The sequence below is a fragment of the Peromyscus californicus genome, unplaced genomic scaffold (genome assembly GCF_007827085.1).
Source record: "Peromyscus californicus insignis strain IS unplaced genomic scaffold, ASM782708v3 Scaffold_10__1_contigs__length_136768540, whole genome shotgun sequence".
In the NCBI taxonomy this organism is placed as follows: domain Eukaryota; kingdom Metazoa; phylum Chordata; class Mammalia; order Rodentia; family Cricetidae; genus Peromyscus; species Peromyscus californicus.
In genome coordinates, this window is record NW_026294391.1 from 63,252,480 (window position 1) to 63,324,568 (window position 72,089).

Sequence of the window (72,089 nt, forward strand, 5' to 3'; positions counted from 1 at the left end):
TTGTTTGCCCTTTCCTCTAGTTGTTTACAGCGTTCTTCACATTTTTTTGTCTTTTCCTCTACACAAGCCTCTAGCTTCTTCATGATGTCATTCATAAGGCTGTTTTCTTCTGCTTCTTCCAATTTCTGATGTTCAGGTCTAGGTGTTGGAGGAGGGCTAGGGCCTGGTGATGCTGTATTGCTATTCATTTTGTTGTATATGTTTCTGCCTTGACGTCTGCCCATCTCCTTGTGCTTCGTTACTGGCCTTATCCGCACACTTGGTTCAGCCAGACCAGTGTTCCAAAAGGGAAGTCCTGAGCAAGATGAGAGCTGGGGGCCGGCCTCTAAGTCTCAGGAAGAGGCTTGGGGCTCAGGCGGATGGGAGTGGGGGCAGGGCGTGGAGACTGCAGGGCCTGCCAGGGGTCTTGGAGAAGGGGATCCTTCCCGGTGGGGCTAGCAGGGAACCTGCCCGGTGGCGAGCACCTGGGGCCAAGTTGGGCAGGTCTTCCCTGGAGTGGCTGGTGCCCAGGGATGGGGTCTGGGGCAAGGAAGGGTACTCACCAGTTTTCCAAAAGGGAAGTCCGGAGCAAGATGGGAGCTGGGGGCCAGCCTCTAAGTCTCAGGAAGAGGCTTGGGGCTCAGGCGGATGGGCGTGGGGGCAGGGCGTGGAGACTGCAGGGCCTGCCAGGGGTCTTGGAGAAGGGGATCCTTCCCGGTGGGGCTAGCAGGGAACCTGCCTGGTGGCCAGAACCTGGGGTCAAGTTGGGCAGGTCTTCCCTGGAGTGGCTGGTGCCCAGGGATGGGGTCCGGGGCAAGGAAGGGTACTCACCAGTTTTCCAAAAGGGAAGTCCGGAGCAAGATGGGAGCTGGGGGCCAGCCTCTAAGTCTCAGGAAGAGGCTTGAGGCTCAGGGGGATGGGAGTGGGGGCAGGGCGTGGAGACTGCAGGGCCTGCCAGGGGTCTTGGAGAAGGGGATCCTTCCCGGTGGGGCTAGCAGGGAACCTGCCAGGTGGCCAGAACCTGGGGCCAAGTTGGGCAGGTCTTCCCTGGAGTGGCTGGTGCCCAGGGATGGGGTCTGGGGCAAGGAAGGGTACTCACCAGTTTTCCAAAAGGGAAGTCCGGAGCAAGATGGGAGCTGGGGGCCGGCCTCTAAGTCTCAGGAAGAGGCTTGGGGCTCAGGCGGATGGGCGTGGGGGCAGGGCGTGGAGACTGCAGGGCCTGCCAGGGGTCTTGGAGAAGGGGATCCTTCCCGGTGGGGCTAGCAGGGAACCTGCCCGGTGGCCAGAACCTGGGGCCAAGTTGGGCAGGTCTTCCCTGGAGTGGCTGGTGCCCAGGGATGGGGTCCGGGGCAAGGAAGGGCACTCACCAGTTTTCCAAAAGGGAAGTCCGGAGCAAGATGGGAGCTGGGGGCCGGCCTCAGTTTTCCAAAAGGGAAGTCCGGAGCAAGATCGGTTTATCACTTTTTTAACTAGTGGGACAAAAATTGGTAGAAATTAAATCATAAGTGAGAAGTATACAATTTTGTGGTTTTTAGTATTTTTGTAATTGTGAAACCTCATCATTATTTAATTTTAGAGCACTTTTCAAAATTTTATTTTTATTTTTGTTTTGATTTTCAATATATTTGAATTGTATATTGGGATTCATTGTGATATTTTTACATATGGATAATTCACACATTAATCACATCTATTACAATACTTTTCACTTCAAAATAAGTCATATTTCTCTGCCAACACACCAGATCCAACAACCACTAAGGTATTTTATTTGTATGAATTCACAAGTTGTAGTCATTTCAAGTAGATGGTACAATAGTCCTTTATAACTGCCTCCTTTTACTTAGCATTTGTTTTAGACCATGTATCACATTATGTGGTTCATCTTGAATGCAACTTACTATTTATTGTAGTTTGAACATGAATTCACAATCTTCCTATGTCAGATTTCAAATTGTTGGGATTACAGATTACATTACCATCCATAGTTAATAAAGCACAATGTCTTTAAGGTTCATTTATACTATAACAGGTGATTATGAATTCATTTCTAGTTTTATTATTGAATAAAATTCCATTATAAGATGATACCATGTTTTATTGACCCATTCTTCAGTTTAATAGTCACAATAGGCTCTTTCCATTTCTAGCTACTATCAGTAATACCACTATAAACAATCACATGCATATGTATTTTCAACTTTTAGGTAAATTTCTAAGAATGGAATTGTTAGGTCATATGATAACTCTATATTTAACATTTTAGCAACTTACAAAACTTTTATCAAAATCTCTAGATTTGATTTAGTATTTAATTAGACTGGTGATTCTAGAGATTAAATTCTTTATTCAAAAATGTATTTAGATTGGCAATGATTCTTCACATAGGCCAAAATTTCCTAGTTCTTCCTAAAATGTTCCATACTTCCATTTTGGGGCTATAAATTTATTGCAGAGAGAACATATAGGATTTTATTTGGAGTTTTTGTAGTGCTGCTTACTATATTTTGTTTAAGAATCATTTATACCATGGAAAAATTTCACAGTCATTTCAGAGATTCTACAATGTTCTTCTGAATAACTTTACAGGACTGTTTACTCCTCTATTGTTGATATTTTGACAGGAACCAGAAGAAAGGCAGCTCTTGAGAATTTTCCAATGTGATTCTAAAACTGAACTGACGGAAATCCCATTTCAAAGACTGTTTTCCTGACACTTCCTAAACATATTTTAGTCTTCAGAGGTGAGTCTCCTTTTGATTAGCTGAATGTAAGCAATTAGTTTTATAGATGGTATTGCCAACAATCCCCACCCAGCTACTTCCTAAGAACTAACATTAACAAGCAAGAAACAAGGCTGCTGCCATTGTGCACACAATGCTCACTGCCACATCCCTGCTGCTGCTGCTCCTGGAGTTGTAAGTTAAGCTTGGAGTAATTTTTATGAACCGTTCTTTGTTTGCTGTTTCTATCACTGAATGCTTACAAAAGAAATTCTGAAGTCTATAAATTTACACTTGCGTATCTGTTTTGTTCAGTCCTCTAATAAAAAAGCAAGGACCACCCCTGTTCCTCTTATCATGTCTCTCAGAGTGCTTACAGTTTGTCTATTGGGGACTTTGTAATGCACACTGACAGATTTATTTTTAATATTTAAAAAAATGTTAACTTTAGAGAATTGTAATGTCTATTCTCCAATTTTAAACGTGAATTAACTTTGAGTAACTAGATTCTAATAATGTTAAAAGATACTATGTATTATTAAAAATTGCCTAGATTTAGGAGACAGAGTTCTGTTTTCTAGAATTGTTATCACAGAATGACACACACAAAATTTAGATTCATATAAAACTGCATTTCAACCCAGGCTTCACACTTACTTGTTATTTATTTTAGGGCCCAAATCAACTTGCTTATCTCTAGGATAAATAGCACAATACTGTCTTCAAAGCCATTGTATCTCAGTCATTGAGGAAATTAAGCAAGACCATGAATGAAAATACTTGAAAATTATGCACTGCAATGGAGTAACTATTTTATTGAAAAGTGATTTCTAAAGACATCTAAAAAGCAAAAAAAGAAAAGGACTTCTTTACTTTGTATCATAGCAGGCTAATAAAAGTGACCATGTGAGCTGAAACTATAAAAGTACTTAAAAAATCAAAACAAATGTGATTGTGACTTTATATAATTTTGTCAAAGCATCAAAATTATTTTCTGTCAGAAATGAATAGCACAATGGAAATATTATTTCATTTTAATTTTGTTTTTAATATATTGAGAAATAAACACATTTATTTGTAAATTTGTATTGTGAATACTCTGAACAGTGTTTTCTTTCGAGTCACATGACCAATATTGGAAGGCACACAGTTTCTGTGTCTTGGTAAAATGTCATGTTCATTTTCATGTGTGAGTCAGCTTCCAAAATTTTGTAAATTTGATTTCTATGTCATGAAATATTGGCAAGAGTTGTATTTATGTGACTTTTTTGCCAACATTATTTTTTTCTGGGCTGTCTTTAATTTTTTTAACAATCACTTTCTTCATTTGTATTAATTTACCTCTTGTTTTAAAGTCTCCTTCAGGTTGACAATACATAGATATATTGTTTGTGGCTCCATTTTCATTTGGTTTTAAATGCAGTGATTTTTTTTTATCTCTTGTAAAAATGTTAGAAGAGTTTAGCATGGAGTAAGAAGTATTCAACATAGCTCCCTCCTTCTGACACTGCATGAACTCATGAATACATACATAGTGATTAACTGATGTCTGAGTTTGAATAATAGTGGTGTGATTGGTTCTTGATCCCAATGAAGACACAATATTTTATTACTTAATGATTTGTGGATACGAGTGCTAGCAGTAAAGTTGTAGTCTCCACAATCATTCATGGTTAATATATTATGAGAAATAATCTCTAAAGTACATTGCTGGATTACTGTAGTTATTTAACTTAACTCTTGTAAGGGAACTCATTTATAGTGGAAATACATAGGATGATGGCTTAATTTACAACATCATATTCTTAAGTTGAGATACAGGATTATTAAGACAACTTTTTAAATTAGCTATTGAGAGTTTCATATAAAATGTTTTGATCATATTCACCCCCTCTACAACTTTTGCCAGTTTCACTCCCATTCACTACACACCCAAATTTGTACCCTTTGTTTAGCCCATCAAGATCACTTTCAGCTATCTGAATATTCCTGACTGTGTGGTTTTTCACTGGAGCATGGTTGATTTTACAGGGGCTACACTCATAGAAAACTATATCTTCATTTCTCAGCAGCTAACAACTGTCTGTAGTTCCATGGCCAGGAATGGGATGGTGTGCCCAAATCTCTCCATGCTAGAATTTTGTCTGATTTGGCTTACACAGTTTTTGTACATGTGGTTGCTACCACTGTCTGTTTATATGCGCAGCTTCCCTGCCATGTTCTGAAGATAATCTTTCCTTACAATCATCATTGTCTCTGGATCTTATACTTTTTCTACCCACTCTTCTACAATGATCCCCGAAGGTTGGCCAGGGGAAGTTGTGTTCTATAAGTTCTCTTTAGGGCTGAGAACTCTTCAGCCTCTTATTCATTGTACCTTGGCCAGTTGTGGGTTTCTGTACTGATCACAATCTAATGTGAAAAGAAGATTTTTGAATATAGGTTGAGAAATGTATTGACTTGTGCATATAATGATGTCATTAGGATTCAATTTAACAACACTCTGTCCATTTAGCAAAATAATAGTGGCAGTTTCTCCACTAGGGCCTATGACTGGTCTAGCCATAGCTTCTTGACCTAATACTGGTTCTGAGTGTTGGTTTTATTTTGTGGGAGGGACTTAAATCCAATCAGAAAGTGATTGGTTACTCTCCTGACATTTGTGCTACTATTGCATCAAAGGGCACATTTTGCCATGGTAGTCATTACTATTTACAGCGTTCAGAGCTAGGCATGATTGATGCTTACTTTTCTCCTCTGGTAGCACACTACACCTTCCTACACTATGAAAGCTAGCATGAAGCTTCCAGATTAGTAACAGCTTGATTCTCTATGTTCTTTCAATCAAGTATGTGAATTCTCCAGCAATAGAGTCTTTATCATAAAATTCTGGAGGGCAATCAAGAGCAATGGGAATAATTTGTAATGTTTTGGAGTTTATGGACTCCTAATTAGCAACAACTCTAATAGATATGTCCCATTCATAGCACTAGATGTTTTATTTGATATTATATAGTGTCTAGGAGGACCAATGCCCCCTTGTTTTAGAGTAATTGTATTTAAACCCTTTCTCTCTATATACATACATATGCATATATAATTATAGATATAGATGTAGATAGATGGATATATATAAATTATATGTATATATGTGTGTGTATGCATACATATCCCCCCATTCCTCCTTTATAAATTTTACCACCTACATTCTGTCTCCCCTACCTTGAAAGTCCTCCCTACCCATTGCTTCTTAATAGTTTCCTGACCTATGTGTATTTCAATTTAAATACACATATCTAAAGATTTAGACTAATACCCACATAGAATAAAGAACATGCAATGTCTGCCTTTCTTGGTCTGGGTTACCCCACTCAGAGTTATTATTTCCCTCTCCATCCATTTATCTGAAAATTTCATAATTTCCCTTTTTCAGTAGAATTTATAGTTTCTGGTATATTTGATGATATAGTTTCTATTCTTATCTTCATGGTTTTGAAAGCTGTACATTCAGTTTTCTATGGTTTACGTCTAAATTTTAGCACGTAAGTTTAGATTTTTAATTTTGTGTTCATCGTATACATGTATTCTCTAAACTTACAGGAGATGATTAGTGTGCTTTGTGAAGTAGAACTTCTTTTATGCCAGAAATAAACAGAAACGTTATCAAGCTGGTAACAAAGACAGAAAAGTCAATAAAATATTAAATAATATAGAATAGATACAAACGTGTTGTATGTAACTTTAAAATCTAAAGAGTCATGTGTTCCTATTAAGGTATAAGAACTTTTGTTTGAATTGAAAATATTTCACTGTAACTGTAAATACTTTCTTCTGGAGAATTCAACAGATCAAGGATCTAAGAAATAAATGGGAAGTATGTATACAAATATAAAACCAATAAGTTCTATTTAATAAACAGATAACATTATATTTCATAAAATAATAGCCTTCAATAATGTTTCAGATTCAAAGGACAAACATAGTATGATATTGGTATAAAAACAGACATACAGACAAACTGATAGAACAAAATGACTCAATCAAATCCATGTATATATTTAACCCACCATTTCTCATTAAAGGAGATTCTGTCTAACTTTAAGAAAAGATATCCTCTTCAAAAATATTTCTTTATTTTTCAAAAATATTTCTAGGAACAAAATGGGTACATGTAGTCGGTTTTCTTTACTCTTTTGAGGTCCGTCACCCAGCTCCCAAATAAATACATGGAGACTTTTTTTACTTATGAATATCTGGCCTTAGCTTGGCTTGTTTCTATCTAGCTTCTGTTAACTTAAAATTATCCCGTCTACCTTTTGCTTCTAGGCTTTTACCTTTCTTTATTTCTATATATCTTTTCTTTCCTTCTTATTCTGTGTTTAGCTGTGTGACTGGGTGGCTGTTCCCTGGTGTCCTCCTCTCCTTCTCCTCTTCTCACTCCTCCCTCTTCTCTTCTACTTTTATTTATTCTCTCTTCATGCCAGCCCCGCCTATCCTATCTCCTGCCTAGCTATTTGCCATTCAGCTCTTTATTAGACCAATCATATGTTTTAGGCAGGCAAAATAATACAGCTTCCCAGAGTTAAAGAAATACAACATAAATGAATGCAAAACATCATTGCATCATTAAACAAATATTCCACAGAATAAATGAATGTAACACATCTTTACCTAATATTCCACAACATGTACACCCATGTAGAAGACTGAATTTAGACAACTTCACCCTATATAAAAGCTCACTCAACTGTGAGCAAATATTTGATATAAGATTTGAAACTCTGAAACAACTAAAGGAAAACATATGGGAAATATTTTAATATATTATCCAAGATAATTCTTTCTTTGGACTCCAAAACTATAAGAAATGAAAGATAAATTGAGAAATTAGATAATGTCAAACCAAAAGCTTATTTAAAACAAAGTAAACAAAAAGAAGAATGAAAAGACAACCTAAAGAATGGGAGAAAATACTTGCCAGCTAATCGTCTGATAAAAAGTTCATGTCCACAATACCTAAATGAGTCAAAAAAAAACAACTACAAAAACCAAACAATCCAATTTTTACTTGGATAAGTGATCCGAATATACACTTCACAAAATAAGAAAACCAAATGCTCAGTCGATGTGTGAGTAAATATTTACTATATTTACCCATCTGATAAATTCAAATAAAAATACAGTGAGATTGCATCTCAACACACAGACACACATTAATTGTAGAGTAGCTATTATTTAAAAATGATGGTAAGGAAGTAAAGATAAAAGAATCTTCAAAACTATTGGTGGGAATGTAAATTAAGATAGCAACTATAGAAAAGATAAGAAGGTTCTTAAGAAAAATAAAAATAGGACTATAATATGATCCAGATATCCCATGCTTTGGTATATGCGGTGGATAATCCTCATTGTCAACTTTGCTATACCTGAACTCAACTAAAAAAAGCAGAGTCAAAAAGAAATAGAAGATAGAAAACATGTCGGCAATCATTAGAAAAGTGGTTACACGTATTTTAATTATATTTTCATTAAATTTGGCAAACTATATGTATTAGTTGATTGTTGTTGTGACAAAGTAGCTGGTAAAAGCAATTAAGGAAGAAAAAATTGATACTGGCTCCCAGTTTGAAAGAGTAGTCATTTATGGTGGAAGAATCAAGAAGGCAAAAGCTTGAGTCAGCTGCTCATGTTGCATCAACTGTCAAGAAACAAAGCAATGAAAGCTAGTATTCAGCTTACTGTCTACTTTTTATTCAGTCCAGGTCCCAAGGTCATTGATTATGCCTTGTTTAGTTAAGGTGGTCCCTCAACATCCCAGGATCTCCACTGCCACTTAATCTTCATCTTCACAGCTTCAAGCTGTGGTTGCTCAGGACCTCCTTGCCTGAGATACTCCTACCCTGTCATAGGCTGATTAGCCTTAGCAGCATTATGTGGTAGGAAACTCTATGAGCCCTTCAGTCTTTCATGTCCACGAAACCAATATGACATGGATGACTCTGCCAAGTTCTTCAGTCAGCTAAACATGGACCCTTGCCCCCTGAATCACTGTTGTGGACATTTTGATATCTTTGAGTGGCTGAGTCTGCAAAAACAACCACTCTTCAGGCAGTTGTCTTTTGAGTAGAGGACTGCTTATGCAGCATTCTCAGTTGAGACTTTCTCTGCTGCTGTGGGATGTTCTGTATGCTGTGAATGTGCTGCTCTGATTGGATGATAAATAAAACGCTGATTGGCTAGTAGCCAGGCAGGAAGTATAGGCAGGATAAACAGACAAGGAGAATTCTAGGAAGTGAAAGGCTGAGTCAGGGCAGACTCCAGCCTGCCATCCAGGAAGCAGCATGTAATGGCACACAGGTAAAGCTATGGAACATGTGACAACATATAGATTAACAAAAATGGGCTGAGTTTAAATGTAAGAGCTAGTCAGTGGTAGACCTGAGCTAATGGATGAGAAGTTTTAATTAATATAAGCTTCTGGGTGACTATTTTACAAGTGGCTGCAGGGTCCATGGGGCTGGGCAGGACCGGAGAAAAGTTCAGCTACACTCTTCTAAAATAATAGGACTACTAAATAATTTTGAAATCAGAAGTCCAAAAATTTAAAGAATATTGATGTAAGAAGACATAGGATCTGAATTTTCAAAAAAATTTGAGTTAAGAAAAATTTTATAGTAGGCTGAAGAGCTCGGTGATTAAGAGCACTTGCTGCTCTTGCAGAGGACCTGCATTCTATTTCCTTTCACCCACATGGTGGCTAACAACATCTGTATCTTCAGTTCCAGGGGATTCAAAACCCTCTTCTGTCTTCCAAGGTCATTGCATATACTTGATACACTGAGATACATGCAGACACTCATACAAATGAAATAAGTAAATAGATTTTGTTTTGGAAAATTGATGAATTAATGACTACTAACTTGTCAGCTATAATAATTCTGAAGATCAAATTTACTTGCTGAGGTTAAGAGAAACAAACAAAAATATCTACTCAATCCACTTGACAGAGCCACTAAAAGACACATTAATTAAATCAGTCTGTATTTGTCCAGATGCCAATGTGATTAGTTCTGAAGAAAAGGTTCACTAGAGGTCTGTAAAAGAGGAGGACAGCTCAAAAAGAGTTGGAACTAAAATTAGCTGAATTAACAGTAATATCTCAACTACGTCACTGGAAGGCAGGCTTACATCAATTGATAATCTTTATTGGGCTTTTATCACCATAAAAGCAAGGGATAAGTGTGTGGTGATATTGTGTTCCCCAAAATATTGTGTACGCTAATAAACTTATCTGGGATCAGAGAACAGAACAGCCACTAGACAGACATAGAGGTCAGAAAATGGTGGCACTCACACCTTTAATCCTAGCCTTCTGGAGGCAGAGATCCATCTGGATTTCTGTGAGTTTAAAGCCACACTGGAAACAGCCAGGCATGGTGACTCACACCTTTAATCCCAGGAAGTGAGCCTTCAATTCCAGGAAGTGATGGCAGAAAACAGAAAGGTATATAAGGCGTGGGGACCAGGAACTAGAGTTGGATAAGCTTTTAGACTTCTGAGCAACAGTTCAGCTGAGATTCATTCTGGATGAGGATTGAGAGGCTTCCAGTCTGAGGAAACAGGATCAGCAGAGGAATTGGTGAGGTGAGGAAGCTGTGGCTTGTTCTGTCTCTCTGATCTTTCAGCATTCACCCCAATATCTGGCTATGGGTTTGTTTTTATTAATAAAACCTTCTAACAGTTTGTGCTACATAAGTGTACCTATAAGTCATTGTTTCACATTGAAACACTACATACCTGCCTGATAAATCTGGAATATAGAATGTGATTCATCATTTAGTGGTTCTACTAATTTTGACGGAAGACACGAGATTATTTGATTATATTTAGTGATGCTCCTGTATATAAAATAAAAAAGAAACAAACACAAAAATGAGGAGCTTCTCAACAGTGCAGGGAATTAAGGGAACAAAGAGCTTCACACACCTCCATACACATTGAAGCACACAGCACATAATAAGCATTAATAAATATATTTTGATAAAGAACACTTGAAATATATACAGGCAAATAAGCAACTCATCACCTTTCTGATGCCACTGTCATCCAGGCTGCTTTTGTCTTTAAGGAACTCAACACATATGTGAATCTAAGCCTGAAGAAAGCATCAATATTTTTATGAGATGAGGAAATTCACATGAATGACTCAAGTAATAGAAATTCACTATGACTCAAGCAACAATCAAATAAACAATATTTACTCCATCTTATCAACATCTGTATTACTTGTCATTTATAAGACAGAATAAAGCAAAATTCATAATCCAAAACAAAAGTAAAGGAATAGCATTTATTGTTTATTGTGATGCAAAGCACTTTATATGTATCATACCTCTTTATCTTTGAAGTATTTTTGTTAAGTTCTAATTAATAGCTCCATAAAACTGAAAGTGGAAAATTGATGATTGCATTCTAAGTACTGATGTTATAATTACAAATAAAAAAACAAGCCATAAAAAAATCTTTCTCAAAGAAACAGAGACTTCAAAAACAGAAAGTAGGATGCTCCATCAACTTCCATATTTAAAGTGAATACATTGCAGATAAATTCTTGAGCTAATATTTTACTGGACATTGTGTCTATAATATTTATATGGCTAATTTTATTTCCAAGTCACAGCAATCCTATGATGTAGGTATAGCTATTATTTTCTCATGGTGTAAGTATAAGGAAACTGAAGATTAAAACAAGCCAAATAGTTTTGGAATCAAACTTTGAACTCAGGAAGTCTGGCCCTAGCACACAATCTTAACTACTAGACTAAGATTCCCCTTAGAAAATAATGGTTTACTGGTAGCTGTGGAAAACTTAGGGATAGGTGAAGACATTCTGTTATTAAGCCACTAATATGTAAAGGATAGAAAAATGTGTTAGGGTATGAGAAAGGCAATTTTTCTTACAGGATTTAAGACTTAAAAGAAGAAAGTTCAAACTTATTTTTTTCCATGGGAATAATACACAGAGAAACAGTGGAAGAGTTAATGTGACTTTTAGAAATTGAATTCAATAATAAATATTCCAGAATGTTGACTTCTGAGCCCTGGGAAGTTATATTAACATAAGAGGCACAGTGATGGCTCACCAGACATCTAGTGATAACACCTGTAGTGCTGGAGATATCTATACTAAAAAAGCTCTTGTATGTGAAGTCTTTAATTTCATAATAAAGATAGAAAAATATCTTCAAAATCTCAGACAAAAACTAACTCATATACTTTAAATGTCGATTCAGTAAAACGCCAGAGAAATGTAGTGAATGTGAGGTTTCACTATGTGAAAAAGGCTATGAACCTGACATGGCTTTATAGGATAAAACCACGGATTTTGTTGGAAGATAACACAGAATGTTCTGAGGGTGGTGAAAATTAGATGAAGATTTCCTGTTGTAAATGAATAAACTGAGGACAGGACTGCATCAATGTATGGTTGAGGGGAAGGTTTTCATCGTAGATAGGAAGGAGAGAAGAGCCAGTGCCATCTGGAAGAGTCGAGAGCGGAGGGAGAAAGCAGTAGACTGAACATGGCAGGCAGACTGGACTTGGCAATGGTGGGGGCAGCGAGAGATGAAGACAAAGAGAGTGCAGCAAAGGAGACCGAGAGAGGGTAAAAGAGGAAGACAGAGTGCACAGTTGAAATAGCAGAGTTATAAGAAGAATGAGAAGCTGGGCGAAGGGAAGCTTCTAAGCTGGAAGTTTAGAGTAAGGGAGAAGGAGAGAAGAGCTAGTTTCTTGAGATACTGAGGGAACCTGGAGGCCAGCATGTGCTTTGGTATGCACCACAGACAGCCATTTGTCCCTTCTGACAGTGTCTTCTTTGGTAGAATTTCAGGGAGTGGAGTTTCCTTCAGACCTGACAGTAAAGATGCTCTATCTTCTTTCAAAAGATCTTTAAATGTGAACCAACACACACACACACACACACACACACACACACACACACACACACACACACACGTACACGCACACGCACGCGCACACGCACACACACACACACACACACACAAAATGATACACTTTCCTTTAACGTGTCTTGAATATATAAAATCTTTGGGAATGAGTCAATGAAACACATGCTAGATTATTCACTATTAAGCATGCAGCAGGGGTCTTCTAGTGACTTGAGTTTTCTGCAGAATGAACTAGAACTCCATTTAGACAGTGGGGTTTGGAAATGGAGACACTCGATACTCCAGCCTTCTGAGTGTCCAGACAAGCTTAGGTGTTGTAGGAAAATATTTATTTCGGAATAAGGAATCCCACTTTATTCTCTTATCACATGAAATTCCAACAGGTTTTTCTGGAAGTGGATGAACATAATCTTTGAAAAGAGACATAATTTTTGACTCCTTGGGAAAGTTAAAGTACTTAGACAAACATTAAAAGTCATGGCTCATGAACTTTCTCAATGTGGTAGAGGTTTAAGGAAAGGAATATGGATATTGACACCTTGGCAAAGGATTCACAAAGAAATCAAGATCATATGTTCCCATACACATGGAAACGAAAACCTTGATTTCAAAGAACTGGAGAAAAAAAAATGTGATTAGCTCAGAAGAAAGTAGAGCTGGAGAAAAGAGGAGAGGATGGTGAATAGGTGAGTAGGATATGTGCTGTAAAATGTTAGAGCTATGGTTGATAACAATTAATTGACTATTTCAAAGAATCTGGAAGAGAACATTTTGATTTTTCTTACACAAAGAAATGATAATGTTTAATGTAGCTGAATTGCTAAATGGCCTTATTAATAGAAAACACAGAGCCAGATATAGGGGTAAAAACCTGAGAGAGATCAGAGGAATAGGAAAAGCCACATGCTAACTTCACCTCACCAACTCTGGAGCTTCCAAAAGAGAGCTACTTCCTGTCTACTCAACCCTAGAAACCTTGCTGTTCTGCCATCTGATTTTCTCTCTCTGTCCAGCTACATCGCTTCCTCTTCCTTCCCAGCTCTGCCACTTCCTGTCTGTCTGTACAGACCTCCACGCCTCCATGGTTAACTAGTGTTGGAATTTAAGGAATGTGCCAGCACACCTGGCTCTGTTCCCAGTGTGGCCTTGAACTAGATCCAGACAGATCCTGGCCTCCCAAGTGATAGGATCAAAGGCATGTGCTAACATTGCATGACTTTTGTGTTTGCTTATAATGGCTGGCTTTCTCCTCTGATCTCCAGGCAAGCTTTAGTTATTAGAGCACAGATAAAATATCACCACAGTTTAATGTGATGGATACCCCACTTACTCTGGTCTCCCAATTACACATTGGCTATATATAATTTAACTGTTATACAATTTCATATATGTAGATATGATTAATATTGGTCAGTTAACATAACATATTAAATTCTCTGCCTGTCATCAGAACATCAACTATGCCATTCCTAAACTAGCTGTTATCTGAAACCTGAGTTATTTTTCTACTAGAAGCAGTCTTCTATCTCTCATTTAACATTCATATATGATAGAGCCAGATTTATCAATTCTATTATTCTTTCTATCATATTTTGCTTCAGTTTCTTGGTCTATTTCCAAATATCTGAACTGAAGTTAATTCTGAAGCTAAAAATTTTGTGGTTGGGGAGGGAGGAGCTGCATATCTATATAGAGTATTGTTAGAAATTATATAGGTTTAAGAAAATGGAAGTAGTAGGTTCTCCTCTGAGATTTATGACCCCTTTAGTCACAGGTAGTTTTCTAGGTTAATTAGGTACCATACAGGAATTCCTTCCTATTGGGCAGGCTGTAAGTCAAATTAGAAAGCTGTTGGTTAAATCCCAAGATAGAAGTGAAACTATCATCCATTTGGGATACCTTACTCTCTTTATCATTGTTATCATTTTTAGGCTTTCCATTTAGGTAGGACTATTGATTGTTTCTCTAACTGCAGCTTGCACAGCACCTTTGGATATTATGGTAGCTAGTGCCTGAGAAGGCAGTTTCCAGGGAATTTCCAAATTGATTCCACTGAATTCTTTGTCTGAAGTGTGGTATCTTCAGCAATAGTGATTTTAACTTCAAATTCCGGAAGAGAACCAAGAACAGTGGCCATAAGCTGTATTATTTAAGAAGTCTTGTAGACCCTACTGTGTGCTATCCATTTTAACGTATCTTTTCATTGCATCTGAAGGAAATTGATTAAGTTGACTTATTTTCCCCACTTAAGTCATATTTTAAAAGACTTTAAAGATGTCACCAAAATTCTGAATTATTGTGAAAAATACTGAGTGTGTGGTATGATCTTATTGTTTTAAAATTCATATGTTTTCCTTGTATTATTTACTTGTTCACTTTGCTTAAGGAGAGTTCCTATTGAAATATGATACCAATATTTAAAATATCTATGAAGATATGTTATTATTTGTTTTTTCTCTTTTGGATGGCTCACCACCCAGCTCCAAAATAAATCACACATGTAGGCTTATTCTTAATTATAAATACCTGGCCTTAGCTTGGCTTATTTCTTGCAAGCTTTTTATAAATTATCCCATCTATCTTTTGCCTCTGGGCTTTTTCCTTTTCTTACTTTTGTATATCTTACTTTCACTCTTACTTACTATAGTGGCTGGCTCCTGGTGTCCTCCTCCTTGATCCCTCTTGCTCTTCCTTCTTCTTTTCCTTCCAGATTTCTCCTTCTATTTATTCTCTCTGCCTGCCAGCCCTGCCTATCCTCTCTCCTGCCTCACTATGGGCCATTCAGCTCTTTATTAGACCATCAGGTGTTTCAGACAGGCAACATAACACAGCTTCACAGAGTTAAACAATTGCAACATAAAAGAATGCAACACATTTTTGCATCATTAAAGTAAATGTCCCACAGCATAAAAACGTAACACATCTTAAAATAATATTCTACAACAAAGATACTTATACTTTTAAAATTCAAGATTTAAAAGAATATTTAGGATAATATTTTTTGATATATTCTAAATATCTATGATTTGATTTATTTTTCTATTTTTCTATTTCTATTTATCTTTTTAAATATTAAGTTATTTTAATGGGCCAAGGGAGAGTTTATTCTAGAGACAAATTTGAGTGACCGTGGCCCAGGAACCCAGATTTAGATTAAAAATTAAATTAAAAGTTAAATTCTATGTTCCAACACAGAAGCAATTTTCTGAAGTTTTATAGTTTAGCAGAACAAAGAAAGTTAACACTCAAGGCAAGTTTAAAATACATTGATGGCTACAACAAAGAGGCAGTTACAGCAAGATGGGAGAAGTTTTTCTATAGACCTCAGGTGCTATCTGATCACATTCTTAGTATTTGAGCTGGTGGAAGCTGGATGATGTTGATGATTATGTTCCTCCTCTGGTAGGGTGCAAAGTATCTTCCAGCACAATAAATGCTAATCAATATGGGTGAAGCTTCTAGATGGGCACCAGCTTAATTTCTTGTTTAATGGCAAAATTAAGTTGTATCTTCAGCATCAGGATCTTATCATCAGGTTATGGAAAGTAACCATAGCATTGGCAATAGCCTGTGATGTTTGGGAGTAGGGTATACAATGACTTAACAAGATGCAACCCACTTTTGGCACTTGGTGGCATAAAATGCCTAGCTGGGACATTGCCGCCCCTGTTACAAGGTGACTCCCTTTAAATTCCTTTCAGATACATATATATTTTAGGAAGCTTCTATGGTAGTAGTTTTCATCTGGCTTTTCAAATGCTCTTTTCTGTTTATTATCCTTCCCCACCTTCCCTCCTTTTCCCTGTTTCCCTTTTCCCTTCCATTTAATCCTCCTATTCTAGCTTCCCCTTTATCTCTTTATAACCCTATACTTCCTTTTCTTTGAAAGATCCCCTCCTCCCATCACTTACTCACTACCTAACCTCTGTATATATTCTGAATTAGCATATCTAAAGTTTAAAAACTGGCATCCACATAGAAGGGAAAGTATGTTCTCAGTTACCTCACTCATGGCGGTTGTTTCTAGTTCCACCCATTTACCTGCAAATTTTATATTCTTAACAGCTGAATAATATCCCATTGTGTCATATCACACAATGGGATATTATTCATGAGGCAGAGGCAGGAGGATCTCTGTGAGTTTGAGGCCAGCCTGGTCTACATAGTGAGCCCCAGGACAGCTAGGACAACATAGAGCCTGTCTCAAAATTAAATTAATTAATTAATTAATTAAAGTGATTCTCAGACATTTGTATTTCATTTTTTGAGAACTCTATTTAGTTCTGTTGGTGAATATTATTTTAAGGTGTGTTACTTTTGTTTATGTTGCATTTGTTCAACTCTGTGAAGCTGTGTTACTGTGCCTGTGTAAAACACCTGATAATCTATTAAAGAACTGGCCAATAGCAAGACAGGAGGAAGGATAGGAGAGCTGGCGAGCAGAGAGTATATATAGAAGGAGAAAACTGGGAGGAGACATCTAAGATCTAGGAGCCAGAGAAGGAGGAAGACTCCAGGGGCTAGCCACCCAGCTACACAGCAAGCTTCAGAGTACGAGTAAGATTTTCAGAAGTAAGAGAATGGGAAAAGCCCAGAGGCAAAAGATAGACGGGTTAAATTAACAAAAGCTGCCCCAACTGGATCAGGCCCTCTGGATAAGTGAGACAGTTGATTAGCTTGATCTGTTTGGGAGGCACCCAGGCAGTAGGACTGGGACCTGTCCTCAGTGCATGAGCTGGCTGTTTGGAACCTGGGGCTTATGCAGGGACACTTGGCTCAGCCTGGGAGGAGGGGACTGGACCTGCCTGGACTGAATCTACCAGGTTGAACTCAATCCCCAGGGGAGTCTTTGCCCTAGAGGAGATGGGAATGGGGGGTGGGCTGGGGGGGAAGGTGTTGGGGGGAGGACAGGGGAATCTGTGGCTGATATGTAAAATTAAATTAAATTATAAAATAAAAATAAAAAAATTACTCCTATTGAAAAAAAAACCAAGGCCAGGCATTCATAATTAAGTATAAGCTTCCATGTGTGATGTATTTGGAAGCTGGGTGGTGGCCCCCCCAAAAAAATAGCAAACACCTCCAACAATAAGTTCTATATAGTTGGTTTGATTATGATTTTAGTTTTTGGTTTTGTTTGTTTGTTTGGTTGGTTGGTTTTTCAAGATACAGTTTCTATGTGTAACTGGCTATCCTGGAACTTGAATGCTGTGATTAAAGGAATGCACCACAACCTCCCGGTCTATATTGTATTTTTTATTTAGGTCATTTTTTTCTTGATATTCAGTTTTTAGTACTTTATATGTTCTAGATACAAACCATCTGCCAGATTTATGATAAAGATTTTATCCATTTTGTAGGCCTCCTATTTGCTCAAGTGATGGTGTTCTTTGCTTTACTGAAGGATTTTAGTTTCTTGAGGTTCCATTTTCTAATGTTTGGTTTTATTGCCTATGCCATCAGTGTCCTGTGCCAATGAGTTACCCATTTCCTGTTTTCTCTATCACAGTCAGGGACAGTCAGACGGAATTCTAAACAGTCTTAGTAACTAAGAAACACCGAGCCAAATACAAAGTTAAAGCCCAAGAGATCAGAGCAAGAGCCATGATTACCTTTAGCTTACCACTTGCTGTCGCCCTTCTGAGAGAGAGAGACCTTCTTCCTGTGTGTCTTGTGTTTCATTGCTTTCCTGCTCTGCCTTTTCATTGGCTCTAAGCCCAGCCACATGACTTCTTCATCACTGCCTGTCTATACAGACCTCCTGGTCTCTATGGTTGGTGCTGGGATTAAAGACTCAAGGGTCACCACGCTTGGCTGTGTCCTTGACCACACAGAAACTCTACCTGCCTTGTGATCGGATTAAGGGCATGGGCTACCACCACCTGACTTCTATTCCTGGCTTGCTAATGACCTCTGATCTCCAGGCAAACTTTATTTATTAACATATAAATAAAATCACATTTCAGCACTTCAGCACAATTAAAATATAACCACAAGGGTTCAGGTCCTTTTTTTTTGTTGTTGTTTTTTGACGCAAGTTTTCTCTGTGTAATTGACTGTCCTGGAACTCACGCTATAGACCATGCTGGTCTCGAACTCACAGAGATCCACCTGCCTCTACCTCCCAAGTGCTGGGATTAGAGGTGTGTACCACCACAACTTGGCTTCAGGATTGTGGTCTTATGTTGAGATCCTTGATCCTTTTGGAATTGAGTTTTGTTCAGGGTGATAGATATGGATCTATTTTCAATATTCTACATTCCACTATCCATGTCAGTTGTTGATGTTGCTCTCTTTTTTTTTTTCTAGGTTTTTTTTGTTGTTTGTTTGTTTTTGTTTGCTTGCTTCCTTGTCAAAACTCAAGTGTCCATAGGTGTTTGGCATTATGTCTGGCTCTTTAATTCTATTCCATTGATCGCCATGTATGCTTTTATGCCAATGCCATGCCATGTTGTGTATATTACTACAGCTTTGTTTTTTTTTTTTACATTTCCATTAAAAATTGTGTTGGAGGGAATAGGAGGTGAGGAGGGAGAGGAAACTGTGATTGGTGTGTTGTGAGAACCCACTGAGGTTTCCTAGTGAGATCTTAGCTTACTTTACCCAGCAGAGCTGCCTTGGCTGTGCTGAGGAGCAGTCTTTCGCTCCACCCCCTTGGCATTCCTTTAAAAAGCCCTTTAGAAGAGACAGAAGGGGCTGGCGGATTAGGATCCAGGCCCTCCCGAGGATATCCTGTGTTTCTATCTGTCTCTCCCTTCTATATTTCTATCTAAATCTCTTATCCCTTTCTTCTCAAGAGTACCCTGGGGAAAAAAGGTAGGGGCGGGTCCCCCACAGTATGTAAAATAAATTTTAAAAAATTATTTAAAAAATAAAATGAAGAAAAAGAATTGTGTTGGAATTTTGATGGAGATTACATTGTATCAGGAGATAGCTTTCAATATGATAGCCATTTTCACAATATTAGTCATAGTTGTGCATGATCATGGGAGAACTTTCCATTTTCTGGTGGCGTCTTCAATTTCTGTCTCCAATGTTTTAAAGTTTTTAGCATATAAGTCTCATTTTCTTGGCTACATGGTTACAGTTATCCCAAAATACTTTTAAAATATGTGTGTATGTACAAATATTAGGGATCTTTTATAGTAGTAGGTTTCCATTCAGATTTTTCAAAGGTCACTAGTTTTGGTTATTCCCCTCTCATATGGCTTTCTCTGATCTGCTCTCCCAGCTCCCATTCCATTTAAACCTTTTCCTCTATTATTATACATTCCTCCTTCTATCCTCCTTTATTCCTTCCATCCTCCACTCCTTTGAAAGCCCAACTTCCATGTCCTCTACCTGGTTTCCTGACTTCTAAGGGTATTCCATTAAATATACATATCTGAAATTTCAAAGCTAACATCCACATACAAGAGAGAACATGTCTTTCTGAGTTACTAAATTTAGAATTATTATTTCCAATTCTATCCATTTATCTGTGAATTTCATTTTTCTTAACAGCTAAATAAAAATTTCATTATATGATTATCCATTTTTATTATCCATTTATCAGTTGATGGACATCTAGGCCATTTCCATTTGGGGGATACTGTGAATAGAATATCAGTGAACATGAATGAACAAATATTTCTGCAGTAAGAAAGAGAATCCTTTGGGTATATGCCCCAAAGTGGTTGGAGTAGACTTACTTCTCCATTCTTTAAAAATTATATCACATGAGCATATATGTTCTCCTCCCTCAAGTTCCTCTTGTGTCCCTTTCACTCATTCTCAAATTCATAGCCCCCCATTCTTAAATGATAATATACATTTATATGTTTATAAACACAAATTACTGAGATCATTTGCTGTTGCTCATATATGTTTAGAGCAGACCTTTTAGGACTGACTAGCTTTTCAAGGGACTTGTCTCTGGAGAAGACTGATCCTGCTTGTCTGAGCAACCATTAATTGTATGTAACTCTATTCCGGTCAGCTGGTTGTTGTTATTAGGAGGGTCTTATTTTGGCAACAATATTATTGAGATTATCTGGGTACAGCTTTCCTATAATGTTACAGAAAACACTATCTCTAAGCAAATGCTCTGTTCTGATTCTCTGGCTTTAATAATCATCCCTCTACCTCTTGTGCTATGCTTCTTGACCCTTAGGTACCACTGTTATATTTTAGCTGTATCATATGGAACTAGGCACCCCACAGTCAATTGTTCTCTGCATTTTGAGCAGTTGTGACTTCCTGTAATGGTATTCTGATGCAGAAAGAAATTCCTTTGGTGGGAGGTGAGAGCTATACCTGTTTGTGAATATAAGGATAATATATATTTAGAATGCAATGAAAACTTATACTAATTATACTAGTTTAGTGAAGTGGAAGTAGTGGCTTCTCTTCTAAGATTTATTGCTTTACCAGTCACAGGTCATGGGCTAAGTTTACAATACCAGGTGGGAATTCATTCCTATTGAGCAGGCTTTAGCCCAATTAGACAGCTATCGGTTGCTTCTAAGATATAAATGCCACTATTTCACCAGCAGAGATATCTTGCCATGCTGGCCAATGTTATAATTCATTGGCTTTAGAGTTCAGTGGGATTACTGATCCCTTTTCTCCCTTAGAAGCTTGCATAGAACCTTTGGGTACTCTGAGAGCTTATCCTAAGAGATGAGACTCCCAGATCATTTCCAACTCAATTTCCCCAAGTTCCATGTCTGAAATGTGTAAATGTGTGGCGTCTTCAGCCATAAGATCTTTACTTAAAAGTCTAGGAAGCAATCAAGAATAATGGGAACAGCCTATGTTTTTCTGGGTTTCCTTTTGACTCTCCTGACTAACAGCTCAAAGGGATGTTTCGCATGATTGGCACTGTGGTTTTGTTGATCTATGGCTTTCTATGGTGGAGCATTATCACCCCAAGTTGGGTAACTTCATTAAAATATATAGTGTTGGTGGGAGTAAAGAAAGGGGAAATAATATGTTCCATTTTAATTTTAAAAATTAAAAAATAAATATAGGTACATATATATTTATATGTAATTTTATGCAAGTACAAAAATAATATGAGAAGCATTATGTTTTTTCTTTAATTTAGTCTGTCAGTTTATGTATTTTAACTTCAAAATAAAACTATTTATAGTTATGATTGTTTTTGAAAGGTATGAAAAAAGTCTTGTAATTATTTTTTCATTTTGTTTCAAATATTTTGTGTTCATTTATTCTCTCTTATGTATCTTTCACATCCAAAAGAAACTCAGGACAAATGATTAATTGTGGTGCCTATCAGCATACTAAAATGTCTGCTGGCTTCCAGGTTCACTCAGCACCTGTGGTTTCTCTCAGCTCTTCTTACCCCACTCCTATCCTAAAAGTTTCCAGCTCATGGGCTTCTCTTCCCCCAGCTTCTCTTTCCTATATACACCTGCCATTTCAGCCATGTGCCCTCTTGGTACTTGGTCTCTTTGTCCCCTTTCTCATGGCTCTCTTGGCTCTTGGTCCTTTCTCTTAGTCTTCTCCACTCTGCTCTCTTTTCTTCCTCTCTCCCTCTCTCCTCTCACGACTCAGTTCCATCTACTGGCCATGTTTAGTCTACTACTTTCTCTCCTGCTCTGCACTCTTGCAGATGTCTCTGTTTGTAGTCTCCCTCATATCCACAATAAAAACCTTCTCCTTAATCATACCTTGAGAGCGGTCATGTACTCACTTCATACATCTGGTGCCGAAACTCCCCCACTTTATACAGTTTGATGGTTTGTTGAATATGAACTCTTATTTAGCATAACACATATGTTTTCAAAGTTTAAACTTTATTATGTATATTTATTTTAGTCACATTATTACATGATGGCAATAATTATGATAATAAATATAAATGAACTGATAATCAGGGCTATCAACCCATACTTTACAATTTATTCTTTAGTTAAAAGTGAATGATGAGACCAGTGGGGCTAAGTAGTGAGCATGTCTGTCCCTTTTGTGCTACAAATGTCTTTGGCAAGCCAACAAACCAGTAAATAGTGAAATAAAACTTTGAGCTTTCAGTTAGCCTTGTTTGTAGAGGAGCCAGGGATACTTAGCAATGCAAGAATATAATATCTTAAAATTAAAATAAGGCAAGAGCCTGTGTAGCACAGCCATAGATAGTCATAAGTCTCCTGCATTTGTGAATTACTAAGAAAATCCTAACTTTTCCATTACTTCCTTCTATCTATTTTCTAAGTATGCTTTCCTTACTATGTTAACCTCCCTACCCTGACATTGGGGGATCTCTTATTCTTTCTTTACAGCTCCCCTCCCTGACATGTAGCTGCTTCTGCTTGATCTTAAGTGACATGGCTTTTCCTTCTCTCTCCCATTCTGAGATTTTATAGCTTGCCTGCTCTGCAGTCTTCCTTTGAAACTCTAATGAAATTATCTTTGTGCTTCAAAACAATTAAAACAAAGGAATAATTTCCATTTGAAAAGATTAGTAACTATGTGTATATGTTTTCATAATCTAAAAATATTTCCTCTGTAAGACTACAGCAGAGAAGGAAGATCAGTGGTCCTCAGCTGTATGGAGTACAAATGAAATGTCTAGACAGCCTGGGGTATATGTGGCTCTGTTTAAAACAAAAAGAAACTAGAGAATAAAAGAAAATACAACTTCCTTATTCTAGAAATCTGTTCATTTCACTTTATTGTGTAAACAGAAATGATACTCACCTGCATTTTCAAGTTTCCCTTACATTTCAATAGAAATATTTCCATAATATTTTAAAATATAAGTTATACTCAATTTACACAAATAACATCATTATTATTTTAATAATAGATGCATCAAAAGCATATACATATTAAATTCAAAAGGCTTTTTTTATTGAACTCAGTGGTTATAAAAACAATAAGAGAGTACAAAATTGGGGGGTGGACCTGGAGATGGAAGAAGAGAGGTAGCAATGAATATCATTAAAATACTTTGTATGAGTGTATGAAATTCTCAAAGAATAAATAGAAATATATTAAAATGATAAAAAATATATGCACAGATCCATAGATGATGCATTCATGCATACTTTATGTATGTACATATGTATGCTGAGACAGAACATGTATAATCAGATTATAGAGTATCTTGTACATTAAGAAAGTAAGAGCTAAACAACTTACAATGATAGAGGAATTGAAAGAAACAGAAGAGCATTTTGAAAGAGTTGATAAAGGCCAAAGACTCAAGAAGTTGAGTCTTCAAATGGACAATATAATGCAGAATTCCAAGTAATTTATTTGTATGTTCACATTAGTTTCTTTTCTGTTGCTGTGACAAAACACCATAACCAAGGCACCTTACAGAAAAAAAAGAGTTTGTTTGGGCTTATGGTTCAAGAGGGAAAGTGCCAGGAGCCATTCCCCGGTGGTGGATGGGTCCTGCAGAGGGTGTAAGGAGTCGGCGGGAGAAGGAAGTGAGCCAGGCCATGGTGGTCGGGAGAATCTTGCAGCCTGACTGACTAGCAGCCAGAGTGTTTCTTTATTTATACAGAATTTAGTTAGCAGGGATACATTCATGATGTCCCAAAACATAGATCATATCATTTTTGTTTTTGGACATGTGTTTCACTTTCTTTTGCTCATCTTTTAGTCATCATTAATAAACTATGACAGAACAGAGTTATCATTTCCAATCATTTTCCCTCAAATTTTGACATCACTAATAAACAGAGTTATCATTCTTACTCATTAACCCCATAACCCAATTTTTGAGAATCTAGAGGCATATGACAGCCTGTACTCAGGCTGGTTGTTTTGGTTGCTTCAAGGACATTAGACCAAAACAAAATCTTCAACCACCCTGGGCATTTTGCCATGATCCAAACAGTGTATTATTAACTCTTAGTGGTCAGAATGCCCAGGAAAAACCCTCAGGCTAAAGCTGCAGTTATTACAATCAATGTTCACATTTATATTCTTATAGAATTTGTTTATTTGTCTAATCCTGGCATTCTGTTGTTCCTTGGTCATATGACATTATAGTGGCTCTACATGAGCTAACTTCTAAGAGAGGGAGGTCCTAACACCTCATACTTTCATCATCTTTCCACTCCACACTTTGCTCATCAATATGTCTTTGTGTAGGGCAGTTGTATGCCACATAATTGTCTGAGTGTACAGTGGGAAGAGCCTTGTAATGTCAACTGTGGACAATTCCTCTAGCCCACTGAATCTTGTTGACCTTTTTAATTTTGCTTTGTTTTGAATATCTTGTTCCAGTATAAGTACAGGGACAGATGTTTCAAGAATGTTTCATAGCCTCATGAAGAGACCTCTGGCTTCTTTATGTGTCACAACCTCCAAGGCATAAGGAAGACCTTCAAGTAGATAAGGATATCTCCCTCAAAGTGTGTGTGTGTGTGTGGGGGGGGAATAGTATGTTCAGAACTTTCCTGGATAAGCTTAGAAGCAGCATTCCTGGGAGAAGGCATAAATGATTCATCAATCCAATATTCTCAAATTGTACAAATATTAAAAGTGCCCCAAGTATGTAACAGGTAGAGATGAAAACCAAAGGTGGCATGGCAGCCATCATGTGACTCAACTTTGCTGGATCTTTGTCAAGCAACTGTGCTGGCATTATGACTTCTGCCATTCCATTCAGATATGGCTATGCCAGGAAAGAGTCTATCATGGTGAACAGGCATGGCAGCAAATTGCAAGCATAACAGCAGGAGCATCTCAACTGTAAGCAGAAAGCAGAGGGAGGGAATTGGGAATAGGGAAAGGCTATAAATCTCAAAGCCTACTCACAGTTACATACTCCCTTCTCTTGCTGGATTAAAGGCATGTGCCACCACCACCTGGCAAATTATCTTATTATTGAAGCCAGACCTATATATAGGCTATACCTCCTAAACCTCACCAAACAGTACCACCAACTGGGGACAAGGGATTCAAATGCTTGAGCTTATGCAGTACATTTCTCCTTCAAACAGCCACAGTGCTCTTCCTAATTAGGTGCACCACAATTCTGAACTCCTTAAAAGTGAGACAAAAGTATTAACATATTAACAATAGATATAAGAATACCTATTGTTAACAATAACAGAAGGAATGAAATAACAAGTAAAGGAGGGTTGCATCCAAAAAGAAAAGAAATCAAGTTTGTAATATAAAAACCTTGCTAGCTATCAGGATTATGCCAGTTTTGTCAGTGGTATATACACTTGATAGGAAATAGTAAGAAATGCATTTTACCTCCATGAGATTGCTCATAAGAACCAACTGGGTAAATCACAACTGAGGAACATTTTCTAAAATATCTAACCAGTACTAGTTCAATATAAATGTTAGAAACTGTTATTTTCAAGCAGGACCTCAGGAGACAAAGTAATGAAGTAGTATGATATGCTCAAAAAAGATATGGTACAAAAACTAAAAGAATATGGATGAATTACTGATTTTAGTTCCTAGAATGTGACAATATGTCTTTTCTTAGTTGTGGTAAATACACTACTGGAAGATTAATGCTAGAGAAAATTGTATGAGTGATACATAGGAACTCTACTATTTATGTAGTAATTTTAAAATCTAAATTTACTATGTGAAGTAGAGTTGCTCTCCCTCGATTTATTTCTTCCACAATCTAATAAACCTATATTTTAGTGGTCTGGCTTCAATAATAAGATAATTCGCTGGGTGGTGGTGGCACACACCTTTAATTCCAGCACTTGGGAGGCAGAGGCAGGCAGATCTCTGTGAGTTCAAGGCCAGCCTGGGCTACAGAGTGAGTTCCAGGAAAGGCGCAGCTACACAGAGAAACTCTGTCTTGAAAAACCAAAAATAAATAAATAAAAGATAATTCACTAGGGGATCAAAGAATCATAATTTAAATATTCTTATGGAATAGCATCACTTGATGGTACTATGTATTTTCCCCATCAGAATAATAATTGTATGAATTTTTTGTTTTACTTATATTGTAATTGATATTGGCCATCTTTTGTATTGTCTGTGACATTCATCTCCTTCTCTTTGAATTGTTTCTCCCCATTTCTTATCCACTATTTTCTTGTAAAATAAAATAACTGATTAAACTTTTCTTGTTGTTTTAGATTCTGAAAAAATATATTTTAGTTGCATACTAAATTCAATGTATTCTTTTTGTTTTTCAGATGGCAAAAGATACCTTTTGAGGCAACAACACTAGGTGAGGTTGGGGGGATGTGGGGACCCTGGGGTAGGTCCAGGACTCCTGGGGCCCTAAAGGTGCAGGCCCTTCCCAGGCATTTGGCACTGAGGACTGGGACAGATGGTAGTGGGTCAGCTTGTGTGCAGCCAGCAGCCCGTCTCCTTCACCTCTTTAGTTACCTCCAGGCACAGGCCTGGTGCCAGGGTGGCTGCCAGGAAGGCTCTGATGCTGTCCATCTAGTCCAAATTCTCCTAGCTAAAGAGCTGCTCTTGGAGGATGTTATCGAGCTGCTGACATACCTGGGATGGGGGGGGGGGGGGCTCCACTGCATGCTTCCGGGGCCTAAGATACACTCTTCTGGACTCATGCTGTCTGACCTCTCTGTTCCCTAAGAACTGCTGCTCTCATACAACACATTTTTTCTCTGTTCCCTGGGACCCTTCTCTCTTTACTGTATTATATGCACATTTTTGTTGGTGTTTTTTGTGTATTTGGGTCCTTTAACATTTTAAATGCTTTCTCTATCACAAAATTATAAATGCACTTGCCTACATTTCATTGTAATTCTTTAGGGGCTCTATTTATTTTGATTTGAAAAATATTTCACTCATATGGGTATTTGTTAAATGCGACATGCTGTGTTGTGCCTATTGGAATGATTGAAAAAAATTAAACAAATTCAGTGTAGCTGAAACAGTTGGAATTGAGAAAGAATCCTGTAGTGGTTTGAATAGAATGGTCCCAATGGACTCACGTGTTTGAATGCTTGGCCCATATAGAGTGATACTATTAGGAGGTATGGTCCTGTTGAAGGAAGTGTGTCACTGTGAGGGCAGGCTTTGAGCTCTTATATGGTCAAGCTAGGCCTAGTGTGGCAGATCTGCTGCCTGCAGATCAAGATGTATAACTCTCAGCTTCTTCTTCAGCACCATGTCTGCCCACATGTCATGTTTCCCACCATGACATTAGTGGACTAAACCTCTGAACAGTAAGCCACCTGCAATTAAATGTTTTCTTTTATAAGAGTTGCTGTGGTCATGGTGTCTCTTCATAGCAATAGAAACATTAATTAAGACAAATCTTATGACAGATTATGTTTAGTAAATGGACAGGGACCATATTAAAGAAGTATTGGTGATATATGGCATGAAAGAAGGGAGAAAAGTAAAACAATAATAAAAAATAGAGTCATCCACACATAAGTTGCATCAGCTATACCTAGTATATTATAAAAATCAAAGTACCAGGAGGCAGTTTGTGACTGTCTTTTGTAAATGGTACAGTTTATTCTGGTACAATTAGGATTGAGACGCTTGATGTCTTGTCCCATTTTCTGTTGCTTTTCTCATGAGTATTCCCATGCATCCTTCAGATGTCAACATAGCTGAGGGAAATCTGCTGACAGACAGGGTCATTCATGTGACTTAGGGGTTCTAAGTTACTTAAGGGAAGGAAAGATTATAATAATAATTAGTGTTTAGGGACTGCAAGAATTTTCCCCTCAGGATCAAGAAACACCCTAGCAGACTCATAGTTAGTTGTATAATGGTCTTTTTCTATGAAGGTTCTTTCAAACAACAGGTGAGAATCATTTAGAGGATGATATTTATAAAATTATTTTTACTTTAAAAAGAACTATTTCCAGTTATCTGTTGTTTCAATATGGCCTGAATTTGAGTTTGGACAATATAAAATATAATTTTATGCTGTTATTCATTTTCTTAACTGTAGAACTTTTGATGAGAATAAAGTTTGGGAGATACAGATAAAGCAGGAAATACATCTAGTGAGAACTCCAAACTCTTTAATAATGTAGGCACTCTGCCAAAGACCTGTGTTGTGAGCCTATAGCTTTCATGCTAAATACTGTGCTTTCTTTTCCTTAGTTAATTTCACTTGTAACTTGGCAACTATTGTACAGAATGATCCATAAACTCATACTTTTTCATTTAATTGCCATGGAAATTTGATAATTTCATCCTAAAGGAGAGTTGAGGAAAACTCAGGAAGAGATCCGATTACTGAAAACTGGAAAAAATTATTCTTGATTAAAGCACTTCCCCCATGAAAATAGGACCTCCTGAACTTTGTAAGAGCTGATTACTGGAGGCCATTCTTTGGGGGAATGCATAACTGTACTTATTCTACAAATTTCCAGGGATATTGGAGTTGAATAGTGGAGACATCAAAAAGACTTTTAAAGGTGCAATTTAGTGGAATGTTGGCAGCAGCTTATTTCAGTTCCTCTCTATAATGAAGTGCCAAAATATGCAAACCACTTTCCAAACCTATGATGACTGTAAGGAATTTCTGTCAGCTGTCATCACCAATAAAGCTTCCTAGGTGAGAAAAAAATGAAACTGGAAGGTCACAGGAGATTTATTGTTCACTTTTAAAAAGGCATAGCATATATCAATCATTAGGGATCTGGTTGGTTTCTTTGCTTCCCTTAATGATTTCAAACATAAGTATTGGAAAGAGATAGCAAAGATTAGATTACCTACATTTTTTATTTTCATAACTTCATCTTTAGGACACAAATCAGTAATTGTATCTCAAAATGTCTCACCATGTTAATTCAGAATTAAGAATGTGTTGCTTTCCATATGACATAAAAAACATCAATCTACTACAGTTCTTTGCTTAGGTCTTAATGCTGACATGACTTCAATTAATTTCATTTGATTAGAAAAATCGATACTTTATAGGGTGATGCAAACACAGGAAATAAACAATTTTAAGGTCTGGAGTTATTTTGGATGATGTTGTCATGGATCAAACCTGTATTTGCGTTTCATTTCTTAATTTAACATCTGGCATGACTGACAGGAAAATTTTCTATCTCAATATCAATAATATGATTTTCTACCATGTTCTTTCCAGAAAATTGCAAGTTCTTTATCACTTTCATCAGGTTCAATTAATAAATGTAAATATTAACTTCCTATATTGTAAACATGTAGTGCACAGAATATAAACATTATAATATTTCTTGAATATTATATAGTTGTTATTGACACCAGATACTCAGTAAATTAAACATATTCCTGGATAAATCTATTCTAGTAGGCAATTCAGAGATAGAAATTATATACAAATTAGTGTTTCTTTCACATTTCCAGCTATGTAGAGGATTTTTAAAACATTTAGAAAGAAAGCTGTTTTTGAAACAGCTACTAGTAGGGTAAATAGCACAATTAGAGACGATTGAACAATTGCACGCGAAACCAATCATATTGAATGAGAATGTCAGAAAGTCAAAGTATGATGGTTTTCCTCCCCAATATTAGAAACCTCATGATTCCCCAGGACCACAAAAACAAAGTGTAGATTCCCAGTGTTCAGTCATGGAATGGACAGAAATAGAAAGCAAATTTCTATTATTTTTATATGACATCTCTAAGCAGTGATTGTATTTTGGAACCTCATAGATGATCATTAGTGTAGTTGAACATTTCCTAAACAGTAGTTCATTAACTAAGTCAGTGCATCTGACTGGATGCTATCTTTATTCAGACTTTTCCCTTGATTAGAATGAAATACTTTTCCTTCAATTTCTACTCAATTTAATCTAATGTTTAGACCCAGGAGACGATTTTTATCACATTCCTAAGAGAAAGTATATTTTAATATTTGGAGAGAACTATTGTATCCCTAAATCCATATTTCTCTAGTATGTGTAGCACAGATCCCCTTCAAGCTTCCACTATATAATCTATTTCCAGGCTATTTATGATAGAGATCACCTCTTAAGATGTGATAATTTGTCATTATCCCATTTGAAATATTGTATAAAACTGAATATTCCTTTTCAAATATGAATACTACATTACACATTTTATAAATTATTTTATTATTTTATGTATATGAGTATTTTGCCTAGATGTATGTTTGTGCATCACATGTGTGCCTGGTGCCTGTGGAGATAAAAAGAGGGCTTCGGATCTCATGGGACTGGAGTTCCAGACAGTTGTAAGTCATCATGCCGATGCTGGGTATTGAACTGAGGTCCTCTGCAAGAATGACAAGTGCTCTTAACTGCTGAGCCAACTCTTCAGTGCCCATTGCACATTTCTCAGTCAATATGTTTCAATGTTAAACTGGACTGTCATGCTAACATGGTATTCTAATGCTCAATGACCATCTGTTTTTTATATGCAGCATTGTTTCTGCCACTTTCGTAATGTGTAATAATGTCAGCTTAGTGAAGAAAAACTAAGTTTAGTGCTCAGTTTGCATACAACTGAAGGGTGGATATCCAAGAGAATATTTGCAAAGGATGTAAACTCTGATGTTCTTCCTTTCCTACTATATTGGTAGCATATAGAAAGGAGAGCCTCCTAGAAGAAGGTCAGCTTTATAGTATTATTGAGAAAGACAAACTTACAATTCAGGTTATGTGAAAACATAAATTGATTTCTTTTCCACTTTATTTAGCTACTTGGGATTAGAAATAATAACCAAATTCAAAAAAGGTGACTTAAGCTGAAGAAACAGCAAGAACAGAGCAAATGAGTGTTGAAAACTTAATTTTGTTTGTGAAAAATTCATGGACAACATTAACATAAAGAAAAGTTGACAGCAGAGCAGGGAATTGGCTGAGAAAAGAAGAGGAAGAGCATATGGTAATTTTGTCAATTCTCTGTATGGCCATAATTCTTTGTGAGTCTAAGTCTGAAAAATTCACCTGCTAAGTGAAATCAATATGAAATCCAACTGCTCTGCCATGTTTTGCTGAAGTTTTAATCTCACTCAGTGAGAGACAGGCTCTTGACCTTGCCATGGCTTTTGAACAGCAGCCTCAGATCTGTTTTTACTATCAACAGAAAAAAGAATGGGAAAAACAGGAGAAATTCAAATGGGAATAGGAATAGAGAATAGTACAATTGTTGACTAAACTCAGTGGCTTCATATTTTAAAAATAGTTGACTGTTAGAACAAAAAATAGAGCTCAGAGATAGCATATCTGTAGGAAAAACATCCAGAAATATTAATGAGTTATTCAAGTTAAATAGCTGCTGTCAAAGAAGGGTAATAATTGGAGATGTTTGGATTCAGCACCTTCGAACTATAAGAATCACTCTTTTTGGTACAGATGTTCAGAAATGACAGAAACAAGGCCAAAGAAGAAAACCAAATCCTTGCAAGAAATCAATCTTTTCTGTTTCCTTTGTCTTTTTTGTACGGGATATCAATACAAACTACATGGTGTGGGAATATAGATAGGCACTGATGGTCAGTCTTTTAACTGGGTACAGCAGTATGGAATGGATCCAGACAACAAGAAATCCTGTTACTCAGAATCACTAGAGAGAGGGGGATCATTAAATACATATATATAAATCATTACTTGTATTTAATTCCAGTCCAATATTGAGTCTACTGAAAAAGACTGATGCAGAAAGGTTATTACATTAAAGTGCATGTCAACTACATTTATTTCTCAAATCAAACAACTGTGGTTATTTACAACTATATTGCTACAGTTTTTAAAATAATTAATCCAGTATTAAAATGAGCTTTTCAGAACAGATTTTAGAGACCATGGTAGCTATTGGATTCTGTGGTGATATTTGTCCTGAAATAAGCACATATTTGTCATGTTAATCAATATCTCACTTACTAGACAGATGTTACCCAGCAGAAAGTGCTTGATCACATTATTTTACAGTACAGTTGAACTGATGTTTAAAAGCTGTAGTTTGTTCAACTTGTCAATTAAATGCTACTCCATGTACAGTTCCTAAAAAACTGGAAACTTAGAAAACCTTTCATTCACTTTAAAAAGATAGTCTTCTTTTACCAGAATCTTCATATATGTGTCACATGGGTTCTCCAAAACAAAGAGACATGTTCTTGTTGGACTTGATAGGTTTTTAAAGATAAATACTAATCATAAGTCTTGGTCACTCAAGATTTCACATAAACCTGTATTAAACTCAATAGCTTCCATCAATCAGTGAATCCTCATCAGGATTGCCTGTATATTACAGAATATTCAAGAGAGAAAAAAAACATATGGAATATAAGAAAAGTTACAACATAAGAAAACTATAAATTAAAGAGTTCTGAAATGAAATAATAACAACACTGAGAAGTAAATAGTATTATACGGTATACAAAAACAAGAATTTTATCCTTGGCCAAATAATTGTTATCTATAAAATTAAAGCAATTAGACTCAATTGATAATATCTATTATAATTCCACTTGGTATCTATGGTTAAGACTAAATAGATAAATTAAATCTTTTACAAGATTATTTTCTTTTTATAAATCTTAATAACTTTTTTCTTTTTTTCCCCCACTGTCCTTCCTGCCTCCCAAATCCTAATATATATATATATATATATATATATATATATATATATATATATATATATATATATATATATATATATACCCCTACTTACTCTTTTTCAAATTCTGGCCTATTTGTCTTAACTCTTTATATATATTATATATATATATATCATATAATACATATATATATAGTTATAGTTATATTCCTAAGTACATAAATACAACCTGCTCAATCTGTATAATAGTTGTATGTGTGTTTTAAGAGCTAACCATTGGTACTGAATCTGAATAACCAGTTGGTGTGTGCTCCTCCTTGGGGAAGACTATTTCCCCACTCTCAGCATTCATTAGTTGCCTGTAATTTTTGGTATATGGTTGAGGTCTCCTGGGCTTTCCCCCATCCATGTTAGCATGTTCATTGTTATTGTCCTTGTTCAGCTCATGTTTAGGTAGTCATGTTAATAAGACTTTATGGGTGCAGCTTCTGACATTTCTAGGAGACATAATTTCCTTGTTCCTCTTGCTCTTACGGTCTTCCCATACCCACTTCCACAGTGATTTTCGAGCCTTGGCTGCAAAAGATGTTTTGTAGATGTATCCATTTGGACCAGGCTCCATAACTCTACATTTTGATTAGTTGTAGTTTTCTGTAATGGTTTCCATCTGTTACAAATAGAAACTTCCTTTTTGACAGGTGAGAGCTACACTTATCTGTTGGTATAACAATATATAACAAAAATGTAGTTAGAGACGATACTGGTTTAGTGAAGTGGTGGCTGTAGGTTTTTCTCCAAGGTTCGTGACTTTATTAGCACTGGATATTTGTCTATGTTTCCATTACTAGGCATGACTTCCCTCTTGTTGAGTGGGTCTGAAGTCCAATTAGAGAGCTGTTGGTTACCCCTAAGGTATGTGTGCCACACTGTTGTCATTCATAGATATCACAGTTAGGTAAACAGTTGATTGCTTACTTCCTATGGAAGCTTCTATTGTGTCTTCTGGTATCATGAAAGCTAGTCATTAGGGAAGGGGTTTTCAGTCCTGCATGGTGGCTCACACTTATAATCCCAACACTCAAGAGGCTGAGGCAGGAGGATTGCTATGAGTTTTAGATCAGGTCAACCTACAGTGTGAGACCTTATGTCATTCCATGATTCTTCATTTATGGTCTAAATAATTTCTTTTATAAAAAAGGAAAGGAGGCCGGGCAGTGGTGGTGCATGCCTTTAATCCCAGCACTTGGGAGGCAGAGTCAGGCAGATCTCTGTGAGTTCAAGGCCAGCCTGGTCTACAGAGCAAGATCTAGGACAAGCACCAGAACTACACAGAGAAACCCTGTCTCAAAAAAAAAAAGGAAAGGAGGAACATGAGCAGAGTAGTATTTTACCCAGGAAATGATCAAATTCAGTATATTCTTGATACACTATAACTGCTAGCCTTTGCCTTCTTCTAGACACTCAAAAGTCATACCCTAGGTCAAACAGAAGTAATAATTGTACATGTTTCTACATGTTCTTGACTTTTAAAAGTGTGTTTTCCTATATCTTCACAGGAACCTGTGTTGAAGGTTTAATAATACCCTTGACATTTGTGAAATACATGAATTGAGGAATTGAGCGATTTAATTATTTACCTCGTCTCAGGTAAACAAGCCTGGAATGCTAGTCTGTTTATTTCTACCTCTCTGTGCTTTTCACTATGTCATTGTTCAGCCTCAAATGTTGATAAATATTAACGGTAACTAAATCATCTGGAATAGTGTATACCTATGTTTCCTAACAATAACCACCAAATTTCAGTGATGTAATAAAAGCCAAGTTTCTTATTTATGCTACATATAATGTATAGATCAGCAAGGGGCTCTACTTATTCACTTACTCAATGACCATTTGGGCAAATTACACAGCATTTTATAGTTGTACTATCTAGAACACAAGGCATCCATGATAAAAAGAGCAGAAAAGTAGAAAATCATAATAAAAAATATTGTTTCTTTTTATCATTTGATCCAGAAGTGAGTGATGCATATTGTTTTCACTTACAGCCTATGGGTCAGAATATATGGCATAACTAAAAAGGATCTGAGAGATATTGAAGACCACATGGATATATAGTAAGCAGTAAAATGTCTCTGCTCTGATAGGTAATATCCACTGAGTACTTGATACTTACCAAGCAGCATGCTGTGCCATTATTTAATGCTCACTTTTGCCATGTACTCTAGATGTGACAATTTTTGCTGATTATAAATTTAAGTTTAAGAGTGACAGTTTGAACAAGGTTATACTGATAGTAAGTGAAAATGCCTTCTTTCAAACTCATATTTTTGTGATCCTAGAACCAGAACCACACTAATTTGTTTAAAGCCACAAACACTTCATTTTCTTAGTCAACTTTTGATCCTTTATAAATATGAGCTAAAGTTTTCACTTACTCCTTCAAACACATAATTTCTATTTCAACTTTTACCTTCATTTTAAATGAATGACATATTTTGAGTAAAAGGAGACAGAAGAACCCATGCTGAAGAAATTTCTCTTCTTGTATTTTCTCTCCTTTTTCACATTAGTACTGCCTCATGTGGGAAGCCTGAGAGTCTGCCCAGAAAAGGTGGTTATCTATTTGAGTGTACATCCTCTTGCCCCGTTACATATCATGGATGCTACTTACGACCCATTCCCTGTATATAGAAAGATGAGCACCATCTTCATTACGACTCACAGAAGACATAAAGATATTGCTAATGATTCAGAATATCCCTGTTCTATGATGCCTCCTGTCTTAGTTTGCTTTCCATTGTTGTGACAACAACATGTCCAAAAGAAAGGTGGGGGATGGAAAGTTTTATTTCTGCTTATAAGTTACAATCCATCACCAAGAGAAGGGAAGTCACAGCAGCAACCTGAAGGTAGCACCTGAAGCAGAAGCCCTAGAAGAACACTGTTTACTAGCTTGCTTCTCTTGTCTTGCTCAGCCTGGTTTCTTGTATTATCCAGGACCACTTGCCTAGGATTAGTACAACCCACAATGAGCTCAGTCTTCCCAAATAAATCATTAATCAAGAAATGCCCCCACAGACTTGCCTACAGAATTATCTTATGGAGGTGTTTTCTCAATTGAGGTTCCCTTTCTCAGATAACTAGTTTGTGTCAAGCTGACAAAACAACTAGTCAGCACAGCTCCTTTTGTAACAATTTACAATGAAGTTTACCAAGTCAAACTGTACTAGTAATATGTGGGAATTAGAGCCTTATAAAAGACATTCTACATGGTGTTCCCCTCATTTGCCTTCTGTCTTCAGCTATATTAAAGACAGTGTCTGTTTTCCTCTGGAGGATGCAGCACATGTACTCTTTTGGAAGCTATGAGCAGCCTCCACCAGAAAATAAATGTGGCTGAGCCTTGATCTTGGACCACCAAGTCTCAAAATGTGAGAATTAAATGTATTTTCTTCATAAGTGACTCAATCTCTGATAATTGGTTAAAGGAGCACAAATGGACTACAGCAGCTAGTGTCTCACAGACTCATTTAATGTGGGACCGAATGTGATTTCCCTTGTTTAAGCAGTGAGGGGATGTGATTCAATGAATCATCATTTATTTATAAGCTCCCGAGTAGTTACAGACCACACATTCAAATCCTCAGTCTAGATTAATTTAAAATAACCACTTTTTTTTTAAATCTCAATTCTGGCTGGGTGGTGGTGGCACACACCTTTAATCCCAGCACTTAGGAGGCAGAGGCAGGCGGGTCTCTGTGAGTTCAAGGCCAGCTTGGTTTACAGAGGGATTCCAGGACAGCAGAACTGCACACAGAGAAACCCTGTCTTGAAAAACCAACCAAACCAAACCAAACCAAAACAAAACAAAACAAAAAACCCACTCAATTCTGTAGAGTTAATTTCAAACTCCAAATACTAGTAATGCTTTTATTAGATTGGTGAAACACTTTCATTATATATTCATAACTCGTAGCCTAGAATAACTGCATGGGAAATAACTCATAGTTTAGAATAATTACAATACTAGGAAATAGTCAAGGATGTTCTCAAAACGTACAGATAGTCAAGATTATTAAGTAATTGCATATGTGTTAACTGGTTATTAGAGCATTTTTTGTACAATGGTTTATTTGATAAACATCAATTACTGTTTTAATTTTTAAAAGGAAAATTTAAATTAGACTTCAAAACACTTTAGTACTTTAGTCTATAATCTTTTACCAGCTGATCTCCACGGCCATTCTTGCCTTGCAAAGAAAAAAAACAAAAATACCATTTCATGCAAAGCCCAACACAGAGACAATCTATAAAAAGCATTAAAAATTTAAATATGTTCCTTTTAATCTTACCATGGACTATTAGGAGATTATCCCTTAGTTGTGTAAATTTAGGCAAGTAGGGAAGAATTACCTTAATATTAACTTTCATGTTCTGAATTGAGATAAAAATATCTTCCCTGTGAACAGCATAGTTTTTGTTTGTGAATTACATATTTTAATCTAAGAAAAAGTTGTTTGAACAATTAGAATTTCTCTACCAACTTAATGTATATTGATGTATGTTACATCGTGAACTAATATTTTCTACATATATGTAAGTTTCCATATGCTGACACTTGCATTATTACTTATCTTGCCTTATTGTTCATGTACAGAAAGCAAAAAAGTCTAAGAGGCAAGGTTACCTCTCCTAAATCCTACAAACAACAGACAATTTGAAGACGTACTATCATTCCTTGGTGCCTTCTGTGTACCGGACATGAGACTAGGCCTATTATTCCTTTATCCTTGTCCTAACACTGAGAAATAGACGTTCTTTCCTCCATCATACATTTGAAAAATTGAATATTGGGGGTGGGGTGTCAGTAAATTGTCCAAGGTCACTCACCTGGTTAGTAACAGAGATAGAATTCATTCACGAGTTTCCAGGAGTCTAAAGCCCCTTCCTTCATTTTGCACTGTCTTTCAGAGATCATAGTCACGTGTCAGGGCAATGTTCAATTTATCTTGGCATGAATGCATGCTTTCCAGATGCTGAGAGCTATAGAATAGCGTTGTTCTTTCATTTCCTTTTAACTCACTTGCTTTTTCTAACAAAATAAGCTGCTCTATTCTAGTGTCTGCTCTGCTGACCTTGTGTCTCTTTGCTAAATATCTAATTTTTTAAATTTACCCTTTCTTTCTGTAAGGCTGAAATGTTTTTGATTGGATTTATCATACTCCAGAAATTTAGGATCTTTTGAGTGTTTACAAGGATAGCCTTTTCCCCTGGATTTGATTATCTCATTGACAGCAGCCGATATCCTCACGCTTAGGAATGTATTTACTTATAGGCACATAAGTAATTCATTTATAAAATTGAATTATCTGACTAGGGAGATTGTGTGTTTTGATTGTGTAGCAGTCCTTCTGAAACTGACTTACAATTGATAAAAGCCAGATGGAAAGCGGAAACAGTCCATTTCATGACTCTTTAAATGTTTAAGTTTGTTAACTCGTGCACTTCACATGTTTTGAAGTTCGGTGGCAGGGTGGAAACAATTTGTTGGTAAGTTTTAATATGCAAAATATGAAGCAAGTACTTAGAGCCTTCTAGTACAGCAGAAAGGCTTTTGACTTTAGAATAGTTTGAGAGACAACATAGAAATAGCTCATCTTTAAACTCTTGTTTTTAATTCCTTTTTCATTATTGTACGTTTTTCATCTAAATGGTTTTTAACATGTATGTTCTCTGTGTTAACACCTCAGAGTTAAAATGATTTTTAGTATATTATTATACTGTCACATATTCCATAAGTAATTGACTCAAGCACAGCAATAAGTATATTTCTTTTTAATTTTTTTATTCAAAATTAAAATATAATTACACCATTTCCTCTTTCCTTCCTCAATCTCCCCATTCTCACTATAATTCATGGTCTCTGGTCTCTTTTTCTTTAATTGTTGTTACACACACATACATATATATATATATATATATATATATATTCATAAATATATAAAGAAAATACACTCATTTGTGTATATGCTTTCCCAATCCTAGACAAAGAATTGCAGGCAACTAAGGAATACAAACTGCAGGAGAAAATAGTCTTTCCCAGGGAAGAGAACACAAAATGATTACCCAACAAGTGTATTTTTTAATATGACATTTGTACTTTGTGTTTGTATGATGCTTGTATGTGTGAATTGTGTTCACATACTTATGTGTGGGAGTGGAAGCATGTGCATGTTGAGTCATATATGTGGATGTCAGCGGACAAGTGTGTGTCAGTTCCTCACCTTCTACCTTGTTTGAGACATGGTCCCTTGTTGTGTGCAGTTGTGTACACCCGGCTAGCTGGCCCATTTGCTTCTCAAGAGTTTGCAGTATCCATGTTCCATATTTCTATAGGATTACTTGGATTAGAAGCACATGGCAATACACCCGCTTTATATAGGTTTGGGGCAGTTTAACTAAGGTCTTCATGCTTGGACAGCAAGCACTGTACCTACTAAGCAATCCCCTTAGCTTGACATTTGTAAGTTTTTCAATAATAACTTAGATGCTATATAATAACATAAGCATTTTTAGTGATTATAACTATCTTCACAGCCATATTCTGTGGTGTTTGCTGTTTTTATCACTATTCTTCAAGCTCAGGAAAATGAAAGTTAGAGAGTTTATATAATCTTCCCATGGTCATAAACAAATTAAACTCAGAATACACATAGCTTCAGGCTTCATTATTTACCAGTATGCCACATTGCTTCTTCATTAAGAAACTAGTCGATTATGATGTTATTAAGCACCATACAAAGAAATTAGTAATTCACTTTTTAATTTTAAGTATGTCACTGCCATTCCCTCACTTCTCCAATACAAAAAAAAATCATCATGGGAGATAGACTTTTCCTGAATCATCACTTGACATCACTTTCTAAGATTTATGAAACAAATTGCATTATACATTTTATCTTACCTGTTTACATCCTTTACACCTATCATTCCTAAAATACTTGTGTTTGTGGCTCCAAACTCTGCTACATGCTACTATATATACATCTTAGGGTATGACTAAGACATTATCCACAAACTTTCTCATTACTTTCATAATGAAGTCCTAACTACATGGTGTATCATTGAAGGTGCTCAATAATCTGGCTTCTAGGAGCCATCCAAATTTATTTAAAACTATCTCTCAGCTTTCACTTATATATGTAGTGCTCTAATCTAAACTCCAGCTACAGTAAGTACTCAGCATTCCAGAAGGATGAGTGCCTGTCTTCTCTGGTCTCCATGTACTTTTCAGTAGTAGTCTTCTTGCTTGCAGCTTCCTTCCTTGTAATTATCGTCAACTGATATTCTAGTCAGATATATGAAGCATACATAAAATTGTGCCTCATATGTAACTTGGTTTTCAATCTCCTTGTATACAACTTTACTTTCTATTTCTGAACATGCATTATATCGCTTTGTTCTTTCCTTTTATTCTTTTCTCCCTATACCTACTGGGGGATCCTCCTTACCCTCTGTTTTAGTGAATATTTTAAGGTCAAGATACATGCCTTTTTATCTTTCTATTCTATACAGAATTAACCAAACTCCTTGAACTTCATAGGTACTTACTATTTTTCAAAATAACTAAAAAATGGCCTATAACATATGCAAGTTTGCAGCCTCTGTATCAAATGAGCAACATGTTATGCCATAAACTATTATAATACGAAGTTAAGTAGCTTGAAGTGTGAGCATCTGTGAGTACAGATATTTAGGGATTTGGGAAGTGAATTGTGTTCTAGCATAGTAAAAATCATATGACAATCCTTTTATGCTCATGTAATTTATGAGAGGTCCTGACCAATTTTATTCCTAAAATAAGAAACATAGAATAATTATATGATTCTGCCACAAGCCTAGGTACTGTGTGCTATCATAATTGTAAAACTAGAGCTAAAGTAAATTCAAATTCAACAAAACTTAGAAAAATGGAAGGAAAAAGTGTTCTCTTATTCTAATACAGCACATATTCTTTAAGTCTAAAATCATCAGACTCTGATAAAAATAATGTTAATGGTAATTAAAGAATTGGGAAAAACAATAACATGACAACCTTTAAATCTGAGATCTAGACTTACTATTTTTGAGAATTTCATACATGAGTGCTGTTTTTACACCATTTCCATCTACAATATCTCCATTTCAACTTCTCCCATGATCTCCCACTCTCTTTCAAATCATGCCCTCTTATTCTTTAACTATTATCTCTCTCTCTCTCTCTCTCTCTCTCTCTCTCTCTCTCTCTCTCTCTCTCTCTCTCTCTCACACACACACACACACACACACACACACACACACTTTTTTCTCTTGAGTGTATTTAGTGTTTCTTGTATGTATACATATTCAAGGCTGAACACTTGGATAATCTATCAGGTGGCTTTTCCCTGAGCAAATTTATTCTCTCTCTCTCAGCAGACATTAATTTTTAAACCTGTAATAAGTTCATTGTACTTAAACTAGATCTAAAAGTAATTTTTTCTACATTAGTTTTTTATAGGTAAATTGTATATAATAATGTCTAAGAAAAAAGATGACATGCAGATTCAAATTAATGCCCAGAAAATTATTCAAAAATGTAACAATAACAGCTATTTTTACTATGTGCTTAGTATTTTTGTTTCCCTATATACTATCTCACTTAATTATCACTAAACTGCTAAGGTATTATTGTTACATTTCCCCCTCCATTCACAGAAAATGAAACTGAAGTATGGAGAGGTATTTGACTATCAGAGGCACAAAAGATAGTAAATAGCAAAACTACAATTTGAACTAATGGAATTTTCTTTTTGTTGTGATTGCAACCAATATCTTAGGTTGTTCATTTTGATACTTTCAGCTCCCTCTGAGTATTTTAAATGCTCATACTTCCCCTGCTTTTCATTAAACCAATGATCTTCTCAGGGACTTTGTATATAATTTGTATTTTATGTAGTGTTCTCTTATCTTTTTGACCATCTAACTCTGTATACTATCGACATCCCAGAACAAATATCACTTTTACAGGGAGGCCTTCCCTAATCACTCAGTTTTGATTAAGTGTCCCTTTCATGAACTGTCAAGGGATCCTGTACTTGATTTCATCCTTCCACTTTCACAATGATAATATTATAATCAGGTTGTATTTATATGACAAACAACTATTAGAATTTTATTTCATATGCATGTACTTATTTTATTTTATTCTTTCAGGAATGTAAGATTCACAGCTATAGCCACAGTACATAGAATGTCCTCAGGAGCACCAAGGATATTGATAATATTTGTTGCATAAATCCATGAATATATAAATACAGTGCATGAGTGTTTAGAGAAAAAGAATGGTAATTTCTTGGTTTATAAAAAAGCTCCTGGTAATAATAGCTACTTGGTATATGTGTAGAAAAAAGTTGGACACTAGATGGATAATATTTTTGAAAATGGCCCCTGCACAAACTGCAAAGAGCCCAGGATATTTTCTTATTAATTTTTTTCTTTGATTATTTCACACATGTATATAATTAATTCTGATTACTCCTGACCTCTATTATTTTCCTCCTGACACACTTCATCTCTAGAACCTGGGGAAAGGGGAATCCCTAGCCATATATTATTTTAAAACTGGGTTTACAGTATCAAGCATTAAGCCCCTCTTGCAGAGGAGCAGGATTCAAATCCAGTATGAGAGTGGTTAGTTGCTGACTAGTAGTCATGCCACTATTGCAGCTGTGGGCACATCTTGGCTGTCAGGTTGGTGGGTTTGTTATTGTTCATAGGGTCCACAGCTAGGTAAGAGTGTTGATGCCTTATCTTCCCCAGGATCCTGAATAGCATTTTCTGGCATTATGAAAGCTAGCTATCAGGAAGAAGGTTTCCACCAGCTTGATTTCTTTATGTTTGGCAATCAAGGTATGTGTTATCTTCTGAAATAAGGTCTTAATAAGTAGTTTTAGTAGGCAACCAAGAGGAATGGGAAGAGCTTATATTCTTGGTGGGGGCCAACTGAGGCATCCATGTCTAACAATAATAAGGAGATTTTCCACACCAACCATAGGGATTTGTTCATGGGATGTTTGTTCCATTTTGTCATAAACACTTTTTTGCCCTCCATGGAATCTGTACTGGTTACTGAGGGAAAAAAATTACATACAGGATGAATGTCTGTTAGTGACAGGAAAAAGAGAAGAAAAATGATGAAAAGAAATATAAGATAAAAGTGATTATGCCAAAGATAAAAGGGTCATCCTACTAGTAAAAAACAAGGCATTATTTATTCTGATCTTGTGAGAATAACCCTTACTAATTGCCAAGGAATGCTTACTGAGACAAAGACTACAGGTCAGTGTGGTTTTTCCTAACATGGTTTATTAACCTAAAGCCAATTTCAGTGTCACACTACTATCAACTGGGATTTCACTGGAAAACTGACCTTAATGTGATGTTTAGAATAGTTTAGAACACATCAAGATTGAGAATTTATCTTTTATTGTCAGATTAATAATTATTTACACGTGTACTGATTACCTTGCTGTATCTTTCAGAATAGGTTTGCAAGGAGAAGTGGACTAGAATTCCTCTCTACAGACATTCTTCTGAGGGTTACTAAAAACAATGACTAAAAGAGATAATTAAGTTATTGAAAAGCACTCAAATACTTAATAATGTTGGAGAAAACAGATAATTAAATTCTGGCACATTTTTGCAAATGACCTAAGACAGAACTTCCTAAGATAAATTCTTTGATTTATTTCCACTTGAAACCTGATGCCAGATGTCAAAAATGTAATTAAATAGCTTGATGTCCCTTGTAGAGTGTTTTACAATTTACAAAGAGCTTTCATGTATATTGACTAATTTAATTTAAATTAAAATGCTATATATTGCTGAAGCAGCAAGAATGGGTAGTCTATATTTTCACTCACTGATATCCTTAATGCCAACCATTTAGGCAAAGGTTGACTTTGTCAAGTATGACGTTCAAAATAAAGCATGGGTATGATATTTAAAAATTATAAACACATTTTATAAATTGGGCAGTAGAATAGGTATTCAAAGAAGAGAGGTATTTCTCTGTGTGACTATTGAGATAAGTGTTAAGTAAAGTGTAATGAACCAATTTAAAAGCAGAACTGAGCTAGGATTCAAATCATCTGGTCTTACTGCATTTTTCGGGAAGACAGAACCAGGCTGCTAAAGCAATAGGAAGTTATCAGTCATTTGCAAACAAAACTCCAGAGGTTATTGAGTATATAACATGATTTTCAGTCCTAAGTATAAAATATATCATAAAAATGTGTTAATAAAAAGATGTAAATGTAATGTAAGACATTATAAGTGCGTGCATTTAGTCTACCTCCTCATCAGACAACTCAAACTACTATAAATAACTTGATTGAAAAGCTGAAAGTGTATCCAAATAATCTCTAAAATCAGTAAGGATGGCATAAAACTTACATTTTTATTTCAGTAACAAGTATGAAATTAAACTAAAGTAGGAGAATATTAACATATAATAGTGCACAAAATGAAGTAATTTACAAGCTTGCTGATTTAATCTTCACTATTAAAATTTGTGTATACTAACAGATATCAAGTAGCAGTTTAGAAAGAAATGAAATGATCTGTCTATAGTGAGAACTGAAATATATGCTGTTGACCCTATAAATCTGTGCCTTCTCTCATTTAGTGAAATCAACTACCAGCTGCTCAGAGTATAAATAAATCAAGAAATACCCTAAAGAGCATGAGTACCAAAAAAGAGCATTGTTTATCTAGGGAGAGATGAATGGCCCCATTCAGAGAAGACATAAATAACCAGGGGGATGAGATTAAATGGTATCCTAAATCTACAATGTGGTGACGATTAGAAAAGGCCCATAACTAGTACTGCTAGTGCTCTGGGTTCTGGTTTAAGCTCTGTAGTAGCTCACTGGGTATTCAGAATAAAAAGAAACAAGGAACATGTTGCCCAATGATAGGCCATTTGACACCAGAGTAAATGGCAATAGAAATAAATGTGTGTGTCAGTAGATACTTATAGAAAAGGAGGAACAAGATAACAGAAGATTACATCTTCACCCATATCTAACCTGAGATTCTGTTGACCTTGTAAAGATTAGAGATATCAGATAGTGTCTCTTCAAAGTCAAGTGTTCCATCACTGATAACACTCCAAAAGGAAAAACAGCTTTCTGTCTCTTCTCAATGCCCATTCCCAATGTATGACAAAGGAGATAAGAAGACTCTTTTGGACAAATCCACACAGGTTAGAAGAGTAAGTGCTTTAGATCAGTTTTACAGAGGGAAGATGTCTTTTGTGTATACATAAAATATTGGTAAAGTGTCAAGTATTGTTTGAAGTCACTGAGAAGCTGGCTCTAGAGATGGGATTTGGCCTTACCATTTCAGATTAAAGCATGTTTGTCTCAAAGTAACCTCCAAAATCCCCTGTCCTGAGTCAGGCTGGCCCCCTGACTTTTTGAGAAGGAAAAGTAAGAGCAATGAAATAGCCCGAGTCAAGGCACTGTGCCTTTAAGAACAGCTAAGGAGAAAACTATTTCCAACAGAGTTTAATATTGTTTATCCCATAATATAAAGCTTCTTGTAGTCAAAGCAGCTAATGGGATGTTCATCCATGGAGAGGACAGAAAGAACTCACTGCCTAAAAATAAAAAAAACTTTTCAGCATCATAGTTTTAACAGGGTTTCCTTAGTTGATTTCTGCTGGAAATACAAATATTAATTTTTGTAGTGTTTTGCTATTTTTCTGTCGCTTCTCTCTGCTGCTTTCACTCACTCAAAACCAAAAGCACAAATATGGGAGATCATTTGCTGCACTATGCAAAGGACACAAAAATTTGGCTGTCATGTGTTTTCAGTGCTTTGCCTAGGAACTTGTATTATGTTTATTATATTATATGCTATGTATGTAGTCTAGATTCAACTTTCTTCTAATTATGTGGTAAATTTATTTATTAATATTGCTATGTCTCAGGGTATTAGGAAAGGAAATGTAATGAAATGGAACCAGTGGGTAGGAGAAAAAATGTTAGGAAGACATAAGAATGAAGATAATTTTAGTAAGGAAAGATTGATATGTGATAAGTCTTTGTCCTAAGATGGTTAGATGTCTCCAGCATGGAAAATTGAAAAAAATAAAACCTGGAAAGTCTAAATCAGCTACAAAGGTCTGAGTAATTTAAATAAGACATGAAAATGCTATTTAGAGGGATTGGGAAGATGGCTCGGTGGCTAAAAGTGCTTCTCTTACAGAGGGCCAACATTCAGTTCCTAAGACCCATATCTGACAGCTCACAACCTCCTGTAACCCCAGCTTCGAGGAGCATAAGGTCTCTAGTCCCCTAGGAAAATTTAATCACATGTACATATCCACCCCCCCACATAAGTACACATAAGTAAAATGCTGCCCAGTTATGGGACATCACAATCTTGGCTCAATTTCAACACTGCAGTACCTATACAGGACCTACAGCTAGCAGAGTCAGACCCATTAGTGTTATGAATTCATATTGTGGTTAAATCTCTTCTCTCTTTCTTTCTCCAGTAGCCATGTGATTCTAGTTGTTCAAACAGCTATCAAAGTGCCTGAAAACAGATCTTTGATTCATAACTCTGGAGTCAACACTTGGAGGCAAAAATATAATTACATAAACAACAACAACAACAACAAAAACAATCCTTGCAAGGAGAAGCCCAATGGATAGATGCTCCTGTGAGTTGGTAGAGGGATTTTGATGGGCTTTGATTTGGATGCTACAAATTTCCCTCTGACTTGACTTTTCCTGGTTCACTGACTAGGGCTTATAACGCTAATACCACTTGCCTGAACTCTTCTCTTCCATGACTCTATCCATATCTAACCAAGGATTTCCTTTCCTCCCTATACCTGACAGTTGTACAAATGGAACTATCAATGCACTTTTGGGGTCTCTTAGATAGACCCACTGAAGAGTACTCCAAATGCCACATTCGATGACTCTTCCTAGCAGAAAGAAGCAAGACTCTGTTGTCTTCAGAATTCACTAGATGACAGGGTTACCTCTTTAAAAGGAGTGGGGGGTGGGGTGGGGGATGATAAGACCAGGAAATCAAAGCTGGCAGGCAGCTCAGGGCAGGGACTATTTATACAACATTGCACAAGAAATGCCGTTGCTACTCTGGCCAAGGATACTGGGGGCTGTATCTGACAATGGGAACTGGATCTCCAGTACATCTCTTAATCTCTTTTGATAAACATCTGTCTTTCTCTCTATCTATTCCCTATTTTTGGCCTCTCTCCTGAATGATTTAGTTACTGCTTTAGAAGACAAAATGTTACAGTAAAGAATGGAATCTGTCTCTAGGAGGGGACATGTTGTTGTCTCCTCTGTTAAGAGTTAATCCAATTGAGCAGGTCAGTCACATGGCTAAGGGATCACCCCTTCAGGAGGATGGGTCTACCATAAGCTTTCTAAAGAAGTATGAGGAATAATTATCCCCTTAAGGAGACAATTCACTTTCCTTCCCAGAATTTCTACTCCCTACTGCAGTCCCTGCAAGCTGCCATGCTATTGGGTCTGCCTACATTTCCGAACCTGAACTCAGAAAGATGTACCTTTCCCTTTTTCTTCTCTTCTATCATTATTTCATATGCTGACCAGAGCCCAAGTATGCTTTATTTAGTACTTTGGGCTCTTTCACTCTTTGTTTTATTTCGGATTGCCCTTACCACATGGCTGCTTGTCCACCATGTGGCTGACTTGCATGCCAGTTTAATCCAAATGACATGACTTTCTCTCTCTTAAGCACCTATGCATGAATCTATAATAAGTTTCTTTCTAAAACTCAAAAATAATTAAAGCATATACCAAATCTTTCCTGTGGTTTGGTATATCAAGTAGTCCTACTTCTTGTGCACTCTATATTAGCCACTTACATGTCTAGATTGTGGCAGATATATCCCACTTCTAAGCTTTGAAAATTGCTGCTTCTATGTGCCCACTGGTACAACAGTAGGATGATAGTTATGGAGTAACTGACCCATATCTGATCAGAGTTGAGGCTTGTTACACAGGAGCAAATTTCAACCTGGTACTGTGATACTGGTGTGTCTCATGTATGGAGGTCATAGGCCCTAAAATAGAACATGCTATTGTTATTTTACTAACTGTTCATGTTGTCAAATTATCTTCTAAATATTTATTTTTATGCCTATACATCTGAGCTACTCTCAAAGTTGATCAGAGAAGATTCTTTGTTTGCGGTGGACAGCAGTCAATGTGGAGATGTGTAACTGGTCAAAGTGTTGAGAATAGATAAGTGTCAGAATGCTTAGCTCTAAATGAGTCATATACAAAGCCCTTATTCCATCATAATCCTTCAAAAGCTCAGGGAATATTACGAACAGGATGTATCAAGAATATAAAGTTGCAAGATGAGGAGGGGTACCATGAAATGCTATCACATGGCTATCACATGAAATGACATCACATGGCTATTGCACTCATAAAATCACAATAGCTGTGGTTACCTGGACAAGTCCTATACAAGGTCGAGCTGGCCCAAATTCCCATAAAGACTGGGTAGATGATCTACAGACTCCCCCCCTTACTGAGGAGTTATTGGCAGTTGATAACAGCTGGAGAGGAGAGAATCCTTTGAGGGTATGACAGTTGTAGGTTTCCCATGCTCCAGCAGATGGCCCCACATCCATGTCTGTATGAGTAGCACTATTTGGACTTATGGGTTATCAAAAAAGAAAAAAGACATGAAGTTAGGAGGAGGAGTGTTAGAGGCATATGCAGTAGTTGGAAGGGAGGACTGAGGAATGTATATGATCATATTTCATTCTATGCATGTACAACTCAAACACTGAAAAAAAATAAGAGACCTAAAAATTGTTCCATCTATCTGAAGTGCCAATCCACAGATAAAATCAAGGCTTGCTCCTTTATCATATTCAAATGTTAATTTCTTAATGTCTTCCCAGAACACTCTGCTTGAACTATCGTATACCTTCAGTACAAAACAACTATCTGCATTTTTTTGTTTTATATTGTTCATAGCATACAACGTGTAAAATACTGAACATTTTGTACATTTACAATATAATTGATTAGTAGGGCACTTTTACTATTTATATCAGAAAATGTAGCAGTGCACTAGATACATGATATTTGTTCTATACATATGTTTTAAAGAATAGGCACCATGATAGGAACTGAATATTATGCAGTAATAATTAAAATAGTTCTGTATAAATGGGAGAAATATGTCAGTGGAAAACAGTCAAGGAAATACAGTACAGAAATATAAGTAAATATATTCACATTCTCATTGAAAATATGCCATTAAAATTGAAATGACATTATATTGGAAAAACAATATAAAATAGTAATTTTTTATATTATATTAGTAATTTTTATATTATAATAGTAATTTTATATATTATAAAATATATAATGTAGACAAATTTCTAAATAGTCTTATTAAATAAAAACATGGATCCAAATATAGGGGTGAAAGCCTTAAAGAGATCAGGGAAATAGGGAAAGCCACCAGTCAAACTTACCTCACCAACTCTGCAGCTTCCAAATGTGAGTTACTTCCTGTCTACCCATGTCTATATGCCTTGCTGTGGAATTAAGGCATTTGCCACCACATCTGGCTCTATTTCCAGTGTGGCCTTGAACACACAGAGATCCTGCTGCTAAGTGATAGGATTAGGTGTGTGCTACCACTGCCTGACTTCTTTGTTTACTTTAAATGGCTTGCTGTTCCCTCTGATATCCAGGCTTTATTTATTAAAGTACAAATAAAATATCACCACATTTCCCTGTTTTTTGTCTAATAAAAACAAAAAAATAAAAAAGTTATGGCTAATATAAGAAAAACTATATACAATAAGTACAATAACTATATACAATATATACAAGCAATAAATACATCAACAATGTCTAGTCCATTTGCATTTGACAAATTCAGAGAAAATATTCCATTATCTATCCTATTTTGGTGAATCTAAAATGTACCTAATTCACTTTCTATCCTAACTTATATTACCAACTGAAAACTATCTTATGATGTCTTTCAAACATATACACTTAACACCTCTTAGTGAGTTTTTTTTTCTGAATTTCTTAACAAGGAAAACTGTAACCACAACTATCTAATCTTCAACTCCCTCAGAGACCCAAGAAGGAAATAATATTACCTAGGAAAACAGAAAGTGTAAGCAAGAGACTTCCAAAAAATGAGTTATGACAGAAACAGCCAGCTGCCTGGACAGTCACCCGAGGTTTCTCTGCACGTTGGGGCATCATCTTTGGCCTACAGGCTTGGCATATCTGACAGACTCATTTGTGAAGTAGGATGTACACGAGGCCTACAGCTCGACCTCACGTTAGGTGCGAGTATTCCATGTACCAGATAAACTTGAATTCCACCACTGTCCTGTCAAGATTCAGGATTTTAAATTCGTGAAATTGCTGGTATTTTTGGAATTCAGCTTCCCATTCTTCTCGGCTTGTGGGTGGCTTCATCTCCTTTATTAAATGCCAGTCTACCATTGAGAGGTTAGACTCTGTCAGCCTAGTTACTCTTTCAATAACTGTTTTAGCTACTGTTCCACAGCATATCAGAAGTCATTGGTCCACTGCCAGTTCAGTTGCCTTTGAAGAAAGGGGCACTGTACCTTTTCTGGATTGCAAAGCCACTTCAGCGATGGTGCCATATTATCTTGGCCTCAGAGGATGCCTGCAACCACACTTGTCTTGTCAAGGATTGGTCCTACTTTGTTTTGTGTCCTTTTTGTCCATTTTGGATAGCATACTATCAGCAGTCGATTTGAGGGCACTTTTTTGCCCAGTGGCTAACTTTTGCCATGATGAAAGCTAACTCCATATGCATATATCTTCTCTGAAGTAGATTGGTGCTTCCAGAAGCAGACATGTCTCAGTCATAAAATAAGAAAAAAAATCTATGTTATTAAAACTTTTTAAATGACATATTCTGTATGTCTCTGAAGGGTTTGAAGATAACCTGTCTATCTAAAATATATCTCTGCTTGACCTTGAAAACATACCTAATATGACTATAAGTTCAATTGTAATGTCTAACTACTAACTTTCATTTCTTTATATCCTAATAGTTGAATAGTTGATAATAATGACATTCAAGGATTAGCAAAGTGCATTACATTGTTAAATGAACTGTATAGGTACAATACCTTGAACAAGATTAATAATATACGGGCAGGATTTTCTAACAAAATCAATCTCAAATTTGTATCAATATACATAATTTGTATACAATATACAAAAATCCAATCCAATGTAAAATACTTAAAACTAAGAGCTGCCATATATATATATATATATATATATATATATCTCCTTATTTTTTCTTTTCAGAGTAGATTCAATAATCTACCCTTTATTTTTATCATTTTTATATCTTTTTTTAGCATAGATTCAATAATCTCCCTCTTATCTATCCTCTTTTTTCTTTTTCTTCCTTTTTTTTCTCAAACAAGAACCTTAAATCTAATCTCCTTTTTAAGTCCTTTTCCTGGCCATTAACAATAACAACTTGGGGCCGGGCGGTGGTGGCGCACGCCTTTAATCCCAGCACTCGGGAGGCAGAGCCAGGCGGATCTCTGTGAGTTCGAGGCCAGCCTGGACTACCAAGTGAGTTCCAGGAAAGGCGCAAAGCTACACAGAGAAACCCTGTCTCGAAAAACCAAAAAAAAAAAAAACAAAAAAAACCAATAACAACTTGTAACAAACAATCCTAAACATTGACAATTATTCCAAACCCAAAACCCATTGAAGACCACAAACCACCCGTCAACCTCTTGGGAATGTGGGCATCATGTTGTTAAAATTGCTTCCTGCTGTTTGTGGGCACAGGCATCTTTAGGGGATCCCAAAAAGAAAAATTTGGGGTTAATTGGCAGATTCTGGGAGAGGTCGCTGTATCATTTGTTGTCCAGTCTCTGCATAATGCAAAAGTGCAGGGATTATCTCAAGTACTTGTTTGAATAGTCTGTGAGGCTAGATCATTTCAGCTAGCCATCCCGAAATTGTCCTGAGCAGTTTGTAATCCAAAGCTGATCTTTGGGTGATGTTTGCCAGCTTAATGGTATTATTATTGTCCATGTGGAATCGTTGTTGTGGGGCCCCATCATCTTTCTGGAGACTTCAAATTCACTATTAGGCCTGGTCATGATTCCCTGCAGAAAACTGATAAAGACTCCAACACAAAAACATGTACAGGCAGTTAAATGAAGCCTTTTTTCTAGAGTTAGTTAGCACTCTATATGACTGTTAATATCATAACAAAAGTTAAATATATATATATTAATCTTACAAATTTTTATATAAAATTCATACCTTAAGGAAAGTTTAAAGAAACAAAATAGAACCAAAAAATTGAGATTACTTGTAGCTAGAGTTTTCCTGCCTGGCCCACAGTCAGGACAAATCTCTCTCACCCGCCAGTCCCACAGCCGCTCAGACCCAACCAAGTAAACACAGAGACTTATATTGTTTACAAACTGTATGGCCGTACCAGGCTTCTTGCTAACTGTTCTTATAGCTTAAATTAATCCATTTCTATTAATCTATACCTTGCCATGTGGCTCGTGGCTTACCGGCATCTTCACATGCTGTTTGCCATCTTGGCGGCTGGCAGTGTCTCTCTGACTCAGCCTTCCACTTCCCAGCTTTATTTTCCTCCTTGTCCTGCCTATATTTCCTGCCTGGCCACTGACCAATCAGTGATTTATTTACCAACCAATCAGAGCAACACATTTGACATACAGACCATCCCACAGCAATTACTGGCAATAGAATAGTTCCTTAATTTTTGTTTTCTTCTGTCCCATATCAGATGGCTCTTCTGACATCATACAGAGATTTTGCATTTTCCTTTTAACAAACATGATTGAGTTTAGAGAAGAAGAGAGCCATTCTCCAACTCCAAAGCCAGCTTTAAATTTTAATTAAACTGGGACTACATAAAGATCATTTGTGTTAAGTGTCTGTAGACAAGAATAGAAACAAACATTTAGGAAGACTTATAAAATTTTATAGATGATATACCAATAGGCCAATTTACTCTTTTTCTTGGGACATTTTTTTCTAGATGATTTGTCCTTTTTCTTCAGATGTCTCATTTGTTCAACCTTCATTCTCCTGAATGAAAACAAAAACAAAAACTCTTCCCCAAGCCTAACTTTGGGGAGGTTCCCTTTTGGCAAGTTATATCTAATTAAATGAAAAGCATTTATTAGTGGTATAAGTTAGTTTAAATTGGATGGTCATGCTGGTTGATGAACTATCACCTCTTCTAATTAAGAGGTCTCTCTTGTTCAAATCTAACCTTTATCAATTTTGATGGTATCCACAGCTTATCTTCTCCTGTAGAAACAAAAGCAAAACCTCGTCCCCAATGTGACACATATCCTGGTTTCCATTCTGAGGTCAGCATATCCTTAAAGTATATAGGCTGATTTAATTCTGTAGTTTTTTCTACTATCCAATGTCTCTCTGCAGCTGTTGTTCCTTTCTCATTAGCGCTGAGAAAATTCAAAGTTAATAAAGCATCATGTAATCTACTTCTGGGGGGGTTGTTACCCCTTTTTGTTTATTTAGCATATCCTTTAGTGTTCGATTTGATCTTTCTATGACTGCTTGGGCTGTAGGATTATGTGGTATACCTGTAATATGCTTTATATTGTAATAAGCAAAAAAATGTTTCATTTTACCAGAGACATATGCTAGAGCATTGTCAGTTTTAATTTGTGCAGGTATACCCATGATGGCCATAACTTCTAGTAAACACGTGATTACTGAATCACCCAGAGAAAACCTTCCTAGTACAATATAATATTGAGAAAGAAATCAACCCTTGGGTTTCTCAGTATTTTAATAGAACAGAATGCCTTAAATTGTATTTATATGCTACAATGAGATGAACAAAAGGTGGTGGCTTTTCATGATTAGGTAGACTGATCCAGGAATTTTGACAACCCAATCCCTGCCTGGATACTCCCAAGGCTGATGGGATCATATATATAATAAAGTAAGAAATGAAAACAAAGACAACTCAACCTCCATTTGGCTGGTTAATCAAAGAAATTATTCTGGTATTTTGAAGTGATAAATGTAAAAACAAAAATCTATAGAATTATAAGGAATATAAGAACTTTTCTAAGCATTTTGGATACTCAGAAATAGAAGCGATTGTTTTAATTATCATGACATCATGAAACTTTAACAATTTTAATGAGAAAAAACAAAATAGCACACTTTGGAAATAATCACAACATAATAACTTATAAGTAAAAAAGTACAAAAATAGGAAAACATACAAACAAATAGAAAAGATATTCACATGAAAAATACTATAGTTGACTAAATAACCTTGCAAATAGATGCAAAAATGATTATGATTTCACTTGTTAGTATTAAAATTACAAGTTACATTAACACAAAAGTAACATATTCAGTGTTGGTGGGAATGTGAGGAAGTGATCTTCCTGATTTACTCATGGTGTGTCATCATTTTGATGCTTCACTATGTTTACTTTTCTTTTGTTCTTCCAAAGTGATCTTTTCTCCTTATGACATAACTAAACAAATGAAAAGGGTCAATATTCAAATGTCATTTTCCAGAAAGTTTGTCATCAAAACTTAATTTTTAAACAATTAGAAGTTAAAAGGTACTTTGGTAGTGTAGTGATTTGAAAGATAATGACTCCCAAAGGGAGTGGCACTATTAGGAGGTGTGGCTTTGTTGGAGTAGGTGTGACCTTGTTAGAGGAAGTGTGCCACTGTGCAGGCAGACTTTGAGAATTTATATATGCTGAAGCCACACCCAGTGTCTCAGTTCACTTCTTGTTGCCTGTGAATCAAGTTGTAGGACTCTCAGTTACTTCTCCAGCATCATGTCTGCCTGCATGCCACCATGTCCCACCATGATGACAATGAATTAAACCTCTGAACTGTAACCAAGCCATCCCAATTAAATGTTTTCCTTTATAAGAGTTGCTGTGGTCATGGTATCTCTTCACAGCAATATAAACCCTAACTACACATAGAGAAATTTCACTCCATAAAAGGAACTCTGTTAAAATTCCTGGACTGGAAACCCTGGATTTCCTGATCCTTTAATAGTCAGATGTCCAATGGTGTGGAGAGTAAGTTTAGCCTTCTTTTCATTTCATCCCTGCTGTTTTCTTGGAATAAGTAGGGAAGCAGAGTGGTAAAACACCAGCACAAACTGTGAAGTTTCCGTGGTCCTACTTTCCTCTCTCCCTTTCTTTTAGGCATACTTTCTTTAAAATGCTATATTCTGTCTTAATTTATTTCAATTACTACAAGTCATTCATAATCTAAGTAAGAGTGAGAAACATTCAAAAAACTGTAATATAGATACTATCATAGTATCACCAATTTTTTATTTTGTTAATAAAATTTGAAATAACACATACTAAGTACAACCCAAATAATTTTATAAAGGGAACAGGTATTTTGGGGGACACTTATTAGTTAAACAGTTATAGTTTAATATAAATGTGGATTCACAAGGTGTCCGCAAAATAAGTATACAGAGGCCCTGTGTCTCAGTCTGCTTGGGCTGCTATAACAAAGTTCGATAGAAATTTATACATTTATTTTTCAAAGCTAGAGGGTGAAAATTCAAGATTAAGGTACCAAAAGATTAATTTCCTAGCAAAATCCCCCTTTCTGCCTCACAGAAGGACATCTTTTTGATGGGGGATAAAGACTCTAACTCCATCCAACAACCTTAAAGATGCTATTTTTCATATAAATTGCCATGGGACTAAGAACTTCATCGTATGATTTTTTATTCTTTGGGAATTTCACATCATGCACCCCAATCTCACTCATTATTCTTCATATCCATCCTTCATCCTTACAGCATCCCCACCACAAAGGTAAATTTTAAAAAATATATTAATTAAGAAAGAAAAAATACTTTGCTCCTTCATCTTTCACTCCTCTCCATCACTTCTTAGTAACATTGGGAGTTTCAGTGTGTCACACAGTACATCTTTTGTCCAAACAGCTTTACTTGCAATTGTTCATTGGAATGAGTTGTTTTGGTCTGTTTCAGGCCTCAGGCTTCTGGTACAACATCAATATTGGACCCTCACCCAAACTCCTCACGGATATCCTGCTGTTATCCTGAGTCATGAAGATTCTCCATCTCTGGTTCCACAGGAACAATCATTTCATGTGCAGGTCATAGATTGGGTAAATGTTAGGGTAAGCCAACTAAGCACTGGATGTGGGCCTGGGTGGTAGCTGCGTTGGTCATTCTGGGCCTCTGCTGGGACCACCTGCCTCAGGCAAGGGGCAGAGCCAGTTCTCCTGCATCCATGCCATTGGGGTCAGTTCTCCTGTGAATGTGGTGAGGGGTAAGACCATTCCCCCAGGACTGGGGTCATTGGGGCCAGCTCTCCCACTATAGCACCCAGTGAGGGTCAGGGCCAAATCTTCCAGGGCCAGTGAAGGTCAGACCCTCGGATTTCAACATGTATGGTTCACATGGTCCCTGGTGGTAATGATACCAGGCTATGAACATCAACACAGATCCAAGTTGCAGCAGGACCATGGATACAGACATGGTCCTTGGCAGAAGTTTTGTGGGAGTCAGTTGGAGTCCAACTCCGACCTGTAGAAGGGTTCTTGAAAGGAGGGGAGAGGAATGAGGAAGTATTAGGTAGAAAGAGACTATAAGAAAGACAGAGACACAGGATAGCTTGGGGAGGGCCCTGGGTCAATACCCAGTCGCCTTGAGATTTATTCCAAAGGGCTTTGTATACAATGACAAGGGGTGAGGCAAAAGACCCCCCTTTCAAGATCAAAGCACAACATACAGCCGAGTGTAGACCCTTCAAAACACCTGGTTACCATGCCTGTGACCAAATCATCCCATTATGCAGCCCTGCTGGGTAAAGCAAGCATAGATTCTCTAACCCTGAGTAAGGTCTTACTAGGGAGCTTCTGTGGGCCCCTACACAGCTTGGGCCTGGATATTAGCATGGTTCTGGGGGGCAGTGCAGGCCGCTCAGATCATTATAGCTCTGGTGACAGTATGGTCCTCAGACATCAACATGGCCTCAGGTGGTGGACCATTCCCCAGGCATCCACATGGCCTTTGGTGGTAACAGGAGCTATGGACAGCAACACAGGCCCTGACTTCTGTAGGGACAAGGATCCAGACATGGCCTCCAGCAGCTCAGGCCTGGATGATACCATGGTCTCAGGTGGCAGCACAGGCCACCCAGATCTGCATGACCCCAGCTGATGGCATGACCCTCAGACACCAACATGGCCGCAAATGATGGCCTAGACTCTGGGCATCTGTGTGGACTTTGGTGGCAACATGGGCCATGGACATCAACTCAGACCTTGGCTGTAGTAACACCACAGACCCAGATATGGTCCTCAGCATCAACCTGGTCCCATGTCACCGTGGCCCTGGAGAGCAGCACAAGCCACTTAGATCATCATGGCCTCTGTGGCAGTGTGGTCCTTGGTCACCAACATTGGCAAATACATTCCAGTTGTCACCAAAGTACAAAGGTGTTTATCTGAGAGCCATCTGGGTTACAATCATGCATGAAATAGTAATTGTCCCATTTGTCAATCTTAAGCTCTTAACTTTATTCAGTGTAATTTTGTCAGGCTTCTGTATGCTCAAGTATTCTCACTGGAAGCAGGGGAATTGAAAGGAGGGACCACCCCAGGTGGCAGCCCAGACTATGGCATCCTCATGGCCTTCGATGGTAACAGGAATTACATACATCAACACAGACCTTGGCACCAACGGGACCAGTGATCCAGACATGGCCCTAAGCAGTAGCTCGGGCCCAAACATACCCATATCCCTGGGTGGTAGCACAGACCACCCACATCAGCCTCTTCCTCACCCCCTTCACTTCTTCACTTATGCCTCTCTCCACAACACATGAATATCTCTTTCTCTCCCATTTTCTCCACCATATAGTTGCTCATAATAATGGCGCCTTGAGGCATCAGGCATGCCTATGAGTGTTTTCCACCCATCCAGGCTGAGCAGGACAGGGCAGGCCTCAACACGTGATTTTTGAAGAAAACAATCATTTTGTCCTTAATACCCTATATATATATATAGTTAACTAGTATCAGTGTTTACCTATACCACAATAAAACCCCAGAGAAGTGACAATGATATAGCTTACTAGCCTTATTGATATTTTGTCAGTTTTACATTTCCTTATTTGCATGGTGATTTGCATTTGTAGACATTTATGTATTTTATAAATTTTTTCACATAAGTTGGGACATTTTATAACTACCACCATAGTCAATATATTATGCCATTTATGTAAGAAAAATTCTTATTGTTTATTTATAAAAATAGTCAGTTTCTCAACCTAATACTTCACAGTTAATATTTTTCTTCAAGCTTGATCTTAAAAATGTTAAATACATTTAATCATTCAGTCTGTGAATTTTGGACATTAACTTTTTTTGGTTTGAGAACTTCATGCATGAAGACATGTATTGGTCAAATCCACCCCCACTCCCTCCATCCAACTCTTCCCCTATCCTTCCACCTTTCTCCTCCCAACTTCATGCACTCTTTTGAAAAAGCCTTGAGTCCACTTACCGCTGCCACTAAGTGCATAAGACATTGATTTAGTCAAATGGCCTTTGATGTCTACAAATGTATTAAAGTTATGGGTATTGATGATTTGGTCATTTCCTGCTGTGTTTTGTGGCAAGTGTTGTACTTTGATTTCTGTTGCTGTTTATGGATGTAGTGCAGTTTGCTTAGTCACTCACTGAAGCATATATAGTTTGGGAGATTCTGTTTAGTGCAACCACAAACAAAGCTACTATGCTTATTTCTGTAAGGAGTGAGTGTGGTGTGTGCATAATTTCCGTTTTTCTTTGTTAAACTTGGGTACAGTTGTGGGATCTTAACTTATTTAAAGGTTTGTTCCTTTAGTCATAAAATTCCATTTTATTCCTGGAGGATGATTCTGTGTATACAGAACTTGAATTTAACACTTCTTTTATTTCACTTCATACATGGTTTCATGTAGAAAAATTGCTGATACATTATTCTGTGTTGGTAGCTTTCAAAGTACTTTTATTCATCTTTCTGAAGTTTAATTCTGTCATTCTGACATAGATCACTGGCTTTTACCTTACTGTGGCTACCCTCAACTACTTAACTGTATGTTTATGAATTCTACCAAATTACAGACATTTTCAGCTCTAACTTCTTTAGATACCATTTCAGTCCCACAGTCTTTTTTGTCTGAGATCATACAGATATAAAGGTTACTGCTTTTATTATATTCTCTAAAATCATGTAGACACTATTCTATTTTTTCACACTTTTTCTTTGATCAACAAAGAAAATATATGCAAATTCTATTGATCTGTCCTTGTATACACTGATTCTTTTTCTAATCATTTTATTTGACTACTAACCATATATATTGAATTTTTATATTTTAAGTTCCTGTTTTTATTTGTATGTTTCCCTTTATTTTGTTCAAGTATTTTCTTTACTGAAATCTATTTTTCATTTATTTCAAATATGTTTATGAGTTCTAAGATTGTTATTTTAATTAAAACCATGCATCCCCAATCATTTCCATTATCTAGTATCTCTTCAGTCTTGTCCATTGGTGGTTGTCCATGCTCATAACTTTATGAATGTTGTCACTATACGTTTAGTATTTTGCCTATACTGTTGTGAGATTGTAACTTGCTCAATATTTTCTATCAGGGATGCATGCTGTTTAGGTATTAGAAACAAATCTGGAGAGAAAGAGCAGAAATCATTGCCCATTGAACTCAAGTATTCTATGAAACTTGTAGTGCAGGCTTAACATCATTTCATTGAAGATGTGTGATTTTCAAGCTCATTCTCCCTGCCTAGTCTGAGGGCTAAAGTAGCAAAATAATATGTTAAATATTTTTTCCATCTTATTGATACTGTAAGAGAGGAGGCTCAGTTCTCAACTGTGTATCTCAATTGTGATAACTCAAAGGTAGTGAGAACAGTCAGAGGAAGTGGCAAAGGGTCAACTAATCAAGCTTCTTATCACTCTATTTAGACCTATATTGCATGGAGAACTAAATCTCTTGGCACAGTTGTTAGACTGGAGATAGTGAGGAAGCAGAGTGCCAATCAAGCACCCTCATAATACTTGCTGAAGGTTATTGTTGGATTGTTATAGAGGCTCAGTTCCTCACTAAACCCCTCTAAAACTACAGTGGTAAGGGAATTAGAGTGCTAACTGCTGCCATCATGTGGTAGGTTATGGAAAAGCTTCCTTTTCAGTCTTGGCCATCATGATTCCACAGAGACAGAGTGAATGAAGCCTGCTTCCATCAGACAGCCAGTGAAAATTGGGTCCTTGTTTGCCCCTATCAATAGTACCAGGCATTGGAAATAATTTTCCAATGATTTGGAAGCATTCTGCTTCTACAGGAACAGCAGACATCCAAGTGAGCTCTTCATTTGGTCGTACTAAATGGGAGGGGGCATGACACGACATGACCAACTTTACTACTGCATTACGCAGGAGTGCTTCAAGGAATAAAATTTTATCTATTTTGTTAAGGTATTCTTTTCCCTGTGGTTTCTCTCAGAGTAGTGGGTTTTACTTGTACTCTTTCCTCCCTTCCTGCCTTCCTTCCTTCTTCCTCCTCCTCCTCTTTCCTTTTCTTTGCTGTCTGTATTGGTTACATTTGAGTGGGAGATTCTCCATTTCCTGGTTCAAGACATATGGTAAATAAGCCAGGCATAGTGGCACACATCTTTAATTCCAGCATTCAGGAGGCAGAGGCAGGCAGATCTCTGTGAGTTGGAGTCCAGTGTGGTCTACATAGTGAGTTCCAGGGTAGCTACAGCTACATATTGAGAGCCTGTCTGGAGAAAAAAGTATATGTATGCATATATATATATATATATATATATATATATATATATACATATATATATATATCACATATGTGTATACACACACACACACATATATATATACCATATATGTGTGTATATATGTGGTAAATAAAAAACTCAGGGAACTCACCACCATGTCATTACTAAAGCTTCAATACTCTTAGCCAATCCCCTCTATCCTTATCATTTAGTTGTATCTCTATATTGTATAACAGAAGACTAAAGAGTAGTGGACTAGTCACCATTGCCAGAACTCGAAGTTCGAAAAGCAATTTTAAGAACAAATAAAGTAGGAAGGATAAAATCTAAGAATAAAAGTTTTCTAAAGGAATTACAGTCTTGTATTTTCATTTTGTTATCATTTTTATCAAGGAGTATTTAAATCTAAATAAAATTGAGTAGCCAGACATATGTTTAAACAAACTAATATGAAATGTATCAATTTCTTCCACAGAAGTTTGGCTTTTAAGCACTTTAAACATGAAGGATGATTGATAATTGGAGCCAAAGGGACACAATATATACAAATATTTCTCTTGCTGACTTTAGTAAGACTCTACCTACACAGATGAACACAGACACCAACAGAGATGATGTATAGATTATACTAAAATATCTGTTTTCTATGCATTTCATATTGTATTAAAGGAACATTTGTAAAGTGGAAATAAAAAATCAAATAAGAAAACCATATATAATTAAAACATAAACGTTCAGTTTTATTTCTAGCTTTTATAATGGGCAGTTTTAAGTCAGATCCCAAAGATCTCCCCAAGAATGGCAGGCTATTATCAGTACTTGGTTACCTTCTAGACTTTGATAGTAAGACCCTACTGCTGTAGACACAGCCTACTAGACTCACAAAACATGGATAAACCAACCTGGTGCTTACTTGGAGCCTTCAATACCTATTGTCTAGCTTTTATAGTGCTGTAGGTGCTATGCATGCTACCAGAGGATAAAGAACCTTCAATTTCACCCAGCTGTGAACCCTGAAAGTTAACTGGCCTGAGAAGATATGGCCACTGGTCCAATAGTGGCACAAATACTTTGGGAGCAAACAGTCTGATTGGATTTAATGTTCATTTCATGAATGGGAATCCATTCCTGAACTGTTAATAAGGCAAAGAATAAGCAGTGACTAGATAGGTCATAGACCTTATGGGAAAACCAAGTACTATTATACTAAATGGACATAATATTAAAATGACTCCTAGTGACTTATTCCTATACTCATAGAATAGTACATCTCTCAACTCTCATCAGAAAAGCGTCTTTTCGTAGATCATAACTAACATAGAGACCTTCAACTGGTCCATGAGTAGAGAATAACTGGAGTGATTAGCCCTAAATAAGATGTGCATCACACACACACGCACATGCACACACACACACACACACACACACACACACACACACACACACACACACACGAGGCTTGGAGATCTTTGTGGAAAAAGAGGCAGAAAGATTGTAAGAGATAGAGGTGGTAGATGATTATAGCGAAAGAGTGCTTTCTAAATGTAACGGGGAAGTTACACATATGGATGCACAATCATTTTGATAGCATGCATGAGGCTTAAATAAGCTCAAGCCACAGAAAATACCAGGATGGGGGTAAGGAGGAGATCATGACATCCCACCACTATCTGAGGAGCTATTGGTATTTGATAGCTGCTGGGAGATGGAGAGTCAGCTTTCATTACTTGGTAGATAAACCACATGCTAGGGCAGGCTCCATTCCCAAGAGTTGGGTAACACAAGCTAGACTCAAGTGCTGGGGAGAAGAAAACAAATTTGGGTGAGTAGGGAAATAAAGTGTAGAGGGTAAATATAGTACATAGTATGAAATTCTCAAATAATAAAAGTATTTTTAAAATTTGAATCGAGGGCAATTTTGCTTAAATTTTATGAAAGTATGATCTCAAAATAATAAGGAAAATGGTAAAAATAATACATATCCCAAGTGACTCTGTTGGGTTACTTTTGAGTATTAGAATTTCTTCTTTAATGTTTTCCTTTGACCTTTGGTAATTTATACCAATTGCTAAGCATATATAGTATTTTTGAGAAAGTTTGCCATTAATAATATTGTGATGATACACAAATCCAAGAGTGATTATTATTCAAACGAAAACCAAAATAAGCATACCACAATATCATTGTAATTACATTTTAGTTTTTTTAATTAAATCAATTTGTTTATGAGAAATGAACAGAAAATTTAGAACAAAAATCTATTTGCACAATTCAGACTGCACAAGGAAAACAAAAATAGCTTGATGTGTTTTATAGAAAAGAATTAAATGTTAAATAATTTCATATTATTCTACTATAAATACAGGTTTTACTTTTGACTTGGCTAAGCCATTTCCCCACAGATAGGGACAGAGTAGGATGGTTAAATTATATATTGATATTGTCGTTGTCTGAATGAGATGTCCCCCATGAGTCTTGTGCATTTGAATACTTGGCCCCCAGTTGGTGGCTGTTTGGGAGGATTAGGAAGTGTGACCTTGTCAGAGGAAGTACTTAGTCACCTGGAGCAGGCTTAGAGGTTTCCAAAGCCTCTGGCGATTTCCAGTACACTTTCTGCCTCCCACTTGCAGGTTTTAAGATGTGAGCTCTCAGTCATGTTCCTGCTGCTGTGCCTTTGCTCTACTCCTACGGAATTATAAGGCCCCTTGTATTGGAAATAGATTCTTTTCTCATACAATATATCCTGATTACAATTTCCCATCCTTCTCCTCCTCCTAGTTTCACCCCCATTTCCCCTCCGGTTCAGATCCACTCCCTTTTTGTCTTTCATTAGAAAAGAGAAGGCTTCTAAGAGATAACAATAAAACATAACAAAATAAAATACAAGATAAAAAATCCTATCACATAAAAGTTGGACAAGGCAAACCAACAGAAGGAAAAAAGCCCCAGGATGAGGCACTAGAATCAGAGACTCATTCATTCACACAGTTAGGTCCCATAAAAACACGAAATGAAAGCTATAATATATACACAGATGACCTGGTACGGGCCCTGTACTTGCTGCTTCAGACTCTGTGAATTTATATAAGCTTTGCTCCATTGATTTAGAGGGACTTATTCACCTGGTGCCCTTCATCTCTTCTGGCTCTTCCTCCTCTTTCATTGGGGATCCCAGAGCTCTGAGGGGAGGGATTTGATGGAGACATCCCATTTAGAACTGGGTATTCAAAGGACTCACTTTCTGCATAATGTCTGGCTGTGTGTCCCTGTATTTGTTCCCACCCACTGCAAGAGGGAGCTTCTCTGATGATGGCTGAATAGTGTACTGATCTATGAATATAATAGAATAGGTTTAAAAGTTGACTTGGTCATGGTGTGTGATCACAGTGAAAGAAAACTATCTTAGTTATTGTTTTATTCTGTGAACAGACACCATGAGCAAGGCAACTTATCAAAAAAACCATTTAATTGGGGTAATACTTAGAATTTTTGAGGGTTAGTACATAAACACCATGACAGGGAGTATGACAACAGGTAGGCAGGCAAACAAAATGCTGGGGCCGTAGCTGAGTGCTCATATCTGATGGGTAAGTTGCAGGCAGAGAGCAAGCTAGACTGTGCCTGGTGTCAGTTTTTGAAATCTCAAAGTTCATCCCCAGCAACACACCTCTTCCAATAAGGCCACACCTCCTAATCCTTCCTAAACAGTCCACCAACTGGGAACCAAGCATTCAAATATATGAGCCTGTGGGGCCATTCTCATTAAAACCATCATGTTCTACTTACTGGTCTCCATAATCTGGTAATCATATCATAATGCAAAATACATGGAGTCTAACTTTAGAAGTTCCCATATTCTTTAAATGTCCAAAGTATTTTTGGAGACTCAAGGCTATCTCTTAATCCCCTGTAAAATCAAAAAGCAAATCACATACTTCTAACATATGATGACACAGAATATATTTTACCACTTCAAAAGGGAGGAAACCAGGCATAGTATGGAAATACTGGACCAAAGAAAGACCAAAACCCAGCAAGTCAAACTCCAAATCCTGCATCTATATGTTTGGTGTCAAAGGGGTCTTTAGATTTCTTATTTCTTCAAATTTTGTTGACTTCAATACCTCTCTCTCTCTCTCTCTCTCTCTCTCTCTCTCTCTCTCTCTCTCTCTCTCTCTCTCAGGCTGGATCCCTGTCTCCCTGTCTGCAACTCTCCTTGGCAGGTATCCTGCAGCTCTTGCATCTTTAGCATCTTGAGTCTGTCTTAGTAAGGGTTTCTATTGGTGACAAAAACACCATGACCAAAAGCAAGTTGGGGAGAAAAGGGTTTATTTGGCTTACACTTTCATTGCTGTTCATTATTGAAGGAAGTCAGGACAGGAACTCAAACAGGGCAGAATCCTGGAGGCAGGAGCTGATGCAGAGGTCATGGAGGGGAGCTGCTTACTGATTTGCTTTCCCTGGCTTGCTCAGCCTGCTTTCTTATAGAAACCAGAACCACCAGCCCAGGGATGGTACCACCCACCATGAGCTGGGCCCGCCCTCATTGATAACTAATTGGGATAATGCCCTACAGATGGATCTCATGGAGGCATTTCTTCAACTGAGGCTCCTTCCTCTCTGATGACTCTAACTTGTGTCAAGTTGATACGAAAGCAGCCAGTACAACTGACCCCTTGCCAACTTGACATACAAACATTTCACTATTTAAGCCACAACCCTTCTTTTCTTATTCATCCTCAAGATCTCATGTTAAAAACATAAATAACTTTAAAAGTCCCACAATGTTTACAAATTCAAACACATTAAAATTCCAGTCCCTTTAAAATAGCCAATTTCTTGCAAAATCCAAGTTTTTTATGCTGTTCTCTTCTTAATTAGTGCAAAATTCTCAGCTCCAGGTGACCAGTATCTAGTATCTCAGCAAAACAAAGGTTTTGCTTTAGTAGTTATGGTATCTTATTAAATCACAGCTGATTCTTCAGCCCCAGTTAGCAAGAATGACAGAATCTTAAATCAAAATGGCAAATGGCCCTAATAGAGTCTTTAATATTCCCTCAAAAATTTCACAAGCCAGCCCTCCATCTCTATACTGCTTTCAACATTCTTATCTTTCAAGCTTCCACAGAACAGCTCACTGAGCTCTCAACACTCAATAGCTTTTCTAGCCCAAAGTTCCAATGTTCTTCCACAACCCTCCCAAAACATGGTCAGGTCTGTCACAGCAATATCCTACTACGTTGGTTAGGATTTGTCTAGGTTAGGATTTCTATTACTGCGATGAAACACCTTGACCAAAAGGCAAGTTGGGGAGAAAAAGGTTTATTTGGCTTACACTCCCACATTGCTGTTCATCAATGAAGGAAGTCAAGACAGAAACTCAAGCAGGGCAGGAACCTGGAGGCAGGAACTGGAGCAGAGACCATGGAGGAATGCTGCTTACTGGCTTGCTTCCCCTGGCTTGCTCAACCTGCTTTCTTATAGAACCCAGGACCACCAGCCCAGGGATGACACCACCCACAATTGGCTGGCCCCTCCCTCATTGATCAATAATTGAGAAAATGCCTTACAGCTGGATCTCACAGTGGCATTTCCTCAATTGAGGCTCCTTCCTCTCTGATGACTCTAACTTGTGTCAAGTTGATACAGAACCAGCCAGTACAGCATCTCCAGTGCAATCCATGCTTCATTTTCAAAGCTTCATTCAATGACCTCTTGGGGCCTCTGTGCAGGAACTCCCCAGCCACAGGCCTAGTTAACTGCTCTCCTTAACTACAGAGAAAGATTCTACAAACTCTTTGCTCCTGTATCCTTCTTTGTAAAGCTAGAACCATGTGGCAAATCCTACCAAGTTCTACTGCCTGTTGAAGCTGGAACCTGGCCCTCTCCTTGAATTTCATTTGCATAAGCTTTAAATTCTTGATGCTTTCCTTTGTAGCATAAGCTTTGCTTTAATTCCTTTTCACAAGTTGGAAGCTTAGCTGCTTAGGGGTCTTGTCCTGAGGAAACCACTCCCTTTATTCCAATTCCCATCAGTCATTTATTTAACTTCTCATCTCCTCGAGCATAGGACTTGGCTTCAACATTAAATTTCGTGGTGCTCTTTTTTCTGCTCAAACTGTGAATTTTGCATTTTTTTGTCCAGATTGCTCTTTTTAGTTATAGATCTGCATAAGAGTGATAACTGATAACCACATGACAAAATCAATACTAGGCTGTCTTGAAATTTCCTTTGCCAATGATATTAGCCCCAAACTCTCCACTTTAACATCTAGCAGATTTTTTTTTTGAACAAGGCCCGAAAGCAGCCATATTCTTTGCCAAAATATCTTAAGAACAGTCACTAGCTCAGTTGCTAATATTGTTTCCTGCTGAAACCATGTGAGCTGTGTCTCCACAGTCCACATTGCTCTCAACACTACCATATTACATGCTCTTCCTAGGATTCCCCATTAAGCCCCACTTACAGGGTTTACCTGCTTTTCTAGCCACATAATATTCTATATTCTTCCCAAAAGTAATACCCCTGTTTTATAGTTCTTGGTACCAACTTCTGTCTTAGTTACTATTCTACTTATGTGAAGAAACACTATAACTAAGGCAATTCATAAAATAAAGCATTTGATGGGGTTTTCATATAGTTGCAGAGGATTAGTCCATGAACATCATAGTAGGGAACACTGCAGCAAGCAGGCAGGCAGGCAGGCATGCTGCAGGAGGCAATAGTTCAGAGCTCATATCTGATCTGCAAAGCCCATCCCCAGTGACACACCTCATCCAACAAGGCTACACCTCCTAATCCTTTCTAAACACTCCATCCACTGAGAACCAAACATTCAAATTTTTGGCCTATAAGTGGCTTTCTTATTCAGACCACCACAATAACTAAGGGAGATATCAACCTTATATCAACCATGCTGGGGATGTCTTTCTGTATGCTGTGAATGTGTTACTCTGATCGACTGATAAATAAAATGCTGATTAGCCAGTAGCCAGGCAGAAAGTATAGTGTAGGTGGGACAAGAGAGAGAAGAATGCTGGGAAGTGGAAGGCTGAGTTAGGATATGCAGCCAGCCACCACCACCACCATGAGAAGCAAGATGTAAAGTACCGGTAAGCCACAAGCCACATGGCAACTTATAGATTAATAGAAATGGATTAATTTAAGATATAAGAACTACATAGCAAGAAGCCTGCCACGGCCATACAGTTTATAAGTAATATAAGTCTCTGTGTGTTTACTTGGGTCTGAGCAGCTGTGGGCCCTAGCAGGACTAGAGAAAACTCCAACTACACAACTACTATACACTAATTAGTATTTTCTGTACTATCCCCACTAATACACCTTAATTTTCATTTATATTATAGGTCTACAATTATCCCTGTAGATTAATATATCTGCTAAGTTGGCATCTATATAACACATACAGACATTTCTTTTAGTGCAGTTTTGTATTCATTAAGTATGAAAGCATTTCTCTAATTTTTTTATTTTTAAAATTTACTTTACATACCAACCACAGTTTCCCCTCCCTCTTCTCATCCTGTTCCCTCCCCTACCTCCTTTCTACTCCCCCCAATCCACTCTTCAGAAAGGATAAAGCTTACCATGTGAGTCAAAAAAGCATGACATATCAAGTGGAGGCAGAACCAAGCTCTTCTCCACTGCATCAAGTTTGAGCAAGCATCCCACCACAGGGAATATGTTCCAAAAAGCCAGCTCATGTGCCAAGGACAGATCTTGGTCCCACTGCTAGGGTTCCCACAAACAGACCAAGCTACACAATTATCACCCACATGCAGAGGGCTTAGGTCAGTTCCATGCAGGCTCCCTAGCTGTCCATCTAGAGTCCCATGAGCTCAGGTCAACTGTCTCTGAGGGTTTCCCCATCATGGTCTTGAATCCCCTGGCTCCTACAATCCCTCCTTCCTCCCTCTCTTCAACAGGACTCCCAGAGAGCACGGCCCAATGCTTGGCTATGAATCTCTGCATCTGCTTCCATCAGTTACTAGATGAAGTTTCTATGATGACAATTAGGGTAGTTACCAATCTGATTATAGGAGATGGCCAGTTCAGCCATCCTCTCCACTATTGTTAGGAGTCTTAGCTGGGGTCATCCTTGTGGATAGCTGGGAATGTCCCTAGCACCATTTTTCTCCCTAACCCCATAATGGTCCCCTCTATCGAGATATCTCTTTTACTGCTCTCTCTCTCTCCATCCCTCCCCCAACGCGACCATCTTGATCCCTCATGTTCCCATACCCTGTGCCTTCCTCTCTACCCCCTCACACCACACTCAGTCTATCCAGGACATTTCATCTATTTCACGTTCCAGCTAGTTTCTTTAGGGCTATAGATAGTAGCCTGATTATCCTTTGCTTGACATCTAGTATCCACTTATGAGTGAGTATATACCATGTTTGTCTTTCTGGGTCTGGGTTACCTGACTCAGGATGATTTTTTCTAGTTCCATACATTTGCCTGCAAATTTCATGATGTCATTTTTGTTTTACCACTGAGTAATACTCCATTGTGTAAATGTACCATATTTTCTTTATCCATTCTTTGGTTGAAGATCATCTAGGTTGTTTCCAGGTTGTGGCTATTACCAATATGCTGCTATGAAAATAGTTAAGCAAGTGTCCTTGTGGTATGATTGAGCATCCTTAGGGTATATACCCAAGAGTGGTATCATTGGGTCTTGAGGTAGATTGATTACCAATTTCCTGAGAAACCATCATGTTGCTGGAGTTTTCCTGCCTGGCCCACAGTCAGGACAAATCTCTGTCACCCGCCAGTCCCACAGCCACTCAGACCCGACCAAGTAAACACAGAGACTTATACTGGTTACAAACTGTATGGTCGTGGCAGGCTTCTTGCTAACTGTTCTTACAGCTTAAATTAATCCATTTCTATTAATCTATACCTTGCCACGTGGCTCGTGGCTTACCGGTATCTTCACATGCTGTTTCTCATCGTGGCAGCTGGCAGTGTCTCTCTGACTCAGCCTTCCACTTCCCAGCTCTATTCTCCTCCTTGTCCCGCCTATACTTCCTGCCTGGCCACGGGCCAATCAGTGATTTATTCATTGACCAATCAGCAACACATTTGCCATACAGACCATCCCACAGCACCTCCCCTTTTCTTTTCTTAAAAAGGAAGGTTTTAACCTTTACACATCTCCAAAGTCAGCTTGGTATATTTGGGAATTTGGGCGTAGTTTTTCTTACTACTTCCTGCTGGAGGGGGGCGCTGTATCTTCTGGGGAAACAAAGAAAATTTTAGGATCATGGAGTAGTCCATGAGGCTGTATCATCTGAGCCAGTTGCCTTGAAATGGTTCTGGATGTTGGATCATCTGGGCCATGGTGTCATCGGAGACCTTTCAGGTGGTCTTGGCTGGTCAAACCTGATGTGTCTTAATCTGGAACAAATCCATAGCCTCTGGCTTTCTGTGGAAACAAAAGCAGAGTCTCCTTTCCAAAGTAACATATCCTTATATCCAAATTTTGAAGTCAAGGTACCTTTAAAATATACATTTTGGTTTAACTCAGCTTCCTTTACAATCAAATATCTCTCTGTAGTTAAGAATCCCAAAGACAACACAATCCAGATTCTCTGTGTAATATTCATCTTCACGTGGCTTATTTTTTATATTAATTTTACTGTCTCTTTAAAGACTTTATTTTTTAAAACTATGTATTTGTTTCTATACTGTATATATCACCTTTTTTGTCTCTTTCAAGCCTACGTATATTTTACACACATTTTAAACTATTACATCTGAATCTGTCTTATTGTGAATCTATTGCTTTAAACTGCAGCAGCTGTGGCTGCTGGCTCCGCCCACCTCAGCTTCCCAACATGGCGGCGGTACTGTAGTTTTCTGCCAGCTCTGGGAGCTATCGTGGGTCTATGCTTTTATCCAAGCAGCGTGTAGCCCAGAAACCTCTTTTTTTGTTTTGTACTAGCAAAGGCTAAATCCACCACACAGCTTAATGTGCCACTTGCAGAGGTCTCATTCCCGCCATATGGAAGGTCGAGCATGCACACACGCTAGGAACCCGCCAGTAGCTCAAACCGGCAGGCTGCCGCTAACTTGAAAGAGACAACTAGGAACTGTTTTTAGCTCCATTTTAGAATCTTTTTTCTCAGGTTTTAGGTGGAAACTCTTGCCACCACGTTGGGCGCCATTTGTTGCTGGAGTTTTCCTGCCTGGCCCACAGTCAGGACAAATCTCTGTCACCCGCCAGTCCCACAGCCACTCAGACCCGACCAAGTAAACACAGAGACTTATACTGGTTACAAACTGTATGGTCGTGCCTGGCTTCTTGCTAACTGTTCTTACAGCTTAAATTAATCCATTTCTATTAATCTATACCTTGCCACGTGGCTCGTGGCTTACCGGTATCTTCACATGCTGTTTCTCATCGTGGCAGCTGGCAGTGTCTCTCTGACTCAGCCTTCCACTTCCCAGCTCTATTCTCCTCCTTGTCCCGCCTATACTTCCTGCCTGGCCACGGGCCAATCAGTGATTTATTCATTGACCAATCAGCAACACATTTGCCATACAGACCATCCCACAGCACCATCATACTGATTTCCAAAGTGGCTGTACAAGTTTGCATTCCCACCAACAGTGTAGGAGTGTTCCCCTTGCTCCACATCCTTTCCAACATAAGCAAATTTAGATCATTGACATTAAGAGATATTAATTGCCAGTGATTGTTAATTCCTGTTATTTTGGGGGTTTTGTTGGTGGTAGTGGTAGTATGTACATGTTTCTCCTAAATAAGGGGTGCTTTTCTATATATTTCATTGGTTTTAATTTCTTTCTCTTAGCATTTCAATTTGTTTATGTTGTTAAGACAAGGTATTGCTGTTTTTTATATTATTGATTTTCTTGTCAGATATGTATTATATATGAAAATGCAACTTATTTTCTATGCTAAAATAA

At 37.2% G+C, this 72,089-nt stretch overlaps 1 long non-coding RNA gene across 1 annotated transcript; it reads left to right on the forward strand.

The window, feature by feature from the left end:
• The first annotated feature begins 2,839 nt into the window (after window positions 1-2,839).
• On the forward strand, window positions 2,840-59,604 carry LOC128115244 (uncharacterized). Its single transcript, XR_008220040.1, has 5 exons — window positions 2,840-2,897; window positions 26,812-26,846; window positions 34,684-34,774; window positions 46,716-46,883; window positions 56,294-59,604. It is a non-coding gene; the product is annotated as an uncharacterized LOC128115244 (long non-coding RNA).
• Window positions 59,605-72,089: the final 12,485 nt, after the last annotated feature.